General features: G+C 43.3%; 1 long non-coding RNA gene across 1 annotated transcript; it reads left to right on the top strand.

Annotated features, from left to right (window-relative positions):
* Positions 1-23,253: 23,253 nt before the first annotated feature.
* Positions 23,254-34,504, top strand: LOC140399784 (uncharacterized). The gene is made up of 3 exons (XR_011937873.1): positions 23,254-23,287; positions 32,283-32,570; positions 34,217-34,504. It is a non-coding gene; the product is annotated as an uncharacterized lncRNA (long non-coding RNA).
* Positions 34,505-72,089: the final 37,585 nt, after the last annotated feature.

Genomic DNA, 72,089 nt, shown 5'->3' with positions numbered 1-72,089 from the left:
CTATTTCTGAACAGTTGGAGCATGGGACCTCATTAACTAATATTTAATATTTGGGTTCATCTGTCAAAGTCCCAGCGTGGAGCTGCAGTTGATTGGAATACAGGAACATAGGAGCAGGAACAGAATATTCAACGCCTTGTTACTGCTCCTTCACTCAACAGGATCATAGCTGGTCCTCCACAATAACAGCATGTTCGTTCACTATCAAGTTATCGGTTGATGTATTTTATACTCGAAAGTTTTCGACATATATCTTCAACATGCCAAGGATTTAGCCCAGAGTTATCTATCATAGAATTTACAGTGCAGAAGGAGGCCATTCGGCCTATCGAGTCTGCACCGCCTCTTGGACAGGGCACCCTACCCAAAGTCAACACCTCCACCCTATCCCTATAACCCAGTAACTCCATCCAACACTAAGGGCAATTTTTGGGCACTAAGGGTTATTTATCATGGCCAATCCACCTAACCTGCACATATTTGGACTGTGGGAGGAAACCGGAGCACCTGAAGGAAACCCACGCACACACGGGGAGGATGGGCAGACTCCGCACAGATAGTGACCCAAGCCGGAATCGAACCTGGGACCCTGGAGCTGTGAAGCAATTGTGCTATCCACAATGCTACCGTGCGGTCTATCGGAGCGAACGCTAAAGAGTCAGCAGATTTTGAGTGACGAATGTCCTCCTGATCTATGTCTAAAATGGTCTCCTTGTAATTTAGAGACAGTCTCCCCAGGCTGCCAGGAAACATGCATTCTCCATCCACCAGTCGCGTCTTAGAGAATAATGCTTGGTTCAGTCGCATCATCTGTCATTCGCAACTGTACACTAGAGAACACAAACACATTTTTATCAATGTCTCCTGAGGGGACAGCTACGCAATCCCTGGGATGGATATAGTGAAGCGAGTCCACTATTTCTGTGGCACATATATTTGTTCTTATGCCAGAAGGCCACAATTATAGGGAAAGCTGCGGATATTGTTTCACCATGGCTCTCTCTAAATGCAAGAAAACATTTATATTCCTGTCCGAAAACACTCTTGCAATTAATGACACGGTACATTTTGACATCCTAGTTGTTTGATGAATTTCCATGCCAGCTTTTCGTGAGATATGGACAATGACATCCAAGTTCCTGAGAATGAAATAACTGAGCATTTGGAAAGTGGGGAACGGATCGGTCCAAATCGGCATGGATTTACTGAAGGGAAATCATGCTTGACCAATCTTCTGGAATTATTCGGTATGTAACCAATTATTATTCAGAGTGGGCAATGGTGAGCCAGTTGTTGCTGTGGATCTGGACTTTCAAATGGCTTTTGACAAGATCCCACAAAAGACATTACTGGACAATATTGTAGCTCATGGTATTGTGGGTAAAAGATTGAAGTGGATAAAGAACTGGTTGGCAGACAGGAAGCAGAGAGTGGGAATAAAGTGGCCATTTCAGAGTGGCAGGCAGCGGCAATTGATGTACCGCAGGGTTCAGTGCTGGGTCCCAGCTATTCACAATATTCATCAGTGATTTGGACGAAGCAATTGCAAGCAGTATCTCAAAATTTATAAACGACACAAAGCTGGGTGGCAGTGTGTGCTGTGAGGAGGATGCAAAGAGGCGGCAGGGTGATTTGTACAGGCTGGTGGAATGGGCACATACCTGCCAATTGCAACACGATGTGGATAAATGTGAGGTATCCACTTTGGTGGCAAAGCAGGAAGGATGATTAATATGTTAACAGTGGCAGTTTAGGAAAAGGGGAAGTGCAACGAGATCTGGGTGTCATGGTTGAACACAGCAGGCGGTGACGAAAACGAATGGCATGCTGGGCTTCATAGCGAGAACATTTGAGCATAAGAGTAGGGATGTCTTGCTGCAGTTATACAGGGCCTTGAAGAGGCCACATCTTGAGTACTGCGTGGAGATTTGGTCTCCTAGTTTGAGGAAGGACATTCTTCCTTTTGAGGGTGTCAAGAGAAGATTCAGCAGATTAATTCCAAGGATGGCAGGGCTGGTGTATGAAGAAAGACTGGATAAACTAGGCTTGTATTCAGTTGGAGTTTCGAAGAAAGCGAGGGGATCTCATAGAAACATATAAAATCCTGATGGAATTGGGCAGGCTGGATGCGGAAGAATGTTCCCGATGTTGGGTCGTCCAGAACAAGGGGCCACAGCCTAAGAATAAAGGGGGAAGCCATTCAGGACTGAGCTGAAAAAGAACGTCTTCTCAGAGAGCTGTGAACTTGTGGATTTCCAAACCACAGAAAGCTGTTGGTGCCAGTACGTTGGATATATTCAAGAGGGAGCTGGACTTGGCCCTTGCGGCTAAAGGGATCAAGGGGTACTGAGACCAATAGGGAGTGGGATACTGAATTTGCATGATCAGCCATGATCATATTGAATGGTGGTGCAGGCTTGATGGGCCGAATGCCCTACGACAGCACCTATATTCTACGTTTCCATGTTAATATCAAATCTCTCACTATTTCGTAAAAACTCTGACTTTCTGCTTTTCCAACCAAAGCGGAAAACATCACATTTTTACCACATTACGGTCCATCCGCCAGTTTGATGTCCACTCACCTGTCCTCTCAGAATCGCATGATGCATCCTTCCATCGCCACTCAACTGACTTCTCCACCTGGCTGCGTGCTGACAGCATATTTGCAGCTGTTGCCTTTATACCTGTCACCAAATTCCTTGATAGAAATTGTGAACAGCTGGAGCCCAATCACAGATCCTTGTGGTTCCCCTGTTTAAACCATGCCCGAGAGCATGAAATTACTTCCTTTATTGCTGTATTCCTTCCGTATGTAAAAGACTTTTCAGTTCATTCCAGGATATCGTTGCTGTTCACATGTACCCTACTTTTGCCCATTCATTTTGCGTATCGGACAGTTCTGACTTCCTTCTGGAAACTCAATGCATCACGCCAATTGCTCTCACAGGAATGTCCTTCCTTGGATTAGAATTCTAGTGATATCCATCATCCACCTCTTCAACCTAATCTCTCTCTCTCAGAGCTTGAAGCAGTTGAAGTTGTAACTTGTTACTCTGTTCAGGTACAGACAAATGTTGCACAGTGTCTGATAACACCCTCCAACCTAACCAATTTAGTCCATGTGATGCCCACAAATGCATCCATCCATGTTTAGATGAGAAAGTGCTGGTGCAATATTAACTGTATTTATTTATTTATGTGACTGGAATTCAGGTTACATCAATAAATAAAGACCTGTGAACTTGTCTGCTGCTGCTCTAACAGGTGTGATACACTTTGGGAGGATAATATTGTTTAAAACTGAAGTCTTGCCAACAATATATCCACGATAGGTTCTAATTCTCTTGACCTTAAACAAACTTCCCACTCGGATGAGAGAGAGTCTTGTAGTATGTGTTAAATTACAACTGATCATATGTGAAGGGTTCTTAAACTGCAGACATGGATTGTCACTTTGCGCATTCTCTATTAATTCACGACTCAGTACAATTGAAATTATTTGTATTTATAGTAGATAAAGAGGTCATTCGGACGAAGAGCTCAGGTGTTGTCATTGACACCACACCATCCTCCTCTTATACTGGTTCATACAACCTTATCAGTACTTCTTCTAACTCTTTTGTATCAGTCAAATATTTACAACCAAGTTTCCCCTGAATGACATGAATGTTACCAGCATCAGCTAATCTGGAAAGTATCAACTTCTATATCCCGTGCACTCCCTGGGGGGGGAAACATCTCCTCAATTGCACATTTCATACGATATAAAGGCCGACCTCCCGGTTTTATAGCTGGATGCTGACCCGATCACAAGAGAATAAAGACAATGTTAGATAAGTTCAGCACGTCCAGCAGCAGCTGTGGTGAGAAGCAGTTAACATTTCAGATCTAAATGACGATTCTACTGAACTGGCTCTGCTGACTCTGTGATGATTTTGAGCGGAAGGAACCCATGAAATGGAAATTAGACTGCTGTTCAGTCCGTGGCCTGGACAGAGCAGAGAATCTGGTTGCCCTGGATGTCCTCTGTGACGGCCAATCAGCTCAGTGTGCCAAAGCTGTAGAAAGGAAGCAGTGACCAAGTGTGGTGATAACGCTGCTTAACCGGTGTTCAATGCAGCGAAGTGAACATGCGCGGAATGGGCGGGGAATTAGCAAAGATCGAAACAGAGCTAGAAAGGCCTTTAGTTCAGTATTACAACTGTGGTCCTCAGCACAGGCAATCAAGTTCAAACTGGCTCTCATGATGTATATGGTTATGCGGTGGGACATTGACCAATGGCATGATTCAGTCATGAAGGAGGAGGTTCCGGTGATATGGGAAGTTAAGTTAAAGGGCAGCACTTGAAGCCAATAATGGAACGTTCTGGAATGTCTAATTAGATTATTCTGTTAGATCTGAGTCATGGTCCTTCCTGGAAACAGCTAAGTTCCTCTTTTCTCAACTGAAGTCTCTTCGAGGTCAAAACTTTTCTTTCCACTCTGACACTTAAGTGCTATTTCTGCTATCTTTAATACCGACCACGTTCAAAACGTTGGCTTAATTTTTCAGTCTTTGTTGTAGGAGTACGTTCCTGGAAGACTCTGTACATGTGAAGAGCTGATTAATTTGTCAGTTATGCAATCAAACGCTCTTCTTGAGAAAACCAGGCTGCGTTTTACCTCTGACAACCTGTATTAACTTCACTTCCTCATTCAGTCTGCTGGAGTTTAGCACACCATTGATAGAGAGGTCTGTAGACTGAGAGGAGACTAATGAGAGGCAATGCTCTTTGTGCTCAGAATTTACTTGTCATGTCTCACATACATTGATACATAGAAGTTAGCGGTAGGATGAGGCCTTTTGGCCCTTCGAGCCTGCTCCTCATTTCATCACGATTATGGCTGATCATCCAACTCTATAGCCTAATACCGCTTTCTCCCCATAGCCTTTGATCCCATTCTCCACATGTGCGATATCCAGCCGCCTCTTGAATATATTCAATGTTTTAGCATCAACTACTTCCTGCGGTAATGAATTCCACAGGCTCGCCACTCTTTGTGTGAAGAAATGTCTCCTTATCTCTGTCTGAAATGTCTTACCCTGAATCCTCAGGCCTTCACCACTGGTTCTGGACACACACATCATTGGTAACCTCTTCCATGCATCTACCCTGTCTAGTCCTGTTAGAATGTTTTACGTCTAAGGACGGCATGTAGCGCAGTGGATCGCACTGGGACTCTGGCGCTGAGGACCCGGGTTCGAATCCCCGCCTTGGGTCACTGTCCGTGTGGAGTTTGCATATTCTCCCCATGTCTACGTAGGTTTCGCTCCCACAACTCAAATATGTGCAGGTTAGGTGGGTTGGCCACGCTAAATTGCCCCTTAATTAGAAAAATAATAATTGGATAGTATAAATTGATATTAAAAAAACAAAAATAATGTCATAAGTCTCGATGAGATCATCCCTCATTCTTCTGAACTCCAGAGAGAACAATCCCAACCTTGTCAATCTCTCCTCATATGTCCCGCAATGCCTGAACTCTGTCTGGTAAGCCTTCGCTGCACTCCCTCGAGAGCAAAGAACATCCTTCCTCAGAGAAAGAGACGAAAAGTGCACACAATACTCCAGGTGTGGCCTCACCAAGGCTCTGTATAATTGCAACAACACTACCTGCTTCTATACTCGAAACCTCTCGCAGGATGGGAATAAGAACATAAGAACTAGGAGTAGGCCATCTGGCCCCTCGAGCCTGCTCCACCATTCAATGAGATCAAGGCTGATTTTTTGTGGACTCAGCTCCACTTTCCGGCCCGAACACCATAACCCTTAATCCCTTTATTCTTCAAAAAACTATCTATCTTTATCTTAAAACATTTAATGAAGGAGCCTCTACTGCTTCACTGGGCAAGGAATTCCATAGATTCACAACCCTTTGGGTGAAGAAGTTCCTCCTAAACTCAGTCCTAAATCTAGTTCCCCTTATTTTGAGGCTATGCCCCCTAGTTCTGCTTTCACCCGCCAGTGGAAACAACCTGCCTGCATCTATCCTATCTATTCCCTTCATAATCTTATATGTTTCTATAAGATCCCCCCTCATCCTTCTAAATTCCAACGAGTACAGTCCCAGTCTACACAACCTCTCCTCGTAATCCAACCCCTTCAGCTCTGGGATTAACCTAGTGAATCTCCTCTGCACACCCTCCAGTGCCAGTACGTCCTTTCTCAAGTAAGGAGACCAAAACTGAACACAATACTCCAGGTGTGGCCTCACTAACACCTTATACAATTGCAGCAGAACCTCCCTAGTCTTAAACTCCATCCCTCTAGCAATGAAGGACAAAATTCAATTTGCCTTCTTAATCACCTGTTGCACCTGAAAACCAACTTTCTGCGACTCGTGCACTAGCACACCCAGGTCTCTCTGCACAGCAGCATGTTTTAATATTTTATCATTTAAATAATAATCCCTTTTGCTGTTATTCCTACCAAAATGGGTAACCTCACATTTGTCAACATTGTATTCCATCTGCCAGACCCTAGCCCATTCACTTAGCCTATCCAAATCCCTCTGCAGACTTCCAGTATCCTCTGCACTTTTTGCTTTACCACTTATCTTAGTGTCGTCTGCAAACTTGGACACATTGCCCTTGGTCCCCAACTCCAAATCATCTATGTAAATTGTGAACAATTGTGGGCCCAACAATGATCCCTGAGGGACACCACTAGCTACTTATTGCCAACCAGAGAAACACCCATTAATCCCCACTCTTTGCTTTCTATTAATTAACCAATCCTCTATCCATGCTACTACTTTCCCCTTAATGCCATGCATCTTTATCTTATGCAACAACCGTTTGCGTGGCACCTTGTCAAAGGCTTTCTGGAAATCCATCTATACCACATCCATTGGCTCCCCGTTATCTACCGCACTGTTAATGTTCTCAAAAAATTCCACTAAATTAGTTAGGCACGACCTGCCCTTTATGAACCCATGCTGCGTCTGTCCAATGGCACAATTTCCATCCAGACGCCTCGCTATTTCTTCCTTAATGATAGATTCCAGCAACAGAATAGAGGGATATGGACCCAGGAAGTGTAGAAGATTGTAGTTTAGTCGGGCAGCATGGTCGGCACGCGCATGGAGGGCCGAAGCACCTGTTCCTGTGCTGTACATTTCTTTGCTCTTTGTTCTTTGTTCAATTCAGACCAACATACAATTGGCCTTCTTTACCGTCTGCTGCACCTGCATGCTCACCTTCAGCGACTGGTGCACAAGGACACCCAAGTCCCGCTGCACACTCCCCTCTCCCAATATACAACTATTCACCTAGGAATTTGTCTTCCTGTTTTTGCTTCCACAATGAATAACCTCACACTTATCCAAATTATACTGCATCTGCCATTGATTTGCCCACTCACCCAACCTGTCCAGATCTCGCTGTAGGATCCCTGCATCCTCGTCACAGTTCACCCTCCAACCTAACTTGGTATCATCTGCAAACTTTGAGATGTTACATTTTGTTCCCTCATCCAAATTATGAATATATACCGTTAATAGCTGGGGACCAGCCCCGATCCCTGTGGTACCCCATTGGTTACTGCCTGACAATTTGAAAAGGACCCATTAATCCCTACTCTTTGTTTACTCTCTGCCAACCCGTTTTCTATCCACCTCAATACACTTCTCCCAATCCCATGTGCTTTAATCTTGTACAAAATCGCTTTAGCGGGACTTTGTCAAACGCCTGCTGAAAGTCCAAATATACCACATCGACTGCCTCCCCCTCGTCAACTGCACTGGTTGCCTGTTTAAAGAATTCGAACAGATTTGTCCAGCATGCTTTTCCCTTCAGAAATCCATGCTGACTCTGACTGATCCTGCCAGTGGTTTCTAAGTGTTCCACTATAAAGTCCTTGATAATGGTTCAAGCATTTTCCCCACTACCGATGTTGGCTTACAGGTCTATAAATCCCTGCTTTCTCTCACCCTCCCTTTTTGAATATCGGAGTGACGTGAGCTACCCTCCAATCTGAAGGGACAGTTCCAGAGTCTATAGAATCCCGGAAGATGGCCACCAATGCATCCAGTATTTCCAGAGCCACATCCGAAAGCACTCTGAGATGCAGATTCCCAGGCCCTGGGTATTTATCCACCATCAATCACATCGATTTCCTAGCACCATTACTCTACTAATGTTGATCTCCCTCAGTTCTTCCCTCTCACTAAACCTTTCATTCTCCAACATTCCTGGTGTCTGATTTGCGACCTCTTTTGTGAAGACAGAACCAAAGTGTGTACTCCGTTGCTCAGCCATTTCGTTGTCCCTTTTTGTGCATCCCATGTTTCTGTCTCTAGGCATAGACTGTGGCAATTGAGACTGTATATCACACTCTCAATGCCTCCATCTTTTCCATATTGCAACCAGGGCATTGAGATTCACATGATTTGTCTTTTCCTGGACACGAATGGATCGATAAAGATCTGTGACGTTTACATTCACACACTCCACGCAGCTGCACCACTTCGTCTTTATAAAGATTGCACTCAGTCAGCAAATGGAGCTTGTGTGCTATTTAAAACTACTTTAATTCGAGGACTTTCCTGAAGATAATGTGAGGTTATTGATCCTTGCCATGGAATATTAGTCGTTTACATAAATGGAGCACCCAGTATCACAAATATAATTATATTCACGGGAGTCCGTTACCAAGCATGGTCTTGCCCTGCTGTGCTCTGAGGAGAATAACTGTAATTATCATTCGTCTCCATATAAAGTAAGTGTCACCCTCCCTGATACAATTGGATCAATCTCATTTCATCCCTATCAATTGTTGGATACCCTCCCGAAAGTACCTGTTCAAAATTGGAAATGATGACATGTTCAGGCATGACCGGTGACTTTTTTCAGAAGCATTTATTTCATAAAACCATGGAGGAAAGAAGTACTGCATGGGGCCCATCTAGTCGATTTCGCAACTCAATGAAATTATATCCGATCTGGTCTGCTAATCAATAACTCCCGCTTTTCTGGCTCATCCCCATAATCATTGATTCCCTCACTGATTAAAAGTCTGTCTATTTCAGCCTCGTATTTGTCAACGGCCAAGATCTCCAGACATCTGAAATAAGGAATTCCACAGGATCACTGCCACATTAGAGAATAAATCCCTCCTCACATTTCTCTGAAAAGATCGGTCCTGAACCTGGGATTATGCCCTCTTGTCCGAGACTCTCTCACAAGGGGAAACAACCATTCCCATTTACCCTGTCAAGCCTTTCTTGACAATTCTATATTTCTCAATAATGTTCTCATCTGATCTTTCCATGTTTAGAGATCCTTTAATCTTTACTATTTCACAGAGTCTTCCGCATTACCAATAGTTTGAGTATTTTGTATATGTGGACACTCTTCTCAATGTCAGATGTTAGACAATCAATCAGAAGTACAATGCTTACTGTACAACGACAGTAGTACAACTACTGTCTCCCTCCTTCCTGGAATATCGGTGTAATATTAGTAAGGTTTCAAGCGGCTCCATTCATTCAGGCTGACGGGGATTTGAGCATATTACGCCGAATGCACTTGTTATCGCTGTGGTTCACTTCCATTGAGACCCGCGGTTCAAGGCCTTAGATTTGACGGGACTTGTAATTCTTCACTTCCATAAATGTGTCCCGTATGTGTTGTACCCTGTCTGTCTTGGTTTTAGCTCCCTCCCACTTTTTCGCCGACCAATCCCTGGATGGTTGTTCCCTAATTTACTTTGAACACAATATTTCTCTCCGTACATTCTCTCGCGTCTGTCTGTCCATCTGTCTGACTCTCTCCATCTGTACACGTGAGGGTCCCTGTATCCATCATCCTATGTGTGTTTCTCCCTGACGGTCACTCGGTCTCTCTCTCTCTCTCTCTCTGGCCGTATGGCTGTATCTGTCTGTCTGCCTCTCTGTTTGTTTGTGCAGCTCTCTCTGCCCGTCTGTCTATCTCTCTCTCCCTCATTCATAGTCTCTCTCTCTCTCTCTTTCTCTCACTGTCTCTCTCACCCTCTCTCTCTCTCTCCATCTCTCTCTGTGTGGCTGTATCTGTCCGTCTGCCTATATGTCTGTTCGTGTATCTTTCTCTGCCCGTCTGTCTATCTTTCTGTCCCTCAATCAGTTTCTCTCTCTCTCTCACTGTCTCTTTCATCCTCTCTTTCTCTCTCTCTTTCCGTGTGATTGCAAGAGGATTCAGTCTGTAAGTCCGCCACTATTGGTGATGCCCGGTACAGTAATTAATTATTTAATTTGTTCAAATTATTTAAACAAGATTCTCAGAATGTATCGTCACTCGCCTTATAAAAAACATCTTCCCCTGACCCATTGTTTTTCAGTGATGTGTTAATATGATGTTTATTTTGTCTGAGTTGATCTATTTCTGATCTGAGACCACAGGTTTCCGTTATAATATTTACCAACTCTGTTAAATTTAACCAGATACATTTTCATATGTTTAAGCTTTTGTTAATCTTAATCGAGGACTCTTTACGTTAATGCACCAAGTTTGAAATTGTGACAGTTACAAAACTACACTTGTAAACTGAATTGAAGCACAAAACGGATCGAATAATTTAAACTGCACTTCCTCCATTATTCTGCTTAATCTGCTAACACCATTGAGATAGAGATCTGTACAGAGGGAGGAGACTAATGTCCTTTTGTATACACTGTGCAGTAGCTGCTGCTTGTGGTCAACATTTATCCGGCAACCTTCACATGTTCAATAAAAAAACTCTATGGTGAATGCAGCCAGCCGTTTAATGATGGTGGATACAGATATAGGCAGGCATAAACTGACACAGAGACAGAGACACAGACTGGGACAGACAAACAGAGAGCGACAGACAGAGGCCCAGGTTAATACAGGTATACAGGCACAGACTGCTAAACAGAATGTGACAAATGCATAGAGCCAGCTGGACACAGAGTTAAACAAAGACACAGATTAATACAGATATACAGACAGAGGCAGCTAAACAGAATGTGACAAATGCAGAGAGACAACAGGAAAATCGGAGTGAGACAGAGGCACAGATTAATACAGGTATAAAGACATGGGGAGCACCGTAGCATAGTGGTTAGCTTAATTGCTTCACAGGTCCAGGGTCCAAGGTTCGATTCCCGGCTTGGGTCACTGTCTGTGCGGAGTCTGCACGTTCTCCCCGTGTGTGAGTGAGTTTCCTCCGCGTGCTCCGGTTTCCTCCCACCGTCCAATCATGTGCAGGTTAGGTGGATTGGCCATGCTAAATTGTCCTTAGTGTCCAAAATTGCCCTTAGTGTGAGGTGGGGTTACTGGGCAATGGGGATAAGGTGCAGGTGTGGGCTTGGCTAGGGTGCTCTTTCCAAGATGTGGTGCAGACTCGATAGGCCGAATGGCCTTCTTATGCACTGTGAACTCTATCTATAAACAGCTAGCTAAACAGAATGTGCCAAATGCATAGAGACAGCCGGATAAGCAGAGTGAGAGGCAGACACAGGTTAATACAGGTATACAGACTAGACAGCGAAACAGAATGTGACAAATGCATAGAGACAGCCAGACAGAGACACAGATTAATACAGATATACAGACACAGACAGCGAAACAGAATGTGACAAATGCACAGAGATAGTCGGACAGAGTGACACACAGACACAGATTAATACTGATAGACAGACACAAACAGCTGGTAGATTGTGACAAATGCATAGAAACTGCCGGACAGTATGAGACAGAGACACAGATTTATACAGATAGACAGACATAGCCAGCGAAACAGAATGTGACAAATGAATAGAGACAGCCGGAGAGAGTGAGACAGAGACACAGATTAATACAGATCTACAGGTACAGACGGCTAAACAGAATGTGACAAATGCATAGCGATAGCAGGACAAACAGAGTGAGACACAGACACAGATTAATACAGATATAGAGGCACAGACAGCTACACAGATTGTGTGAAATGCATAGCGACAGTCACAGAGTGAGACAGAGACACAGATTAATATGTTGCTCAGAAGGGAAGGGGGAGAGGAGTAGAGCATTAGTCATTGGAGACTCCATAGTAAGGGGGATAGATAGGAGATTCTGTGGGAACGAAAGAGTCTCGCGGTTGGTGTGTTGGCTCCCAGGTGCCAGGATGCGTGATGTCTCGGATCGTGTTTTCGGGATCCTTAAGGGGGAGGGGGAGCAGCCCCAAGTCGTGGTCAACGTAGGTACCAACGACATAGGTAGGAAAAGGGATAGGGATATAAGGCAGGAATTCAGGGATCTAGGGTGAAAACTTAGATCTAGGACAAACAGAGTTATGAAAATGAAATGAATGAAATGAAAATCACTTATTGTCACAAGTAGGCTTCAAATGAGGTTACTGTGAAAAGCCCCTAGTCGCCGCATTCCAGCGCCTGATCGGGGAGGCTGGTACGGGAATTAAACCGTGCTTCTGGCCTGCCTTGGTCTGCTTTAAATCCAGCAATTTAGCCCTGTGCTAAACCAGCCCCTATTATCTCTCGGTTGTTACCCGTGCCACGTGACAGCGAGACGAGGAATAGGGAGAGAGAGAGGAGTTGAACACGTGGCTACAGGGATGGTGCAGGAGGGAGGGTTTCAGATTTCTGGATAATTGGCGCTCATTCTGGGTTTGGTTGGACCTCTACAAACGGGATGGTCTACACCTCGACCAGAGGGGTTCCAATATCCGGTTGGGGGGGGGGGGATTTTGTAATGCTCTTGGGGAGAGTTTAAACTAGTTCAGAGGGGGCTTGGGAACCTGAATTGTAGCTCCAGTATACAGGAGATTGAGAGTAGTGAGGTCATGACTAAGGTTTCAAAGTTGCAGGAGTGTACCGGGAGGCAGGTAGGTGGATTAAAGTGTGTCTTCTTCAATGCCAGATTAATCCGGAATAAGGTGGGTGAACTTGCGGCATGGGTTGGTACCTGGGACTTCGATGTTGTGGCCATTTCGGAGAGCAGGGACAGGAATGGTTGTTGCAGGTGCCGGGATTTCGATATTTCAGTAAGCACAGGGAAGGTGGTAAAAGAGGGGGAAGGGTGGCATTGTTAGTCAAGGACAGTATTACGGTGGCAGAAAGGACGTCTGACGAGGACTCGTCCACTGAGGTAGTATGGGCTGAGGTTAGAAAAAGGAAAGGAGAGTCGCCCTGTTCGGGGTTTTCTATACGCCTCCGAAAGGTTCCAGAGATGTTGAGGAAAGGATTGCAAAGATGATTCTGGATAGGAGTGAAAGCAGCAGGGTAATTGTTATGGGGGACTTTAACTTTCCAAATATTGACTGGAAACGCTATAGTTCGGGGACTTTAGATGGGTCTGTTCTTGTGCAATGTGTGCAGGAGGGTTTCCTGACACAGTATGTAGACAGGCCAACGAGAGGCGAGGCCATATTGGATTTGGTACTGGGTAATGAGCCAGGAAAGGTGTTAGATTTGGAGGTAGGTGAGCACTTTGGTGATAGTGACCACAATTCGATTAAGTTTACTTTAGTGATGGAAAGGGATAGGTATATAACGTAGGGCAAGAGTTATGTCTGGGGGAAAGGCAATTATGATGCGATGAGGCATGACTTCGGATGAATCGGATGGAGAGGAAAACTGGAGGGGATGGGCACAATGGAAATGTGGAGCTTGTTCAAGGAAAAGCTACTGCGTGTCCTTGATAAGTATGTACCTGTCAGGCAGGGAGGAAGTGGTCCAGAAAGGGAACCGTAGTTTTCTAAAGCAGTCGAAACACTTGTCAAGAGGAAGGAGGCTTATGTAAAGATGAGACATGAAGGTTCAGTTAGGGCGCTAGAGATTTACAAGTTAGCTAGGAAGGACCTAAAGAGAGAGCTAAGAAGAGCCAGGAGGGAACATGAGAAGTCTTTGGCAGGTAGGATCAAGGATAACCCAAAAACGTTCTATAGATATGTCAGGAATAAAAGAATGACTGGGGTAAGAGTAGGGCCACTCAAGGACGTAGTGGGAAGTTGTGCGTGCAGTCCGATGAGATAGGAGAGGTGATAACTGAATATTCTTTTACTAAAGTTTTGTACAGCTGCATCAACACCTCACGGCTCTTAAATTCAATCGCTCCGTTAATGAACGCTAGCACACCATAGGCCTTCTTCACAGCTCTATCTACTGGAGTGGCAACCTTCAAAGATGTATGAACATAGACCCCATGATCGCTCTGCTCCTCCACATTGTCAAGGACTCTACCGTTAACCCTGTTTTCCGCATTCATATTTGTCCTTCCAAAATGGACAACCTCACACTTTTCAGAGTTAAACTCCATCTTCCACTTCTCAGCCCAGCTCTGCATCCTATCTATGTCTCTTTGCAGCCGACAACAGCCCTCCTCACTATCCACAACTCCACCAATCTTCGTATAGTCTGCACATTTACTGGCCCGCCCTTCAACTCCCTCATCCAAGTCATTAATGAAAATCACAAACAGCAGAGGACCGAGAACTGATCACTGCGGTACGCCACTGGTAACTGGGATGCAGGCTGAATATTTCCCATCCACCACTACTCTCTGACTTCTATCGGTTAGCCAGTTCGTTATCCAACTGGCCAAATTTCCAACTATCCTATGCCTCCTAACATTCTGCAGAAGCCTACCATGGGGAACCTTATCAAATGCCTTACTAAAATCCGTGTACACTACATCCACTGCTTTACCTTCATCCACATGCTTGGTCAGCACCTCAAAGAATTTAATAAGACTTGTAAGGCAAGACCTACCCCTCAAAAATCCGTGCTGACTATCCCTAATCAAGCAGTGTCTTTCCAGATGCTCAGAAATCCTATCCTTCAGTACCATTTCCATTACTTTGCCTACCACCGAAGTAAGACTAACTGGCCTGTAATTCCTCGGGTTATCCCTATTCCCTTTTTTGAACAGTGGCACGACATTCGCCACTCTCCAATCCCCTGGTACCACCCCTGTTGACAGTGAGGACGAAAAGATCATTGCCAACGGCTCTGCCATTTCATCTCTTGCTTCCCATAGAATCCTTGGATATATCCCGTCAGGCCCGGGGGACTTGTCTATCCTCAAGTTTTTCAAAATGCCCAACACATCTTCCTTCCTAACAAGTATGTCCTCGAGCTTACCAGTCTCTTTCACACTGTCCTCTCCAACAATATGGCCCCTCTCATTTGTAAATACAGAAGAAAAGTACTCGTTCAAGAGCTCTCCTATATCTTCAGACTCAATACACAATCTGCCGCTACTGCCCTTGATCGGACCTACCCTCGCTCAAGTCATTCTCATATTTCTCACATATGTGTAAAAGTCCTTGGGGTTTTCCTTGATCCTACACGCCAAAGATTGTTCATGCCCTCTCTTAGCTCTCCTAATCCCTTTCTTCAGTTCCCTCCTGGCTATCGTGTATCCCTCCAACGCCCTGTCTGAACCTTGTTTCCTCAGCCTTACATTCAACCTCTCTTGTCAACCATGGTTCCGTCACTTGACCGTCTCTTCTCTGCCTGACAGGGACATACATATAAGGACACGTAGTACCTGTTTCTTAAACTAGTTCCACATTTCACTTGTGTCTTTCCATGACAGCATATGTTCCCAACTTACGCACTTCAATTCTTGTCTGACAACGTCGTATTTACCCTTCCCCCAATTGAAAAGCTTGCCCTGTTGCACGCACCTATCCATCTCCATTACTAAAGTGAAAGTCACAGAATTGTGGTCACTCTCTCCAAAATGCTCCCCCACTAAGAAATCTATCACTTGCCCTGGTTCATTACCAAGTACTAAATCCAATATTGCCCCTCCTCTGGTCGGACAATCTACATACTGTGTTAGAAAAGCTTCCTGGACACACTGCACAAACACCACCACATAGACAAACACCGACTCACAGACTGAGACAGACACACAGAAAGGGTCAGTAGCATATATTGAAATGTTCATGCTAAGATCGCTTCCCCACAAAACGATGCATGGTATAACTTGTCATTGCACGGTAATTCACTGTCTTTAACCTTTGGCGCTATTTCTCGTGGTCCATCCATGTGTCAGAGGTGGTCCCTCACACCCCTCCGCGTGAACGCCCACTCCCAATAGACCGGGCTGATATAGGATATTCAGAGGGACATGACGTCATATCCCACACCAGCTCATTCAGAACTTTGGAAACATATCTGAATACAATGCTGTTCTCAAATCGCTCCACCTCCCGCTTGTTTTCTCAATAGACTTCAATCAGAATTGTCTGATTATCAAAGACATGCCAGTGCAAACAACCACTGCTCCTTCAGCCAATCAACAGCTTTAGTTATTTACCAAACATCTATAACCGCCAATTAATCTTGCTGTGCACCAAGGAGAAAGCCCTCAAATTGTCATATCTCCCCACCCAATAAAGTCCCTGTCCTCGGGCAGATGTATCGAGCAGTCTGCCTGTAACCCTTTATAATACTGTCCGACTCATCCGAAAGTGGTTCCTTCATAAGTCGACGCAAAAAAACGCGACTGCTCGGACGGTCAATTTTTTCCCCAGAATTTATTCTTTCATAACGCGCAGTACGGTAGCACAGTGGGTAGCACTGTGGCTTCACAGCTCCAGGGTCCCAGGTTCGATTCCCCGCTGGGTCACTGTCTGTGCAGGGTCTGCACGTTCTCCCCGTGACTGCGTGGGTTTCCTCCGGGTGCTCCGGTTTCCTCCCACTGTCCAAAGATGTGCAGGTGAGGCGGATCGGCCAAGATAAATTGTCCTTAGTGTCCAAAAAGGTGAGCTGGGGTTGCTGGGTTACGGACATAGGGTGGAGGCGTGGGTTTAACTGGGGTACCCTTTCCTATGGGCCGGTGGAGACTCGATGGGTCGATGGCCTCCTCCTGCACTTTATATTCTATGATTTCTATGGTAAGACCACAGGGTCGGGTGTAGGCCATTCGGCTAATCGAGCCATTCAATTAGATCATGACCGAGCTGACGTGATAATCCTCAACACCACGCTTCCCGCTCTTTCCGCATAGCTCTCGATTCCATTACTGATTAAAAATCTGTCTATCTCAACACTGAATGTTTTTCACGACCCAACCGTTGGACACATCGGCGGTAAATAATTCCACAGATTCACTGCCCTCTGAAAGAATAAATACCTCCCCATGTCTGTATAAAATGAGAGATGTCTTCGTCAGATATTAGTGCCTTTTGAGTTCGACTCCCCCACAAGGGGGACAACGTCAATCATCGACACCGACAATCCACCGTGAGATTCCTATAATTCCCAATAATCTGCTTTTCTTTTTAAAAATTGGATTTATTATATTGTTTTAAATTACTTTTTGACATATTCATTCGCTTTTACATGCCACTTTAAAGCTTCATGTATGGGAACACTGATCTCAAGGTCAGATGATAGGTACCTAATCTATAGTGTGAGATCTGTGGGAGGCTGCCAACAATTTGGAATTTGCAATTTGTGGGACTATGAGCGCAGACAAGTCATCCAAGATTACTAATACTGCTCAATAGGTGTATTTTATGGTACACAATCTTTAATCTAAACACATAATTAACCAAACTCATATTAAGGAAACCTCTTTGCAATTGACAGCTAATACAGTTTGTAAATGACTGAAAAACACAACTTGATCGCACGATCTAAAGCTTCCAAAATATATTCAAGGTTAGTAACCTAATACACTTCAATTTCCACATCTAAATAAAGTCAACATCAGAGCTACTTGCTTCTGAAGAGGAACAACTAAACCGGAGGGCGTAGACTTATTCCGGTTACGGCACAAATTTAGCGTGGGGATTTTCGCGTCTAAACAAATCACTTACAAGGGCCCACCCGAGATGAGAAGTTGTGACCTGACCGCGACAGACTGGAGGGTGGAGTTTATTGCATTTATCAATCAATATCTATGGTAGAAATCAAGCACCAGGGACCATATCGGTAATTGTAACTTAATTTAATAACAATGTAATAAGTAAGTTGGGCAGCACGGTGGTACAGTGGTTAGGAGTGCTGCCTCATAGCGCCGAGGTCCAAGGTTCGATCCCGGCTCTGGGTCACTGTCCGTACGGAGTTTCATTCTCCCCGTGTTTACGTTTGTTGCACCCCCACAACCCGAAAATGTGCAGGGAAGGTGGATTGGCCATACTAAATTGCCCCTTAATTGCAACAAAATGATTGGGTACTCTAAATTTATTAAAAACAAGAATATAATGAGTACTTATATTTTTGTTGATTACTTACTGCTAGAAATGTCAGTAAGCGGGCTAAAATGCTTCGCCTGTGAAATGTGGGGAATCCTTGACAGTTCAAGCGTTCAAATCAAGTGTATCTGCAGTATGTATACCCAATTGCAGATCCTCACAGATCGCTTCAATCGGTTGAAGCAGAAGTTGGATCAATTGAGGAGCATTCAGGTGACAAAAGCATCACAAAGAGGCGTTCTAGACACCTGGTCATACCCCCGGTACAGATGGGTGACAGCTGTCATAATAACAAACTTTATTGTCACAAGTAGGTGCATCTGACATGTGGGAGTCTTCCAAAGTTTGACTCTGTCTTTCTCTCTCTCAGTTATTCTGTATCCATCTGTCTGTCTGTCTGTCTCTCTCTCTCTCTCTCTGTCTGCTACCCCAAGTGACGAATGCTTACTTTAGCTTTTCATTTCCTCTTAAACCCCTTGTCGAATAATATTGCCATGTTTTTTATTCAGTTTCATGGCGCTAAAATCCCCAGCACGTCGGAACAGTGCAATATATCTGCCTGGTAACATAGTCTGCGATATGTGTGGAACATTTAAGAGTTAATTAATATTAAAATATGTTAAACATAATTGGATTCGTGCAGGTATGGATCAGTCTGGATAAATAAGTGCAGGGGGGTTCAGTCTATCAATCCGACATTTATGACGCCCATTTATTCAAGAATTATCTGTTTAATTTTTTCGAAATATTTGACAGAGATTTTCACCAAGCATTGTTCAACAGGGTCAGTAAACAAGACTTCCGATGGCCCATTGCTTCCACTCTCAATGGTTAAGTTTATTTTGTATGAGGAGCTCTGTCTCTAATCTGAAACCACTTGTTTCCGCTACAAACGCTGACTGTCACTAAAATACACCCAGGCGGAAGTTAAAATGTTCTATCCACTAATATTTCTGTTTCTTCATTTATCGATTTCATGTTGCGTTTCGGACAGTGCACAAACTAATTCCAGATTCCGAAAATTGAAACAATATTCGGTTCTTATTATTTAAACGGCACGTTCTGCTTCATCTCCTGGATTTAACTAATTGAATAATCTGTACAGACGGCGGAGATTAATGTTTTTTAGTGAACACATTACGTGTGGATCCATATGTGCAAACTATTTTCTGGTCTTGCTTTTATCCTTCACTTTAGCAGCCGAAACTCACTTTCCGTAACCATTCCATCATGGTTCTTCCAGACAAATGCAGACACATTGACACCAATATCTCAAGGCACGCAGCCAGAGAAGGTCACAGAGACAGCCAAGCACAGAGAGACAGTCACACAGTGAGTGGTAAATAAACGAGAACAGACATCAAACAGCACACAGGGACAAACACACAGATAGTGACAGACACACAGGAAGGCATAGACAAACAGAGGTAAGCACACGGGGACTGACACACAGATAGTGACAGACACACAGGAAGGCATAGACAAACAGAGGTAAGCACACGGGGACTGACACATAGATACTGACAGACACACAGAAAGGCAGAGACAAAGAGGTAAGCAGCACACACGGACAGACACACAGATCGTGACAGACACACAGAAATGCAGAGACAAATAGAGGTAAGTATACAGGGACAGGCACAGATCGTAGCAGACACAGAGACAGACAAATGACGCAGAGAAAGACAAGGCTAACACAGAGAAACATTCACCCAGATAGCCAAAGGAACAAAGATACACACAAACGGACAAGTGGAGGTGGGCAAACATAAAGACAGAAACTAACACACAGACTCACACAGACACATCCATGAGCACACAAAAAAGACAGAGGCACATAGACTGTCACAAAGACTGAAATATAAAGACACATCAGCGCAAACAGAGACAGATAAACAGAAAGACTCATAAAAAAGAATAAAGGACAAAGCAAAGTACAGCACAAGAACAGGCCATTCGGCCCTCCAAGCCCATGCCGACCATGCTGCCTGACTAAACTACGGTCTTCTACACTTCGTGGGTCCGTATCCCTCTATTCCCATCCTATTCATGTATTTGGCAAGTTGCCCCTTAAATGTCACTATCGTCCCTGCTTCCACCACCTCCTCCGGCAGCGAGTTCCAGGCACCCACTACCCTCTGTGTAAAAAAGTTGCCTCGTACATCTCCTCTAAACCTTGATCCTCGCACCGTACACCTACGCTCCCTAGTAATTGACCCCTCCACCCTGGGAAAAAGTCTCTGACCATCCACTCTGTCTATGCCCCTGTAGACCTCAATCAGGTCGCCGCTCAATCTCCTTCGTTCCAGTGAGAACAACCCGAGTTTATTCAACCGCTCCTCAAAGCTAATGTCCCCTATACCAGGCAAAATACTGGTAAATCTCGTTTGCATCCTCTCCAAAGCCTCAACATCCTTCTGGTAGTGTGGCGACCAGAATTGAACACTACGCTCCAAGTGTGTCCTAACCAAGGTTCCACGCAGCTGCAACATGACTTGCCAATCTTTATACTCAATGCCCCTGCTAATGAAGGCAAGCATGCCGTATTACTTCTTGACTACCTTTTCCACCTGTGTTTCCCCTTTCCGTGACCTGTGGACCTGTACACCTGGATCTCTCTGACTACCAATACTCTCGAGGGTTCTACCATTCACTGTAAACTCCCTACCCGTATTAGACCTTCCAAAATGCATTACCTCATATCTGTCCGGACTAAACTCCATCTGCCTTCTCTCCGCCCAAGTATCCAAATGATCTAAATCCTGCTGTATCCTCTGACAGTCCTCATCGCTATCCGCAATTTCAGAAATCTTTGTGTCATCCGCAAACTTACTAATCAGAGCAGTTACATTTTCCTCCAAATTATTGATATATGCTATGAACAGCAAAGGTCCCAGCACTGATCTCTGCGAAACACCACTAGTCACAGTCCTCCAATCAGAAAAGCACCCTTCCATTGCTACTCTCTGCCTTTTATGACCTAGCCAGTTCGGTATCCAACTTGCCAGCTCACTTCTGATCCCGAGTGAGTCACCTTTTGTACCAGTCTGCCATGAGCGACCTTGTCAAAGGCCTTACTGAAGTCCATGTAGACAACATCCATTGCCCTACCTGCATCCGTTATCTTTGTGATCGCCTGGAAAAACTCTATCAAGTATTGAGACACGACATCCCCTTCATAAAACAGTGCTGCCTCTCGCTATTACGACCCCTTGCTTCCAAATGGGAGTAGATCCTGTATCGAAGAATTCTATCCAGTAATTTCCCTACCACTGACGTAATGTTAACCGGCCTGTAGTTGCCTGGATTATCAGTGCTACCCTTCTCAAACAAAGGAACACCATTGGCTATTATTCAGTCCTCCGGGAGATCACCTGAAGACAGTGAGGATCTAAAGATTTCTGTTAAGGGCTCAGCAATTTCCTCTCTTGCCTCCTTCAGAATTCTTGGGTAGATCCCATCAGAGCCTGAGGGCGTATCCACCTTAATATTTTTCAAGACGCCCAACACCTTGTCGTTTTGTATCTCAATGTGACCCAGGCTATCTACTCATCCTTCTCCAGACTCAACATCCGCCAATTGAAATGAAATGAAATTGCTTCTCTTACGATGCAAAGTATTCATTTCATACCTCGCCCAATTCCTCTGGCTCCACATATAGTTTCCCTCCCCTGTACTTCAATGGGTCAACCCATTCCCTGGCTACCCTCTTGCTTTTTATGTACTCATAGAGCTATATGTACAGAACGAGAGCGAGACAACAGCAATCACACAGGCTGGCAGAGACAGATACGCAGATAGAGATACACGCACAAAAACGCACAGACAGGTCTGAAGCTGGGAAACGTTTCTCCGAGAATATGGTGCTCGAGGGTTGGAACATGTTGCTGAAAATTAGAAGTGTTCCACGATTAATTAGTAATTCCAAATCTCACACTGGGAGACGTACAGGCACAAACACACAAAGACAGACTCATACAGAGAGACTGCGACAAAGGCAGAGACAGAAACACATTACAGAGAATGATCCAGCCCAACATTATTGACGACATAGAGAGCGTATACAGGAAGGAACTTTCCCCACGAGTAGAGGGGCACATATCCAGGGGGTATGACGTAAGGAACATGTCATTTCGAGGCAATTTGAGGGAATACCACATTAACACAGAGGAAGGTGGGAATCTGAAACTGACTGCCTGGAAGGATGGAAGAGGTGGGAATCCTCACAACATTGAAGAAGTATTTAGGTGAGCACTTGGGACTTCATAACATACAAGTCTCGGGACCAATTGCTGAAAATGGAATTAGAATAGATATGTGCCAGACGACTGCGACAGGACCTCTGGACCGAATGGTCTCTCTGTATCCTGTAAAACTCTATGGCAACTCTGTCCCCTCAGCTTGTCTTCTTATATCTAAAGACATGGTAATACATTTAATTTAGAAAAAAAACTCCTTAACTGAGATGTAAAATTAGTATTTGACGGTGGATCGATTGCAATTTGTCGGGGAATGTTCCAATCTTTGCTTACTGTTTCCCCGGGAAAAATTATCCCGATCTTTCCGACTGCAGGCCCTGGCACTCGAGTGTCTTTTATTCCCCAATATCCGCACTACAGTGTTGGAGCCGCTGGGCTTGTCTTCCCCCGAGCAGCGAACATCCAGATGAGCTTTAACTCAAGTTTTCAAAATCATAATCGACATGTATTGATTGCATAAGGATAAATCATCTTTCTGTGCAGAATAGTGGGTAGCCAGAGGACACGCAATAGAACCTGATTGGCACAAGAAACAAACGGGCATAAGGGGGACTTTTTTCTCCACAGCGAGCTGCTTGACTGAAATGTACGTCCTGACATGTCAACAGCAAAGCTGAAAATAAAATCAGATGCTTACCTGCCGTCAAAAAGGAATACCTGGACATCAGGGAATTCGGGATGTGTGTTTAGTAACAAAGCCTCTGAAACGGGCACTTTGGCGCTGCATTGGAACAGGCATTGTTTCATGAATTCTAGGAATGGTTTTGATGCTCCTTTTATTCATTCTTATTTTCTCAATTTCAGTGATTTTCCTGATTGAAAGGAGCGTTTCACAAAGTAAGTGGCGACATATCACTCTAATTTCATTAACTGCCTTGAACGACTAATTCTTGTCCTGTTTATTCAGTCCTTTTTTTTTCATGGTAATTGATCTGAATATTGTAACCCATCGTGCTACAACACTGACAATGATAATGCAGGACCTGATTGTCAATGCGACCGGAAATTCCGTATTTTCTGTTGACACGTCACCCATTCACACACACCGGGGGAGGATGATGAGAGAGGCATGTCGTGTTCAAGTTGGCAACAGCTGAAGTTCTGTAAAATATGAGTATTCATTTTATGTTTGCAGTTGCAATTCCAAGTATATGTACAGCATATCCAAAGATGTCATTGCATGTCTTCGAACTGCTCCACTGTCCAATTGAGGCCTATCCTCGGAGTACCGAATAAACTGCAAAACCGATAACCCTCATGTCTGAAATTAACAACTGACTCAGATGCTCCAGCAGATCTAAAACACTCACCTAGTGAGTAATTGCTTGTTAGAATCGCCCATGAAATGGGCTTCTTCTACTCCTGAGATTTTTCTCACGCCATCTGAGCAGAAATGAAGGGAAATAGTCTCACTGTCTAGTGCATGACAAAGGTCATAATTGTCCACCAATATTATTCCCATCCAAAGGCCTCACCAAACATTATTTTATTTATACAGTGGCAGTACTGCAGTAACTCGTCCTAAACGCTACAAGGGAGAAAATATCCATTGAACACCGAGCATGGAGATGGCATTGGAGATTAGCAAAAACTGTGACGAGAAGGAGGTCTTCAAGGGGGAGTGACCCAAGCGGAGAGTTTTAGGGGGTGAATCCCAGAGCTCAGGGTCCAATGCAGCTGCAGGAACTCATTATAGGGCAATGGAAAGTCTAAGTGAGCTCTAGGGCCCACAATTATATTAGTGTAGAGAGATCAGCGGGTTTCAGGAGCTCCGGAACAGAACACAGATAGGGATGACACATGGAGAGTTCCGGAATATAATTATTTTCCTCTTTAATCCAGGCAGTTTTCAATTCATTGGCTTTCGTTTAGGGGAGCACAATTTTGTTTTAGAAAATGGAGCTCCGACATTAATGGGCCTTACGTTGCTTTGGGGCTGAGGATAACGGATATTCTGTTACATTCATTCTGATGCAGTGTGACAGATGTGTTCTCCACCGGGTGAGAGTTGAAATACACATGTGCGGAGGCAGGAAAAACAGGTGGGCTGAGACAGGGGCGGAGTCAGCGGATGTCATGGAGATTGACTTATTTGGTCTGAGCAATGATGCATTAATGGGGGTAGAAATCAACTTAGGGTCAAATATGATATCAAGATGGTGAAGTGTCTCTGTCAGCTCAGGCGGATATCAATGAGAAGGATCCAGTTCGTGTCTGGGGAACGAGTTTACAGGGTGCCAAGGGAGGACTGGAGTTTGGCACGAGGTTATTAACATAGAACATAGAACAATACAGCGCAGTACAGGCCCTTCGGCCCACGATGTTGCACCGAAACAAAAGCCATCCAACCTACACTATGCCATTATCATCCATATGTTTATCCAATAAACCTTTAAATGCCCTCAATGTTGGCGAGTTCACCACTGTAGCAGGTAGGGCATTCCACGGCCTCACTACTCTTTGCGTAAAGAACCTACCTCGGACCTCTGTCCTATATCTATTACCCCTCAGTTTAAAGTTATGTCCCCTCGTGCCAGCCATATCCATCCGTGGGAGAAGGCTCTCACTGTCCACCCTATCCAACCCCCTGATCATTTTGTATGCCTCTATTAAGTCTCCTCTTAACCTTCTTCTCTCCAACGAAAACAACCTCAAGTCCATCAGCCTTTCCTCATAAGATTATCCCTCCATACCAGGCAACATCCTGGTAAATCTCCTCTGCACCCGCTTCAAAGCCTCCACGTCCTTCCTATAATGCGGTGACCAGAACTGTACGCAATACTCCAAATGAGGCCGTACCAGAGTTCTGTACAGCTGCAACATGACCTCCCGACTCCGGAACTCAATCCCTCTAACAATAAAGGCCAACACTCCATAGGCCTTCTTCACAACCCTATCAACCTGGGTGGCAACTTTCAGGGATCTATGTACATGGACACCTAGATCCCTCTGCTCATCCACACTTTCAAGAACTTTACCATTAGCCAAATATTCCGCATTCCTGTTATTCCTTCCAAAGTGAATCACCTCACACTTCTCTACATTAACCTCCATTTGCCACCTCTCGGCCCAGCTCTGCAGCTTATCTATATCCCTCTGTAATCTGCTACATCCTTCCACACTATCGACAACACCACCGACTTTAGTATCGTCTGCAAATTTACTCACCCACCCTTCTGCGCCTTCCTCTAGGTCATTGATAAAAATGACAAACAGCAATGGCCCCAGAACAGATCCTTGTGGTACTCCACTTGTGACTGTACTCCATTCTGAACATTTCCCATCAACCACCACCCTCTGTCTTCTTTCAGCTAGCCAATTTCTGATCCACATCTCTAAATCACCCTCAATCCCCAGCCTCCGTATTTTTTGCAATAGCCTACCGTGGGGAACATTATCAAACGCTTTGCTGAAATCCATATACACCACATCAACTGCTCTACCCTCGTCTACCTGTTCAGTCACCTTATCAAAGAACTCAATAAGGTTTGTGAGGCATGACCTACCCTTCACAAAGCCATGCTGACTATCCCTGATCATATTATTCCTATCTAGATGATTATAAATCTTGTCTCTTATAATCCCCTCCAAGACTTTACCCACTACAGACGTGAGGCTCACCGGCCTATAGTTGCCGGGGTTGTCTCTGCTCCACTTTTTGAACAAAGGGACCACATTTGCTGTCCTCCAGTCCTCTGGCACTATTCCTGTAGCCAATGATGACATAAAAATCAAAGCCAAAGGTCCAGCAATCTCTTCCCTGGCCTCCCATAGAATCCTAGGATAAATCCCATCAGGTCCCGGGGACTTATCTATTTTCAGCCTGTCCAGAATTGCCAACACCTCTTCCCTACGTACCTCAATGCCATCTATTCTATTAGCCTGGGGCTCAGCATTCTCCTCCACAACATTATCTTTTTCCTGAGTGAATACTGACGAAAAATATTCATTTAGTATCTCGCCTATCTCTTCAGACTCCACACACAATTTCCCATCCCTGTCCTTGACTGGTCCTACTCTTTCCCTAGTCATTCGCTTATTCCTGACATACCTATAGAAAGCTTTTGGGTTTTCCTTGATCCTTCCTGCCAAATACTTCTCATGTCCCCTCCTTGCTCGTCTTAGCTCTCTCTTTAGATCCTTCCTCGCTACCTTGTAACTATCCATCGCCCCAACCGAAACTTCACACTTCATCTTCACATAGGCCTCCTTCTTCCTCTTAACAAGAGATTCCACTTCCTTGGTAAACCACGGTTCCCTCGCTCGACGCCTTCCTCCCTGTCTGACCGGTACATACTTATCAAGAACACGCAGTAGCTGATCCTTGAACAAGCCCCACTTATCCAGTGTGCCCAACACTTGCAGCCTACTTCTCCACCTTATCCCCCCCCAAGTCACGTCTAATGGCATCATAATTGCCCTTCCCCCAGCTATAACTCTTGCCCTGCGGTGTATGCTTATCCCTTTCCATCATTAACGTAAACGTCACCGAATTGTGGTCACTGTCCCCAAAGTGCTCTCCTACCTCCAAATCCAACACCTGACCTGGTTCATTACCCAAAACCAAATCCAACGTGCCCTCGCCTGTTGTTGGCCTGTCAACATATTGTTTCAGGAAACCCTCCTGCTTACACTGTACAAAAAACGACCCATCTATTGTGCTCGAACTACATCTTTTCCAGTCAATATTTGGAAAGTTAAAATCTCCCATAATAACTACCCTGTTACTTTCGCTCATATCCAGAATCATCTTCGCCATCCTTTCCTCTACATCCCTAGAACTATTAGGAGGCCTATAAAAAACTCCCAACAGGGTGACCTCTCCTTTCCTGTTTCTAACTTCAGCCCATACTACCTCGGCAGAAGAGTCCCCATCTAGCATCCTCTCCGCCACCGTAATACTGCTCTTGACTAGCAGCGCCACACCTCCCCCTCTTTTGCCTCCTTCTCTGAGCTTACTAAAACAGCTAAACCCCGGAACCTGCAACATCCATTCCCGTCCCTGCTCTATCCATGTCTCCGAAATGGCCACAACATCGAAGTCCCAGGTACCAACCCACGCTGCCAGTTCCCCTACCTTGTTTCGTATACTCCTGGCATTGAAGTAGACACACTTCAAACCACCTACCTGAACACTGGCCCCCTCCTGCGATGTCAAATCTGTGCTCCTGACCTCTATACTCTCATTCTCCCTTACCCTAAAACTACAATCCAGGTTCCCATGCCCCTGCTTCATTAGTTTAACACCCCCCCCCCCCCAAAGAGCACTAACAAATCTCCCCCCCAGGATATTTGTGCCCCTCAGGGTCAGATGTAGACCATCCTGTCTGTAGAGGTCCCACCTTCCCCAGAAAGAGCCCCAGTTATCCACAAATCTGAATCCCTCCCGCCTGCACCATCCCTGTAGCCACGTGTTTAAATGCTCTCTCTCCTTATTCCTCATCTCACTATCACGTGGCACGGGCAACAACCCAGAGATAACAACTCTGTTTGTTCTAGTTCTGAGCTTCCATCCTAGCTCCCTGAAAGCCTGCCTGACATCCTTGTCCCCTTTCCTACCTATGTCGTTGGTGCCAATGTGGCCAACGACTTGGGGCTGCTCCCCCTCCCCCCAAGGACCCGGAAAACACGATCCGAGACATCACGTACCCTTGCACCTGGGAGGCAACATACCAAACGTGAGTCTCTCACGCTCCCACAAAATCTCCTATCTGTGCCCCTGACTATAGAGTCCCCAATTACTAATGCTCTGCTCCTCTCCCCCCTTCCCTTCTGAGCAACAGGGACAGACTCCATGACAGAGGCCCGTACCCCATGGCTTATCCCTGGTAAGTCCCCCCCCCCACAAGTATCCAAAGCGGTATACTTGTTTCTCAGGGGTACGACCGCAGGGGATCCCTGCACTGACTGTTTTTTCCCGGTCCCTCTTACAGTTACCCACCTATCTCCAATCTTTGGTGTAACTAATTCCCTGAAGCTGCTATCTATGACCCCTTCTGCCTCCCGAATGATCTGAAGTTCTTCCAACTCCAGCTCCAGTTCCCTAACTCGGTCTTGGAGGAGCTGGAGATGGCAGCACTTCCTGCAGGTAAAATCAGCAGGGACACTAACTGCATCCCTCACCTCAAACATCCTGCAGGAGGAACATTGCACTCCCTTCCCTGCCATTCCTCTAACTTTCTACCAAGATCTGGCTAAAAAATAATAATAATATAATAAAATAATAAAATATGGTACTTTCCTCAGACCAATGGGTTTTATTATTAGGTTAGAGGAGGAGGGCGGGTGGGAGACACTACACGTGTAGTGTCTCGGGTTTCCTCTCCACCAGAATTTATTGGGGAGGGTCTTCCCAGACGTCCGCGGGTCGACTTCCTGTTCCTGCCTAAAAAACTAATTTAAAATAATAATAAAAAAAGAAAAAATTCTCAGCTCCTGCTGAAATTGACTAACCAGCCAGCTGTTCTCACGCCGCCGAAATCGACTGGCCTGCCCCTGCAAAGACAAGTGCTTTTAAAGGTTGACTTACCTCCCAGCAACCTCCTTCCGCAATGCTCCCGCTGAAACTGACTCACCACTCACCAGCTGTTCTCACGCCGCCCAAATCGACTGGCCTGCCCCTGCAAAGACAAGTGCTTTTAAAGGTTGACTTACCTCCCAGCAACCTGCTTCCGCAATGCTCCCGCTGAAACTGACTCACTACTCACCAGCTGTTCTCCCGCCGAAATCGACTGGCCTGCCCCTGCAAAGACAAGTGCTTTTAAAGGTTGACTTACCTCCCAGCAACCTCCTTCCGCAATGCTCCCGCTGAAACTGACTCACCACTCACCAGCTGTTCTCCCGCCGAAATCGACTCAAAGCATGGACACTGAAAGCAGTGGAAGGCCATCAAAGTACGGTTTTCCTCCATTTCGCACAGAAATCCAAACTCGGAATATGTCAGTGGTCCTTAACTAATAGCTGGCTCCAACTGCTGCCTTCCTTTTGTTTTAAGATTAACATCACACCATGGAATGCATCGCTTCGCAGTGTATCCCCAGCAGATTCTGAAAGGCCCATTCGTGAGGGCAGTAATTAGAACAAACAATTAACAAATAACATCACAACACAGGAACAGTTCCTTCGGCCCACCAAGCCTGCGCCAATCCACATTCCTGATTTTGACTAAGCACTTATTGTCCAAGCGATCTGTGTCCCTCCATTCTCAGTCCGTTCATGTATCGAGCAAGATATGTCTTGAACGTTGCTATCGGCCTGGCACCACTACCTCCACTGGCAACGCGTTCCCGGCGCCCAACCCCGTCTCCGTGAAAAACAATTCCCCTGAACGTTCCCCCTCTCACGTTGAAACTCTCGGCCTTGTAATTGAGCCTTCCACCCTGGGAAAAATATTCTGACTATTCACCATGTCTATACCTCTCTTACATTCGTAGACTTCAATCAGGTCACCCTTCAGCCTCCGTCTTTCAAACGGAAACAATCCGAGTTGATGCAACCTCTCCTCAGGGATAACTCCCTCCAGACCAGGCAATACCGCAGGACACCTTCTTTGCACTTTCTCCAAACCAACCACGCCCATCTGGTATAGTCGCGAGCAGAACTGCACATAATATTCCAAATGTGACCTAAATAAGGTTTTATATAACTGTAACATGATCTGCCATCAATTGTCCTCAATACCCCGGTGGATGAAGGCAAGCAGACTGTCTGTCTTCTTGACCGCATTGCCCACCTGCATTGCATTTTTCATAGAAATATGGACCTGAACGCCCAGATCTCAGTGTATGTCAATGCTCTTAAGGCCTCTGCCATTTACTCAATAATTCACACCTGAATTTGATTTTCGAAAATGCATCGCCTCGCATTTGTCCGGATTGAACTCCACCTGTCATTTCTCTGCCAAACTCTCCGATCTATCATTATTCTGCATTCTCTGACAGGCCCCGTCACTATCTGCAACCCCGTATATCGTAGTGTTCCCTGAAAACTTGCTAAACAGAGCACCGAAGTTTTATTCCACATCATTTGCATATATTAAAAACAAATATAGTCCAAGCACTGATCCACGTGGAACACCACGAGTTACATAACTCTATTCTCAAACACTCCCTTGCACTACTACTCTCTTTCTCCTGTTGCCAAGCCAGTTCTTTTACAATCTAGCTAGCACACCCGACTCCCACGCAACTTTATATTGTTTCGCAGTCTGCCATGAGGGACATTGTGAATCGCCATACTAACGTCCATGTAGACGACATCTCCACCCTATCCCTCATGAATTAATTTTGGCACCTCCTCAAAAAAACTCAATGAAGTTGATAAGACAATACTGCTCCCGAACAAAACTATGTTGCCTGTCACTAACAAGTCCATTCGGTTCCAAATGCGAATAAATCCTGTCCCTCGGGAGTTCTCCAATAGCTTCCTCGCCATTGACGTCAGGCTCAACAGGCGATAGTTACCTCGTTTATTATTGCTTACCGTCTTAAACAAAGGGAATTTAGCTATTGTCCAGTCCTCTCGAACCTCGCCTGTGGTCCAAAATAATGCAAAGCTTTCAGTGGAATCCCCCGGTTTTACCTCTTTTGACTCCCATGACCCTGGAATATATCCCATCCGGCAGAGGGCACATGTCTAACAGTGCATTGATAGATATCCAGCACTTGCTCCTTCGTTATGCTGACGCGTCCTCTATTATTCACACACCCTTAGAATCATATAATTTACAGTGCACAAGGAGGCCATTCGGCCCATCGAGTCGGCACCGGCCTTTGGAAAGAGCACCATACTCAAGGCCACACCTCGATCTTATCCCGATAACCCAGGAACACGTCCTAACTATTAAGGCAATAAGGGGCAATGTATCATGACTAATCCCTCTAAACTGCACATCTTTTGCTTGTGGGGAGAATGCAGAGCACACGGAGGAAACCCATGCAGACACATGGAGAATGGGCAGACTCCACACGAACAGTGACCCAAGCGGGAATCTAACCTGGGACCCTGGAGCTGTGAAGCAATAGTGCCGGCCACTGTGCAAACTTGCCACCCAAACACTGTACTGCTGTGCCACCCATCCGCAACCCCAACATCCGTCATGCTTCTGTCATTGGTGAATACCGATGCAAAGTACTCTTTGAGGATATCAACCACTTCCTCTGACTCCACGGATGTCCTCCCTCCTTTGTCCTGGAGTGGGACTACTCTTTCCGTAGAAACCCTCTTACTTTTCGCATATGTATAAAATGCATTGGGATTTTAATAAACCCAATGGCAATGACATTTCAAGCCCACTTTTAGCTCACCTAATTCCCCGCTTGAGTTTGTCAGTCTTGACAGAGTCACTCGCCGCTGTAATAATTGTATGTACTTATTTCAGCGAAGAGAATCTATTGTTTGAAATTGCACAGATTAAAATAGATTTTCACACTTTTAAATTACATTTTTAAATCAGTTGTACTTAACATAAATATTGACGTCAAAATAAATCTTCACTTCCAGGAAAATATTTCTGATCAAACATCTCACTTTGGTAAAGGGTATTCCACTGATTTATTATATTTATTGTTATTTTATTTACTACTTTCAGATCTAGTTACATTTAAATATCTGTGTCACGTGCTGAGCTGAGCTACTGAAATGTATTCTGCAATTTCAAATATCTCACTGTTTCTTTGCAACCAAACTCCTTAAAGTAAGATTGGTCAACATGAGATGCCGGAGCAAACATTTCCCTCCAGCACAGTTCAGCAGTTACTGAGTTATCACATTCTCACTGTACATGAAGTCCTGATGATCTATTTAACAGTCATTTCTGTTCCGGTCAACACAGTTCACCGGACAAAGGCAAATATATCACTTGATCAACCGACTGGAGTGTATTTAGAAACAGAGAATGTCACCATTACCTGCACCGGCCAGACATGTGATTCTGATAAAACCTTCTACGTTTACAAAGATGGTCAACATTTTAACGGTGCTGGAATTACCACACAGGACATCTCTGCAACTTTCTCATTTGCTGCAATCGGCAATAGAGGACATTTTGCGTGTTATTCTTATTGTGTGCATGATCAGAGAACATCCGCAGTGAGCGAATCTGTGATTGTGACAATAGCAGGTGAGGGACTGAAAACAGTGTTTTTTTTAAGATAACTGCTTCAGTTCATTGTTATTTTACAAAGCCTGTTTCATCTAATGTAAGAACATTTTCGGTCAGATACTGAGAGGGAGCATTTTAATTGAATAAACTCCTGACAGAATCCATAAACGTTTGGGGCCTGGATACTTGATCTATAACTATGAGCCAGAGAAGACCACACGAGCCAATCAGGAGGAGGTGTGAAGTATCCAGTCCACAGATGATGTGGTCTGGAACTGAACTGCAGACTGTGATCATTGCCACATGATGGCGCAGTCACTCCCACGCTGCGTGAGTATTTAGAGAGTGCTGCACTGTCAGGGGCTAGATATAAAGAATTTAGGGTTTGAGGTCGATAATCCGGAGCAGAACTCCTTCTACAGCCCGTCCGTTTCCGCTACTGCGGAGGTGCTGCACTCTTGGAGGTAGATGTAAATAATTCAGGAACTGAGATCCATAACACAGGCTGACACGAACCTCGATGCCTGTACTGAAGAAGGCTGCACTGGGCGGGGTAGATGTATATGCTTTCAGGCTTGAGCTTCATAATCCACGCCGACACTAGCCCCCACCCCAAACCCGTGGAAAGACTGAGGGAGGGCTGCACTGTCGGAGGTAATACGTGAATGAATCGATTTAAGCAGATTTGATCGCACTCTCATGAGGCAGAGGAAAGCACATTTAACTCCCACTCCATGCAACCCCTTTTTAAATTCTTATTTCCCAGATGTTGGTTTCGCTGGCTGGGCCACAATCTATTCCAAATCCCTAATATCGCTGCAGAATGTGTTGGTGAGTTGCCTTCTTGAAGCGCAGTCCCTTGTGCTGCACACACCGTTAGAGAGGAAATACCCCGGTCTTCACACTGGGACAGTGAAGAAACAGCGATATATTTCCAACTCTAAGTTATTTACCACAGGATTCCTAGTCGCCACAGTGTTTGTAAGGCTCGTCCAGTTCCGTTTCTGGGCTTAGTACGCTACCCTGAGGAACTGCTGCAGTGATGTCCAGACAATTATGTGAGTGACCTTCTACAACCACAACCATCATACACTGCGCTTTGTATGACTCGAAACAGAGGACAGTTTCAGAACTCATTCCCATTGACTCCAGTTTTGCTAAGGCTCCTTGAAGCCATATTCGACCTTCGATATCAATGAAAGTGTTAGCTATCGTTTGGGTTCCAGCTCTTCTTTCCTTGTTTGACCCTAGGCTGTAATGATGCCAGCAGACGAGTAACCGTGGTAAACCGGATCTAAGCGGCAGTGAGCAAGTTATGGCTTCGTAAATTCCGCTTGATAGCACTGTTGATTTAGTCAGGGAGCAGCTCAGTGGACTGTGAGACCGGTTTGTTTTCCGGAGAGACGCCATCAGTGGGTTGTACTCCTCGGGCAACCTACGGTATCCATGTGACCTCTCCCTGTCAGTTGTTCCCCCTGCCTGCGGTGTGGTGATCGGCAGGTTAAATCCCAACAATCACCTCTCTCTTTGATCTGTGGCTGTGATCCTCAGAGACTCAGGGTGCTTTGAGACAGATCAATGGAGATTTTTGTCCTAACAATGGCCCTAATATGTATTCTTCTGATACATTTAGAACTAATCTATCCACTTTCTCTTTACCATAGATCCGCTGGCAAAGCCAAGGGCAGTCCTTGATCAATGGACCGGAGTGTGTGTAAGAGGAGAGACTCTCACTGTTACCTGCACAGTGACTGGAGATAATCGAGAAAAATACTTCAAATTTTACAAAGATAAACAACGTTTGGCCACCCGTCGAATTGACAGAAACGTCAAAATTGGACCAATCCGGGCCACTGGTAGAAGAAGTGAAGGGCGATATGCCTGTCAATATGGAATTTCCGTCGGTGGTAGGCAGCTAATATCCTCAATGAGCGAGACTGTGGAGGTGACCATTTCAGGTAAATAACATAGAAATGAAACTTCTGTTTATTCTGTGGGCTTTGATTATTGATTATTTCCGCTCCGGTTCACGGCAATAACAATTTAACTTTCATTTGGGGTGGCTGCCCGTCACCGAGGTGGCACGGTTGAAGCGACAGTATTTCTAAATGAGTGTCCATTTCATTCCTCAACGATTGATTCTCTAAATGACAGAATGTGGCATGAATTCACCGATGGTGCATCGGCTGTGGCTCTGGGGACTTAGGCGCCGGTATGGGGAGGAGGTGGTGGTGAAATGAGGGGCGGAGTGTGAGAGGTGTGCGAGTGGGGAAAGGTTCATTCACCTGGGGGAGATATTCAGCTAGCTACGGTGAAATTACAGTCCTGTGATTTCGGAGTTTATGACATAATATTGCTTGAAAGGAGCGGACTCTGCCATTGATTTTCTGCACCAACGAATGACCAATTCCGATCCTACAGCCCCCATTGAGAGCTCCATGTTGCTTCGTTAAACACCCGTCTCCAACTTCCAGCCACCCACCTCGTCATTCACTCTCTTTGTTGGTGTGACCAAAAGTTCAACTTCTTTTGGATTGTCTCAATGCAAATCCTCAGTACATAGAATTCTGGCTTTGTCTCAGAGATATACATCTATATATTCACCATGTTAATCCAGACTGACACGTAAATAAAGATAAACCACCCGGGGACCACTGTAAATAAAGATAAACCACCCAGGGACAACTGTAAATAAAGAAAAACCACCCGGGGACCACTGTAAGTAAAGATAAACCACCCAGAGACCACTGTAAATGAAGAAAAACCACCCTGGAACCACTGTAAATAAAGATAAACCACCCGGGGACCACTGTAAATGAAGATAAACCACCGAGGGACCACTGTAAATAAAGATAAACCACCCAGAGACCACTGTAAATAAAGATAAACCACCCAGGGACCACTGTAAATAAAGATAAACCACCCAGTGACCACTATAAATAATGATGTACAACACAGGGGTCACTGTAAATAAAGATAAACCACCCGGGGACCACTGTCATTAAAGATAAACCACCCGGGGACCACTGTAAATAAAGATAAACCACTCAGGGACCACTGTAAATAAAGATTAACCACCCAGGGACCACTGTAAATAAAGATAAACCACCCGGGGACCACTGGAAATAAAGATAAACCACCCAGGGACCACTGTGAATAAAGATAAACCACCCGGGGATCACAGTAAATAAAGATAAACCACCCAGGGACCACTGTAAATAAAGATAAACCACCCAGGAAACACTGTAAATAAAGATAAACCACCCAGGGACCACTGTAAATAAAGATAAACCACCCAGGGACCACTGTAAATAAAGATAAACCACCCAGGGACCACTGTAAATAAAGATAAACCACCCAGGGACCACTGTAAATAAAGATAAACCACCCAGGGACCACCGTAAATAAAGATAAACCACCCAGGGACCACTGTAAAGAAAGATAAACCACCCAGGGACCACTGTAAATAAAGATAAAACATCCAGGGACCACTGTAAATAAAGATTAACCACCCAGGGACCACTGTAAATAAAGATAAACCACCCGGGGACCACTGTAAATAAAGCTAAACCACCCAGAGACCACTGTAAATAAAGATAAACCACCCAGGGACCACTGTATATAAAGATAAACCACCCAGGGACCACTGTATATAAAGATAAACCACCCGGGGACCACTGTAAATAAAGATAAACCACCCAGGGACCACTGTAAATAAAGATAAACCACCCAGGGACCACTGTAAATAAAGATAAACCACCCAGGGACCACCGTAAATAAAGATAAACCACCCAGGGACCACTGTAAAGAAAGATAAACCACCCAGGGACCACAGTAAATAAAGATAAACCACCCGGGGACCACTGTAAATAAAGATAAACCACCCAGGGACAACTGTAAATAAAGATAAACCACCCGGGGACCACTGTAAATGAAGAAAAACCACCCAGGGACCACTGTAAATAAAGATAAACCACCCAGTGACCACTGTAAATAAAGATAAACCACCCAGGGACCACTGTAAATAAAGATAACCCACCCAGGGACCACTGTAAATAAAGATAAACCACCCAGGGACCACTGTAAATAAAGATAAACCACCCAGGGACCACTGTAACTAAAGATAAACCACCCAGGGACCACTGTAAATAAAGATAAACCACCCGGGGACCACTGTAAATAAAGATAAACCACTCAGGGACCACTGTAAATAAAGATTAACCACCCAGGGACCACTGTAAATAAAGATAAACCACCCGGGGACCACTGGAAATAAAGATAAACCACCCAGGGACCACTGTGAATAAAGATAAACCACCCGGGGATCACAGTAAATAAAGATAAACCACCCAGGGACCACTGTAAATAAAGATAAACCACCCAGGAAACACTGTAAATAAAGATAAACCACCCAGGGACCACTGTAAATAAAGATAAACCACCCAGGGACCACTGTAAATAAAGATAAACCACCCAGGGACCACTGTAAATAAAGATAAACCACCCAGGGACCACTGTAAATAAAGATAAACCACCCAGGGACCACCGTAAATAAAGATAAACCACCCAGGGACCACTGTAAAGAAAGATAAACCACCCAGGGACCACTGTAAATAAAGATAAAACATCCAGGGACCACTGTAAATAAAGATTAACCACCCAGGGACCACTGTAAATAAAGATAAACCACCCGGGGACCACTGTAAATAAAGATAAACCACCCAGAGACCACTGTAAATAAAGATAAACCACCCAGGGACCACTGTATATAAAGATAAACCACCCAGGGACCACTGTATATAAAGATAAACCACCCGGGGACCACTGTAAATAAAGATAAACCACCCAGGGACCACTGTAAATAAAGATAAACCACCCAGGGACCACTGTAAATAAAGATAAACCACCCAGGGACCACCGTAAATAAAGATAAACCACCCAGGGACCACTGTAAAGAAAGATAAACCACCCAGGGACCACAGTAAATAAAGATAAACCACCCGGGGACCACTGTAAATAAAGATAAACCACCCAGGGACAACTGTAAATAAAGATAAACCACCCGGGGACCACTGTAAATGAAGAAAAACCACCCAGGGACCACTGTAAATAAAGATAAACCACCCAGTGACCACTGTAAATAAAGATAAACCACCCAGGGACCACTGTAAATAAAGATAACCCACCCAGGGACCACTGTAAATAAAGATAAACCACCCAGGGACCACTGTAAATAAAGATAAACCACCCAGGGACCACTGTAACTAAAGATAAACCACCCAGGGACCACTGTAAATAAAGATAAACCACCCAGGGACCACTGTAAATAAAGATAAACCACCCAGGGACCACTGTAAATAAAGATAAACAACCCATGGACCACTGTAAATAAAGATAAACCACCCAGGGACCACTGTAAATAAAGACAAACCACCCAGGGACCACTGTAAATAAAGATAAACCACCCAGGGACCACTGTAAATAAAGATAAACCACCCAGGGACCACTGTAAATAATGATAAACCACCCAGGGACCACTGTAAATAAAGATAAACCACCCAGGGACCACTGTAAATAAAGATAAACAACCCATGGACCACTGTAAATAAAGATAAACCACCCAGGGATCACTGTAAATAAAGATAAACCACCCAGGGACCACTGTAAATAAAGATAAACCACCCGGGGACCACTGTAAATAAAGATAAACCACCCAGGGACAACTGTAAATAAAGATAAACCACCCGGGAACCACTGTAAATAAAGATAAACCACCCGGGGACCACTGTAAATAAAGATAAACCACCCGGGGACCACTGTAAATAAAGTAAAACCACCCGGGAACCACTGTAAATAAAGATAAACCACCCAGGGACCACTGTATATCAAGAAAAACCACACGGGGACCACTGTAAATAAAGATAACCCACCCAGGGACCACTGTAAATAAAGATAAACCACCCAGGGACCACTGAAAATAAAGATAAACCACCCAGAGACCTCTGTAAATAAAGATAAGACACCCAGAGACCACTGTAAATAAAGATAAACCACCCAGGGACCACTGTAAATTAAGATAAACTACCCAGGAACCACTGTAAATAAAGATAAATCACCCAGGGACCTCTGTAAATAAAGATAAACCACCCAGGGACCACTGTAAATAAAGATAAACCACCCAGGGACCACTGTAAATAAAGACAAACCACCCATGGACCGCTGTATATAAAGATAAACCACCCGGGGGCCACTGTAAATAAAGATAAACCACCCGGGGTCCACTGTAAATAGAGATAAACCACCCAGGGACCACTGTAAATAAAGATAAACCACCCAGGAACCACTGTAAATAAAGATAAACCACCCAGGGACCAGAGTAAATTAAGATAAACCACCCAGGGACCACTGTAAATAAAGATAAATCACCCAGGGACCACTGTAAATAAAGATAAACCACCCGGGACCACTGTAAATAAAGATAAACCACTCGGGAACCACTGTAAATAAAGATACACCACCCAGGGACCACTGTAAATAAAGATGAACCACCCAGGGACCACTATAAATAAAGATAAACCACCCAGGGACCACTGTAAATAAAGATAAACCACCCGGGAACCACTGTAAATAAAGATAAACCACCCAGGAACCACTGTAAATAAAGATAAACCACCCAGGGACCACTGTATATAAAGATAAACCACCCAGGGACCATTGTAAATAAAGATAAACCACCCGCGGTCCTCTGTAAATAAAGATAAACCACCCAGGGACCACTGTAAATAAAGATAAACCACCCAGGGACCACTGTAAATAAAGATAAACCACGCAGGGACCACTGTAAATAAAGATAAACCACCCAGGGACCACTGTAAATAAAGATAAACCACCCAGGGACCACTGTAAATAAAGATAAACCACCCAGCGACCACTGTAAATAAAGATAAACCACCCAGGGACCACTGTAAATAAAGATAAGCCACCCAGGGACCACTGTAAATAAAGATAAACAACCCATGGACCACTGTAAATAAAGATAAACCACCCAGGGACCACTGTAAATAAAGACAAACTACCCAGGGACCACTGTAAATAAAGATAAACCACCCAGGGACCACTGTAAATAAAGATAAACCACCCAGGGACCACTGTAAATAAAGATAAACCACCCAGGGACCACTGTAAATAAAGATAAACCACCCAGGGACCACTGTAAATAAAGATAAACAACCCATGGACCACTGTAAATAAAGATAAACCACCCAGGGATCACTGTAAATAAAGATAAACCACCCAGGGACCACTGTAAATAAAGATAAACCACCCGGGGAACACTGTAAATAAAGATAAACCACCCAGGGACAACTGTAAATAAAGATAAATCACCCGGGGACCACTGTAAGTAAAGATAAACCACCCAGAGACCACTGTAAATGAAGAAAAACCACCCGGGAACCACTGTAAATAAAGATAAACCACCCGGGGACCACTGTAAATAAAGATAAACCACCCGGGGACCACTGTAAATCAAGTAAAACCACCCGGGAACCACTGTAAATAAAGATAAACCACCCAGGGACCACTGTATATAAAGAAAAACCACGCGGGGACCACTGTAAATAAAGATAAACCACCCAGGGACCACTGTAAATAAAGATAAACCACCCAGGGACCACTGTAAATAAAGATAAACCACCCAGGGACCACTGTAAATAAAGATAAACCACCCAGGGACCACTGAAAATAAAGATAAACCACCCAGAGACCTCTGTAAATAAAGATAAGACACCCAGAGACCACTGTAAATAAAGATAAACCACCCAGGGACCACTGTAAATTAAGGTAAACTACCCAGGAACCACTGTAAATAAAGATAAATCACCCAGGGACCTCTGTAAATAAAGATAAACCACCCAGGGACCACTGTAAATAAAGATAAACCACCCAGGGACCACTGTAAATAAAGACAAACCACCCAGGGACCGCTGTATATAAAGATAAACCACCCGGGGGCCACTGTAAATAAAGATAAACCACCCGGGGTCCACTGTAAATAGAGATAAACCACCCAGGGACCACTGTAAATAAAGATAAACCACCCAGGAACCACTGTAAATAAAGATAAACCACCCAGGGACCAGAGTAAATTAAGATAAACCACCCAGGGACCACTGTAAATAAAGATAAATCACCCAGGGACCACTGTAAATAAAGATAAACCACCCGGGACCACTGTAAATAAAGATAAACCACTCAGGAACCACTGTAAATAAAGATACACCACCCAGGGACCACTGTAAATAAAGATGAACCACCCAGGGACCACTGTAAATAAAGATAAACCACCCAGGGACCACTGTAAATAAAGATAAACCACCCGGGAACCACTGTAAATAAAGATAAACCACCCAGGAACCACTGTAAATAAAGATAAACCACCCAGGGACCACTGTATATAAAGATAAACCACCCAGGGACCATTGTATATAAAGATAAACCACCCGGGGACCACTGTAAATAAAGATAAACCACCCAGGGACCACTGTATATAATGATAAACCACCCGTTGGCCACTGTAAGTAAAGATAAACCACCCGCGGTCCATTGTAAATAAAGATAAACCACCCAGGGACCACTGTAAATAAAGATAAACCACCCAGGGACCACTGTAAATAAAGATAAACCACCCAGGGACCACTGAAAATAAAGATAAACCACCCAGAGACCTCTGTAAATAAAGATAAGACACCCAGAGACCACTGTAAATAAAGATAAACCACCCAGGGACCACTGTAAATTAAGATAAACTACCCAGGAACCACTGTAACTGAAGATAAACCACCCAGGGACCACTGTAAATAAATATAAACGACCCAGGGGCCACTGTAAATAAAGATAAACCACCCAGAGACCACTGTAAATAAAGATAAACCACCCAGGGACCACTGTAAATAAAGATAAACCACCCAGGGACCACTGTAAATAAAGATAAACCACCCGGGGACCAATGTAAATAAAGAAAAACCACCCAGAGACCACTGGAAATAAAGATAAACAACCCGGGCACCACTGTAAATAAAGATAAACCACCCGGATACCACTGTAAATAAAGATAAACCACCCGGGTACCACTGTAAATAAAGATAAACCACCCAGGGACCACTGTAAATAAAGATAAACCACACAGGAACCACTGTAAATAAAGATAAACCACCCAGGGACCACTGTAAATAAAGATAAACCACCCGGGGACCACTGTAAATAAAGATAAACCACCCAGGGACCACTGTAAATAAAGATGAACCACCCAGAGACCACTGTAAATAAAGATAAACCACCCAGGGACCACTGTAAATAACGATAAACGACCCAGAGACCACTGTAAATAAAGATAAACTACCCAGGGACCACTGTAAATAAAGATAAACCACTCAGGGACCACTGTAAATAACGATACACCACCCAGAGACCACTGTAAATAAAGATAAACTACCCAGGGACCACTGTAAATAAAGATAAACCACTCAGGGACCTCTGTAAATAACGATAGACCACCCAGAGACCACTGTAAATAAAGATAAACCACCCAGGAACCACTGTAAATAAAGTTAAACCACCCAGGGACCACTGTAAATAAAGATAAATCGCACAGAGACCACTGTAAATAAAGATAAACTACCCAGGGACCACTGTAAATAAAGATAAACCACCCAGGGACCACTGTAAATAACGATAAACCACCCAGAGACCACTGTAAATAAAGAAAAACCACCCGGGGAACACTGTAAATAAAGATAAACCACCTAGGGACCACTGTAAATAAAGACAAACCACCCAGGGACCGCTGTATATAAAGATAAACCACCCGGGGACCACTGCAAATAAAGATAAACCACCCGGGGTCCACTGTAAATAGAGATAAACCACCCAGGGACCACTGTAAATAAAGATAAACCACCCAGGAACCACTGTAAATAAAGATAAACCACCCAGGGACCAGAGTAAATTAAGATAAACCACCCAGGCACCACTGTAAATAAAGATAAATCACCCAGGGACCACTGTAAATAAAGATAAACCACCCGAGACCACTGTAAATAAAGATAAACCACTCGGGAACCACTGTAAATAAAGATACACCACCCAGGGACCACTGTAAATAAAGATGAACCACCCAGGGACCACTGTAAATAAAGATAAACCACCCAGGGACCACTGTAAATAAAGATAAACCACCCGGGAACCACTGTAAATAAAGATAAACCACCCAGGAACCACTGTAAATAAAGATAAACCACCCAGGGACCACTGTATATAAAGATAAACCACCCAGGGACCACTGTATATAAAAATAAACCACCCGGGGACCACTGTAAATAAAGATAAACCACCCAGGGACCACTGTATATAAAGATAAACCACCCGGGGACCACTGTAAATAAAGATAAACCACCCGCGGTCCACTGTAAATAAAGATAAACCACCCAGGGACCACTGTAAATAAAGATAAACCACCCAGGGACCACTGTAAATAAAGATAAACCACCCAGGGACCACTGAAAATAAAGATAAACAACCCAGAGACCTCTGTAAATAAAGATAAGACACCCAGAGACCACTGTAAATAAAGATAAACCACCCAGGGACCACTGTAAATAAAGATAAACTACCCAGGGACCACTGTAAATGAAGATAAACCACCCAGGGACCACTGTAAATAAATATAAACGACCCAGGGGCCACTGTAAATAAAGATAAACCACCCAGAGACCACTGTAAATAAAGATAAACCACCCAGGGACCACTGTAAATAAAGATAAACCACCCAGGGACCACTGTAAATAAAGATAAACCACCCGGGGACCAATGTAAATAAAGAAAAACCACCCAGAGACCACTGGAAATAAAGGTAAACCACCCGGGCACCACTGTAAATAAAGATAAACCACCCGGGGACCACTGTAAATAAAGATAAACCACCCGGGAACCACTGTAAATAAAGATAAACCACCCAGGGACCACTGTAAATAAAGATAAACCACCCAGGAACCACTGTAAATAAAGATAAACCACCCAGGGACCACTGTAAATAAAGATAAACCACCCGGGGACCACTGTAAATGAAGATAAACCACCCAGGGACCACTGTAAATAAAGATAAACCACACGGGCACCACTGTAAATAAAGATAAACCACCCGGATACCACTGTAAATAAAGATAAACCACCCGGGTACCACTGTAAATAAAGATAAACCACCCAGGGACCACTGTAAATAAAGATAAACCACACAGGAACCACTGTAAATAAAGATAAACCACCCAGGGACCACTGTAAATAAAGATAAACCACCCGGGGACCACTGTAAATAAAGATAAACCACCCAGGGACCACTGTAAATAAAGATGAACCACCCAGAGACCACTGTAAATAAAGATAAACCACCCAGGGACCACTGTAAATAACGATAAACCACCCAGAGACCACTGTAAATAAAGATAAACTACCCAGGGACCACTGTAAATAAAGATAAACCACTCAGGGACCACTGTAAATAACGATACACCACCCAGAGACCACTGTAAATAAAGATAAACTACCCAGGGACCACTGTAAATAAAGATAAACCACTCAGGGACCTCTGTAAATAACGATACACCACCCAGAGACTACTGTAAATAAAGATAAACCACCCAGGATCCACTGTAAATAAAGTTAAACCACCCAGGGACCACTGTAAATAAAGATAAATCACACAGAGACCACTGTAAATAAAGATAAACTACCCAGGGACCACTGTAAATAAAGATAAACCACCCAGGGACCACTGTAAATAACGATAAACCACCCAGAGACCACTGTAAATAAAGAAAAACCACCCGGGGAACACTGTAAATAAAGATAAACCACCCAGGGACCACTGTAAATAAAGACAAACCACCCAGGGACCGCTGTAAATAAAGATAAACCACCCGGGAACCACTGTAAATAAAGATAAACCACCCAGGAACCACTGTAAATAAAGATAAACCACCCAGGGACCACTGTATATAAAGATAAACCACCCAGGGACCACTGTATATAAAAATAAACCACCCGGGGACCACTGTAAATAAAGATAAACCACCCAGGGACCACTGTATATAAAGATAAACCACCCGGGGACCACTGTAAATAAAGATAAACCACCCGCGGTCCACTGTAAATAAAGATAAACCACCCAGGGACCACTGTAAATAAAGATAAACCACCCAGGGACCACTGTAAATAAAGATAAACCACCCAGGGACCACTGAAAATAAAGATAAACAACCCAGAGACCTCTGTAAATAAAGATAAGGCACCCAGAGACCACTGTAAATAAAGATAAACCACCCAGGGACCACTGTAAATAAAGATAAACTACCCAGGGACCACTGTAAATGAAGATAAACCACCCAGGGACCACTGTAAATAAATATAAACGACCCAGGGGCCACTGTAAATAAAGATGAACCACCCAGAGACCACTGTAAATAAAGATAAACCACCCAGGGACCACTGTAAATAAAGATAAACCACCCAGGGACCACTGTAAATAAAGATAAACCACCCGGGGACCAATGTAAATAAAGAAAAACCACCCAGAGACCACTGGAAATAAAGGTAAACCACCCGGGCACCACTGTAAATAAAGATAAACCACCCGGGGACCACTGTAAATAAAGATAAACCACCCGGGAACCACTGTAAATAAAGATAAACCACCCAGGGACCACTGTAAATAAAGATAAACCACCCAGGAACCACTGTAAATAAAGATGAACCACCCAGGGACCACTGTAAATAAAGATAAACCACCCGGGGACCACTGTAAATGAAGATAAACCACCCAGGGACCACTGTAAATAAAGATGAACCACCCAGAGACCACTGTAAATAAAGATAAACCACCCAGGGACCACTGTAAATAACGATAAACCACCCAGAGACCACTGTAAATAAAGATAAACTACCCAGGGACCACTGTAAATAAAGATAAACCACTCAGGGACCACTGTAAATAACGATACACCACCCAGAGACCACTGTAAATAAAGATAAACTACCCAGGGACCACTGTAAATAAAGATAAACCACTCAGGGACCACTGTAAATAACGATACACCACCCAGAGACCACTGTAAATAAAGATAAACCACCCAGGAACCACTGTAAATAAAGATAAACCACCCAGGGACCGCTGTAAATAAAGATAAACCACACAGAGACCACTGTAAATAAAGATAAACTACCCAGGGACCACTGTAAATAAAGATAAACCACCCAGGGACCACTGTAAATAACGATAAACCACCCAGAGAACACTGTAAATAAAGATAAACCAACCGGGGAACACTGTAAATAAAGATAAACCACCCAGGAACCACTGTAAATAAAGATAAACCACCCGGGGACCACTGTAAATAAAGATAAACCACCCAGGGACCACTGTAAATAAAGATAAACCACCCAGGGACCACTGTAAATAAAGATAAACCACCGGGGGACCACTGTAAATAAAGATAAACCACCCAGGGACCACTGTAAATAAAGATAAACCACAGAGGAACCTCTGTAAATAAAGATAAACCACCCAGGGACCACTGTAAATAAAGATAAACCACCCGGGGACCACTGTAAATAAAGATAAACCACCCAGGGACCACTGTAAATAAAGATAAACCACACAGGGACCACTGTAAATAAAGATAAACCACCCGGGGACCACTGTAAATAAAGATAAACCACCCGGGGACCACTGTAAATAAAGATAAACCACCCGGGGACCACTGTAAATAAAGATAAATCACCCAGGGACCACTGTAAATAAAGATAAACCACCCGGGAACCACTGTAAATAAAGATAAACCACCCAGAGACCACTGTAAATAAAGATAAACCACCCAGAGACCACTGTAAATGAAGATAAACCAACCAGGGACCACTGTAAATAAAGATAAATCACCCAGGGACCACTGTAAATAAAGATAAACCACCCAGGGACCACTGTAAATAAAGATAAACCACCCAGGGACCACTGTAAATAAAGATAAACCACCCAGGGACAACTGTAAATAAAGATAAACCACCCGGGGACCACTGTAAATAAAGATAAACCACCCAGAGACCACTGTAAATAAAGATAAACCACCCAGAGACCACTGTAAATAAAGATAAACCAAACAGGGACCACTGTAAATAAAGATAAATCACCCAGGGACCACTGTAAATAAAGATAAACCACACAGGGACCACTGTAAATAAAGTTAAACCACCCGGGGACCACTGTAAATAAAGATAAACCACCCAGGGACCACTGTAAATAAAGATAAACCACCCGGGGACCACTGTAAATGAAGATAAACCACCCGGGGACCACTGTAAATAAAGATAAACCATCCGGGGACCACTATAAATAAAGATAAACCACCCAGAGACCACTGTAAATAAAGATAAACCAACCAGGGAATACTGTAAATAAAGATAAATCACCCAGGGACCACTGTAAATAAAGATAAACCACCCAGGGACCACTGTAAATAAAGATAAACCACCCAGGGACCACTGCAAATAAACATAAACCACCCAGAGACCACTGTAAATAAAGATAAACCACACAGGGACCACTGTAAATAAAGATAAACCACACAGGGACCACTGTAAATAAATATAAACCACCCGGGGACCACTGTAAATAAAGATAAACCACCCAGGGACCACTGTAAATAAAGATAAACCACCCAGGGACCACTATAAATAAAGCTAAACCACCCAGGGACCACTGTAAATAAAGATATACCACCCAGGAACCACTGTAAATAAAGATAAACCACACGGGGACCACTGTAAATATTTTAAACCACCCGGGGACCACTGTAAATAAAGAGAAACCATCCAGGGACCAGTGTAAATAAAGATAAACCACCCAGGGACCACTGTAAATAAAGATAAACCACCCAGGAACCACTGTAAATAAAGATAAACCACCCGGGGACCACTGTAAATGAAGATAAACCACCCAGGGACCACTGTAAATAAAGATAAACCACCCAGGAACCACTGTAAATAAAGATAAACCACCCGGGGACCACTGTAAATAAAGATAAACCACCCAGGGACCACTGTAAATAAAGATAAACCACCCAGAGACCACTGTAAATAAAGATAAACCACCCAGGGACCACTGTAAATCAAGATAAACCACCCGGGGACCACTGTAAATAAAGATAAACCACCCAGGGACCACTGTAAATAAAGATAAACCACCCAGAGACCACTGTAAATTAAGATAAACCACCCAGAGACCACTGTAAATAAAGATAAACCACCCGGGAACCACTGTAAATAAAGATAAACCACCCAGAGACCACTGTAAATAAAGATAAACCACCCGGGAAACACTGTAAATAAAGATAAACCACCCAGGGACCACTGTAAATAAAGATAAACCACCCGGGAACCACTGTAAATAAAGATATACCACACAGAGACCACTGTAAATAAAGATAAACCACCCGGGGACCACTGTAAATAAAGATAAACCACCCGGGGACCACTGTAAATAAATATAAACCACCCAGAGACCACTGTAAATAAAGATAAACCACCCGGGGACCAGTGTAAATAAAGATAAACCACCCAGGGACCACTGTAAATAAAGATAAACCACACAGGGACCACTGTAAATAAAGATAAACCACAAAGGGACCACTGTAAATAAAGATAAACCACCCAGGGACCACTGTAAATAAAGATAAACCACTCGGGGACCACTGTAAATAAATATAAACCACCCAGGGACCACTGTAAATAAAGATAAACCACCCGGGGACCACTGTAAATCAAGATAAAATACCCGGGGACCACTGTAAATAAAGATAAACCACACAGGGACCACTGTAAATAAAGATAAACCACTCGGGGACCACTGTAAATAAAGAGAAACCATCCAGGGACCACTGTAAATAAAGATAAACCACCCAGAGACCACTGGAAATAAAGATAAACAACCCGGGCACCACTGTAAATAAAGATAAACCACCCGGATACCACTGTAAATAAAGATAAACCACCCGGGTACCACTGTAAATAAAGATAAACCACCCAGGGACCACTGTAAATAAAGATAAACCACACAGGAACCACTGTAAATAAAGATAAACCACCCAGGGACCACTGTAAATAAAGATAAACCACCCGGGGACCACTGTAAATAAAGATAAACCACCCAGGGACCACTGTAAATAAAGATGAACCACCCAGAGACCACTGTAAATAAAGATAAACCACCCAGGGACCACTGTAAATAACGATAAACCACCCAGAGACCACTGTAAATAAAGATAAACTACCCAGGGACCACTGTAAATAAAGATAAACCACTCAGGGACCACTGTAAATAACGATACACCACCCAGAGACCACTGTAAATAAAGATAAACTACCCAGGGACCACTGTAAATAAAGATAAACCACTCAGGGACCTCTGTAAATAACGATACACCACCCAGAGACCACTGTAAATAAAGATAAACCACCCAGGAACCACTGTAAATAAAGTTAAACCACCCAGGGACCACTGTAAATAAAGATAAATCACACAGAGACCACTGTAAATAAAGATAAACTACCCAGGGACCACTGTAAATAAAGATAAACCACCCAGGGACCACTGTAAATAACGATAAACCACCCAGAGACCACTGTAAATAAAGAAAAACCACCCGGGGAACACTGTAAATAAAGATAAATCACCTAGGGACCACTGTAAATAAAGACAAACCACCCAGGGACCGCTGTATATAAAGATAAACCACCCGGGGACCACTGCAAATAAAGATAAACCACCCGGGGTCCACTGTAAATAGAGATAAACCACCCAGGGACCACTGTAAATAAAGATAAACCACCCAGGAACCACTGTAAATAAAGATAAACCACCCAGGGACCAGAGTAAATTAAGATAAACCACCCAGGCACCACTGTAAATAAAGATAAACCACTCGGGAACCACTGTAAATAAAGATACACCACCCAGGGACCACTGTAAATAAAGATGAACCACCCAGGGACCACTGTAAATAAAGATAAACCACCCAGGGACCACTGTAAATAAAGATAAACCACCCGGGAACCACTGTAAATAAAGATAAACCACCCAGGAACCACTGTAAATAAAGATAAACCACCCAGGGACCACTGTATATAAAGATAAACCACCCAGGGACCACTGTATATAAAAATAAACCACCCGGGGACCACTGTAAATAAAGATAAACCACCCAGGGACCACTGTATATAAAGATAAACCACCCGGGGACCACTGTAAATAAAGATAAACCACCCGCGGTCCACTGTAAATAAAGATAAACCACCCAGGGACCACTGTAAATAAAGATAAACCACCCAGGGACCACTGTAAATAAAGATAAACCACCCAGGGACCACTGAAAATAAAGATAAACAACCCAGAGACCTCTGTAAATAAAGATAAGACACCCAGAGACCACTGTAAATAAAGATAAACCACCCAGGGACCACTGTAAATAAAGATAAACTACCCAGGGACCACTGTAAATGAAGATAAACCACCCAGGGACCACTGTAAATAAATATAAACGACCCAGGGGCCACTGTAAATAAAGATAAACCACCCAGGGACCGCTGTATATAAAGATAAACCACCCGGGGACCACTGCAAATAAAGATAAACCACCCGGGGTCCACTGTAAATAGAGATAAACCACCCAGGGACCACTGTAAATAAAGATAAACCACCCAGGAACCACTGTAAATAAAGATAAACCACCCAGGGACCAGAGTAAATTAAGATAAACCACCCAGGCACCACTGTAAATAAAGATAAACCACTCGGGAACCACTGTAAATAAAGATACACCACCCAGGGACCACTGTAAATAAAGATGAACCACCCAGGGACCACTGTAAATAAAGATAAACCACCCAGGGACCACTGTAAATAAAGATAAACCACCCGGGAACCACTGTAAATAAAGATAAACCACCCAGGAACCACTGTAAATAAAGATAAACCACCCAGGGACCACTGTATATAAAGATAAACCACCCAGGGACCACTGTATATAAAAATAAACCACCCGGGGACCACTGTAAATAAAGATAAACCACCCAGGGACCACTGTATATAAAGATAAACCACCCGGGGACCACTGTAAATAAAGATAAACCACCCGCGGTCCACTGTAAATAAAGATAAACCACCCAGGGACCACTGTAAATAAAGATAAACCACCCAGGGACCACTGTAAATAAAGATAAACCACCCAGGGACCACTGAAAATAAAGATAAACAACCCAGAGACCTCTGTAAATAAAGATAAGACACCCAGAGACCACTGTAAATAAAGATAAACCACCCAGGGACCACTGTAAATAAAGATAAACTACCCAGGGACCACTGTAAATGAAGATAAACCACCCAGGGACCACTGTAAATAAATATAAACGACCCAGGGGCCACTGTAAATAAAGATAAACCACCCAGAGACCACTGTAAATAAAGATAAACCACCCAGGGACCACTGTAAATAAAGATAAACCACCCAGGGACCACTGTAAATAAAGATAAACCACCCGGGGACCAATGTAAATAAAGAAAAACCACCCAGAGACCACTGGAAATAAAGGTAAACCACCCGGGCACCACTGTAAATAAAGATAAACCACCCGGGGACCACTGTAAATAAAGATAAACCACCCGGGAACCACTGTAAATAAAGATAAACCACCCAGGGACCACTGTAAATAAAGATAAACCACCCAGGAACCACTGTAAATAAAGATAAACCACCCAGGGACCACTGTAAATAAAGATAAACCACCCGGGGACCACTGTAAATGAAGATAAACCACCCAGGGACCACTGTAAATAAAGATAAACCACACGGGCACCACTGTAAATAAAGATAAACCACCCGGATACCACTGTAAATAAAGATAAACCACCCGGGTACCACTGTAAATAAAGATAAACCACCCAGGGACCACTGTAAATAAAGATAAACCACACAGGAACCACTGTAAATAAAGATAAACCACCCAGGGACCACTGTAAATAAAGATAAACCACCCGGGGACCACTGTAAATAAAGATAAACCACCCAGGGACCACTGTAAATAAAGATGAACCACCCAGAGACCACTGTAAATAAAGATAAACCACCCAGGGACCACTGTAAATAACGATAAACCACCCAGAGACCACTGTAAATAAAGATAAACTACCCAGGGACCACTGTAAATAAAGATAAACCACTCAGGGACCACTGTAAATAACGATACACCACCCAGAGACCACTGTAAATAAAGATAAACTACCCAGGGACCACTGTAAATAAAGATAAACCACTCAGGGACCTCTGTAAATAACGATACACCACCCAGAGACCACTGTAAATAAAGATAAACCACCCAGGAACCACTGTAAATAAAGTTAAACCACCCAGGGACCACTGTAAATAAAGATAAATCACACAGAGACCACTGTAAATAAAGATAAACTACCCAGGGACCACTGTAAATAAAGATAAACCACCCAGGGACCACTGTAAATAACGATAAACCACCCAGAGACCACTGTAAATAAAGAAAAACCACCCGGGGAACACTGTAAATAAAGATAAACCACCCAGGGACCACTGTAAATAAAGACAAACCACCCAGGGACCGCTGTATATAAAGATAAACCACCCGGGGACCACTGCAAATAAAGATAAACCACCCGGGGTCCACTGTAAATAGAGATAAACCACCCAGGGACCACTGTAAATAAAGATAAACCACCCAGGAACCACTGTAAATAAAGATAAACCACCCAGGCACCACTGTAAATAAAGATAAATCACCCAGGGACCACTGTAAATAAAGATAAACCACCCGAGACCACTGTAAATAAAGATAAACCACTCGGGGACCACTGTAAATAAAGATAAACCACCCAGGAACCACTGTAAATAAAGATAAACCACCCAGGCACCACTGTAAATAAAGATAAATCACCCAGGGACCACTGTAAATAAAGATAAACCACCCGAGACCACTGTAAATAAAGATAAACCACTCGGGAACCACTGTAAATAAAGATACACCACCCAGGGACCACTGTAAATAAAGATGAACCACCCAGGGACCACTGTAAATAAAGATAAACCACCCAGGGACCACTGTAAATAAAGATAAACCACCCGGGAACCACTGTAAATAAAGATAAACCACCCAGGAACCAATGTAAATAAAGATAAACCACCCAGGGACCACTGTATATAAAGATAAACCACCCAGGGACCACTGTATATAAAAATAAACCACCCGGGGACCACTGTAAATAAAGATAAACCACCCAGGGACCACTGTATATAAAGATAAACCACCCGGGGACCACTGTAAATAAAGATAAACCACCCGCGGTCCACTGTAAATAAAGATAAACCACCCAGGGACCACTGTAAATAAAGATAAACCACCCAGGGACCACTGTAAATAAAGATAAACCACCCAGGGACCACTGAAAATAAAGATAAACAACCCAGAGACCTCTGTAAATAAAGATAAGACACCCAGAGACCACTGTAAATAAAGATAAACCACCCAGGGACCACTGTAAATAAAGATAAACTACCCAGGGACCACTGTAAATGAAGATAAACCACCCAGGGACCACTGTAAATAAATATAAACGACCCAGGGGCCACTGTAAATAAAGATAAACCACCCAGAGACCACTGTAAATAAAGATAAACCACCCAGGGACCACTGTAAATAAAGATAAACCACCCAGGGACCACTGTAAATAAAGATAAACCACCCGGGGACCAATGTAAATAAAGAAAAACCACCCAGAGACCACTGGAAATAAAGGTAAACCACCCGGGCACCACTGTAAATAAAGATAAACCACCCGGGGACCACTGTAAATAAAGATAAACCACCCGGGAACCACTGTAAATAAAGATAAACCACCCAGGGACCACTGTAAATAAAGATAAACCACCCAGGAACCACTGTAAATAAAGATAAACCACCCAGGGACCACTGTAAATAAAGATAAACCACCCGGGGACCACTGTAAATGAAGATAAACCACCCAGGGACCACTGTAAATAAAGATGAACCACCCAGAGACCACTGTAAATAAAGATAAACCACCCAGGGACCACTGTAAATAACGATAAACCACCCAGAGACCACTGTAAATAAAGATAAACTACCCAGGGACCACTGTAAATAAAGATAAACCACTCAGGGACCACTGTAAATAACGATACACCACCCAGAGACCACTGTAAATAAAGATAAACTACCCAGGGACCACTGTAAATAAAGATAAACCACTCAGGGACCACTGTAAATAACGATACACCACCCAGAGACCACTGTAAATAAATATAAACCACCCAGGAACCACTGTAAATAAAGATAAACCACCCAGGGACCGCTGTAAATAAAGATAAACCACACAGAGACCACTGTAAATAAAGATAAACTACCCAGGGACCACTGTAAATAAAGATAAACCACTCAGGGACCACTGTAAATAACGATAAACCACCCAGAGAACACTGTAAATAAAGATAAACCAACCGGGGAACACTGTAAATAAAGATAAACCACCCAGGAACCACTGTAAATAAAGATAAACCACCCGGGGACCACTGTAAATAAAGATAAACCACCCAGGGACCACTGTAAATAAAGATAAACCACCCAGGGACCACTGTAAATAAAGATAAACCACCCGGGGACCACTGTAAATAAAGATAAACCACCCAGGGACCACTGTAAATAAAGATAAACCACAGAGGAACCTCTGTAAATAAAGATAAACCACCCAGGGACCACTGTAAATAAAGATAAACCACCCGGGGACCACTGTAAATAAAGATAAACCACCCAGGGACCACTGTAAATAAAGATAAACCACACAGGGACCACTGTAAATAAAGATAAACCACCCGGGGACCACTGTAAATAAAGATAAACCACCCGGGGACCACTGTAAATAAAGATAAACCACCCGGGGACCACTGTAAATAAAGATAAATCACCCAGGGACCACTGTAAATAAAGATAAACCACCCGCGAACCACTGTAAATAAAGATAAACCACCCAGAGACCACTGTAAATAAAGATAAACCACCCAGAGACCACTGTAAATGAAGATAAACCAACCAGGGACCACTGTAAATAAAGATAAATCACCCAGGGACCACTGTAAATAAAGATAAACCACCCAGGGACCACTATAAATAAAGATAAACCACCCGGGGACCACTGTAAATAAAGATAAACCACCCAGGGACAACTGTAAATAAAGATAAACCACCCAGAGACCACTGTAAATAAAGATAAACCAAACAGGGACCACTGTAAATAAAGATAAATCACCCAGGGACCACTGTAAATAAAGATAAACCACACAGGGACCACTGTAAATAAAGTTAAACCACCCGGGGACCACTGTAAATAAAGATAAACCACCCAGGGACCACTGTAAATAAAGATAAACCACCCGGGGACCACTGTAAATGAAGATAAACCACCCGGGGACCACTGTAAATAAAGATAAACCATCCGGGGACCACTGTAAATAAAGATAAACCACCCAGAGACCACTGTAAATAAAGATAAACCAACCAGGGAATACTGTAAATAAAGATAAATCACCCAGGGACCACTGTAAATAAAGATAAACCACCCAGGGACCACTGTAAATAAAGATAAACCACCCAGGGACCACTGCAAATAAACATAAACCACCCAGAGACCACTGTAAATAAAGAGAAACCACACAGGGACCACTGTAAATAAAGATAAACCACACAGGGACCACTGTAAATAAATATAAACCACCCGGGGACCACTGTAAATAAAGATAAACCACCCAGGGACCACTGTAAATAAAGATAAACCACCCAGGGACCACTATAAATAAAGATAAACCACCCAGGGACCACTGTAAATAAAGATATACCACCCAGGAACCACTGTAAATAAAGATAAACCACACGGGGACCACTGTAAATATTTTAAACCACCCGGGGACCACTGTAAATAAAGATAAACCATCCAGGGACCAGTGTAAATAAAGATAAACCACCCAGGGACCACTGTAAATAAAGATAAACCACCCAGGAACCACTGTAAATAAAGATAAACCACCCGGGGACCACTGTAAATGAAGATAAACCACCCAGGGACCACAGTAAATAAAGATAAACCACCCAGGAACCACTGTAAATAAAGATAAACCACCCGGGGACCACTGTAAATAAAGATAAACCACCCAGGGACCACTGTAAATAAAGATAAACCACCCAGAGACCACTGTAAATAAAGATAAACCACCCAGGGACCACTGTAAATAAAGATAAACCAGCCGGGGACCACTGTAAATAAAGATAAACCACCCAGGGACCACTGTAAATAAAGATAAACCACCCAGAGACCACTGTAAATTAAGATAAACCACCCAGAGACCACTGTAAATAAAGATAAACCACCCGGGAACCACTGTAAATAAAGATAAACCACCCAGAGACCACTGTAAATAAAGATAAACCACCCGGGAACCACTGTAAATAAAGATAAACCACCCAGGGACCACTGTAAATAAAGATAAACCACCCGGGAACCACTGTAAATAAAGATATACCACACAGAGACCACTGTAAATAAAGATAAACCACCCGGGGACCACTGTAAATAAAGATAAACCACCCGGGGACCACTGTAAATAAAGATAAACCACCCAGAGACCACTGTAAATAAAGATAAACCACACGGGGACCAGTGTAAATAAAGATAAACCACCCAGGGACCACTGTAAATAAAGATAAACCACACAGGGACCACTGTAAATAAAGATAAACCACAAAGGGACCACTGTAAATAAAGATAAACCACCCAGGGACCACTGTAAATAAAGATAAACCACTCGGGGACCACTGTAAATAAATATAAACCACCCAGGGACCACTGTAAATAAAGATAAACCACCCGGGGACCACTGTAAATCAAGATAAAATACCCGGGGACCACTGTAAATAAAGATAAACCACACAGGGACCACTGTAAATAAAGATAAACCACTCGGGGACCACTGTAAATAAAGAGAAACCATCCAGGGACCACTGTAAATAAAGATAAACCACCCAGGGACCACTGTAATTAAAGATAAACCACCCAGAGACCACTGTAAATAAAGATAAACCACCCAGGGACCACTGTAAATAAAGATAAACCACCCGGGGACAACTGTAAATGAAGAGAAACCACCCAGAGACCACTGTAAATAAAGATAAACCACCCAGGGACCACTGTAAATAAAGATAAACCACCCAGAGACCACTGTAAATAAAGATAAACCACCCAGGGACCACTGTAAATAAAGATAAACCACCCAGGGACCACTGTAAATAAAGATAAACCACCCAGGGACCACTGTAAATAAAGATACACCACCCAGAGACCACTGTAAATAAAGATAAACCACCCTGGGACCACTGTAAATAAAGATAAACCACCAGGGACCACTGTAAATAAAGATAAACCACCCAGGGACCACTGTAAATAAAGATAAAACACCCAGGGACCACTGTAAATAAAGATAAACCACCCAGGGACCACTGTAAATAAAGATATACCACCCAGGGATCACTGTAAATAAAGATAAACCACCCAGGGACCACTGTAAATAAAGATAAACCACCCAGGGACCACTGTAAATAAAGATAAACCACCCAGGGACCACTGTAAATAAAGATAAACAAACCAGGGACCACTGTAAATAAAGATACACCACCCAGAGACCACTGTAAATAAAGATAAACCACCCAGTAACCACTGTAAATAAAGATAAACCACCCAGGGACCACTGTCAATAAAGATACACCACCCTGGGACCACTGTAAATAAAGATAAACCACCAGGGACCACTGTAAATAAAGAAAAACCACCCAGGGACCACTGTAAATAAAGATAAACCACCCAGGGACCACTGTAAATAAAGATAAACCACCCAGGGACCACTGTAAATAAAGATAAACCACCGAGGGACCACTGTAAATAAAGATAAACCACCCAGTGACCAGTGTAAATAAAGATAAACCACCCAGGGACCACTGTAAATAAAGATAAACCACCCGGGACCACTGTAAATAAAGATAAACCACCCAGGGACCACTGTAAATAAAGATAAACCACCCAGAGACCACTGTAAATAAAGATGAACCACCCAGGGACCACTGTAAATAAAGATAAACCACCCAGGGACCACTGTAAATAAAGATAAACCACCCGGGAACCACTGTAAATAAAGATAAACCACCCAGGAACCACTGTAAATAAAGATAAACCACCCAGGGACCAGTGTATATAAAGATAAACCACCCAGGGACCACTGTATATAAAAATAAACCACCCGGGGACCACTGTAAATAAAGATAAACCACCCAGGGACCACTGTATATAAAGATAAACCACCCGGGGACCACTGTAAATAAAGATAAACCACCCGCGGTCCACTGTAAATAAAGATAAACCACCCAGGGACCACTGTAAATAAAGATAAACCACCCAGGGACCACTGTAAATAAAGATAAACCACCCAGGGACCACTGAAAATAAAGATAAACAACCCAGAGACCTCTGTAAATAAAGATAAGACACCCAGAGACCACTGTAAATAAAGATAAACCACCCAGGGACCACTGTAAATTAAGATAAACTACCCAGGGACCACTGTAAATGAAGATAAACCACCCAGGGACCACTGTAAATAAATATAAACGACCCAGGGGCCACTGTAAATAAAGATAAACCACCCAGAGACCACTGTAAATAAAGATAAACCACCCAGGGACCACTGTAAATAAAGATAAACCACCCAGGGACCACTGTAAATAAAGATAAACCACCCGGGGACCAATGTAAATAAAAAAAACCACCCAGAGACCACTGGAAATAAAGGTAAACCACCCGGGCACGACTGTAAATAAAGATAAACCACCCGGGGACAACTGTAAATAAAGATAAAGCGCCCGGGAACCACTGTAAATAAAGATAAACCACCCAGGGACCACTGTAAATAAAGATAAACCACCCAGGAACCACTGTAAATAAAGATAAACCACCCAGGGACCACTGTAAATAAAGATAAACCACCCGGGGACCACTGTAAATGAAGATAAACCACCCAGGGACCACTGTAAATAAAGATGAACCACCCAGAGACCACTGTAAATAAAGATAAACCACCCAGGGACCACTGTAAATAACGATAAACCACCCAGAGACCACTGTAAATAAAGATAAACTACCCAGGGACCACTGTAAATAAAGATAAACCACTCAGGGACCACTGTAAATAACGATACACCACCCAGAGACCACTGTAAATAAAGATAAACTACCCAGGGACCACTGTAAATAAAGATAAACCACTCAGGGACCACTGTAAATAACGATACACCACCCAGAGACCACTGTAAATAAAGATAAACCACCCAGGAACCACTGTAAATAAAGATAAACCACCCAGGGACCGCTGTAAATAAAGATAAACCACACAGAGACCACTGTAAATAAAGATAAACTACCCAGGGACCACTGTAAATAAAGATAAACCACCCAGGGACCACTGTAAATAACGATAAACCACCCAGAGACCACTGTAAATAAAGATAAACCAACCGGGGAACACTGTAAATAAAGATAAACCACCCAGGAACCACTGTAAATAAAGATAAACCACCCGGGGACCACTGTAAATAAAGATAAACCACCCAGGGACCACTGTAAATAAAGATAAACCACCCAGGGACCACTGTAAATAAAGATAAACCACCCGGGGACCACTGTAAATAAAGATAAACCACCCAGGGACCACTGTAAATAAAGATAAACCACACAGGGACCACTGTAAATAAAGGTAAACCACCCGGGGACCACTGTAAATAAAGATAAACCACCCGGGGACCACTGTAAATAAAGATAAACCACCCGGGGACCACTGTAAATAAAGATAAACCACCCAGGGACCACTGTAAATAAAGATAAACCACCCGGGAACCACTGTAAATAAAGATAAACCACCCAGAGACCACTGTAAATAAAGATAAACCACCCAGAGACCACTGTAAATGAAGATAAACCAACCAGGGACCACTGTAAATAAAGATAAATCACCCAGGGACCACTGTAAATAAAGATAAACCACCCAGGGACCACCGTAAATAAAGATAAACCACCCGGGGACCACTGTAAATAAAGATAAACCACCCAGGGACAACTGTAAATAAAGATAAACCACCCGGGGACCACTGTAAATAACGATACACCACCCAGAGACCACTGTAAATAAAGATAAACCACCCAGGAACCACTGTAAATAAAGATAAACCACCCAGGGACCGCTGTAAATAAAGATAAACCACACAGAGACCACTGTAAATAAAGATAAACTACCCAGGGACCACTGTAAATAAAGATAAACCACCCAGGGACCACTGTAAATAACGATAAACCACCCAGAGACCACTGTAAATAAAGATAAACCAACCGGGGAACACTGTAAATAAAGATAAACCACCCAGGAACCACTGTAAATAAAGATAAACCACCCGGGGACCACTGTAAATAAAGATAAACCACCCAGGGACCACTGTAAATAAAGATAAACCACCCAGGGACCACTGTAAATAAAGATAAACCACCCGGGGACCACTGTAAATAAAGATAAATCACCCAGGGACCACTGTAAATAAAGATAAACCACACAGGAACCACTGTAAATAAAGATAAACCACCCAGGGACCACTGTAAATAAAGATAAACCACCCGGGGACCACTGTAAATAAAGATAAACCACCCAGGGACCACTGTAAATAAAGATAAACCACACAGGGACCACTGTAAATAAAGATAAACCACCCGGGGACAACTGTAAATAAAGATAAACCACCCGGGGACCACTGTAAATAAAGATAAACCACCCGGGGACCACTGTAAATAAAGATAAACCACCCAGGGACCACTGTAAATAAAGATAAACCACCCGGGAACCACTGTAAATAAAGATAAACCACCCAGAGACCACTGTAAATAAAGATAAACCACCCAGAGACCACTGTAAATGAAGATAAACCAACCAGGGACCACTGTAAATAAAGATAAATCACCCAGGGACCACGGTAAATAAAGATAAACCACCCAGGGACCACCGTAAATAAAGATAAACCACCCGGGGACCACTGTAAATAAAGATAAACCACCCAGGGACAACTGTAAATAAAGATAAACCACCCGGGGACCACTGTAAATAAAGATAAACCACCCAGAGACCACTGTAAATAAAGATAAACCACCCAGAGACCACTGTAAATAAAGATAAACCAACCAGGGACCACTGTAAATAAAGATAAATCACCCAGGGACCACTGTAAATAAAGATAAACCACCCAGGGACCACTGTAAATAAAGTTAAACCACCCGGGGACCACTGTAAATAAAGATAAACCACCCAGGGACCACTGTAAATAAAGATAAACCACCCGGGGACCACTGTAAATGAAGATAAACCACCCGGGGACCACTGTAAATAAAGATAAACCATCCGGGGACCACTGTAAATAAAGATAAACCACCCAGAGACCACTGTAAATAAAGATAAACCAACCAGGGAATACTGTAAATAAAGATAAATCACCCAGGGACCACTGTAAATAAAGATAAACCACCCAGGGACCACTGTAAATAAAGATAACCCACCCAGGGACCACTGCAAATAAAGATAAACCACCCAGAGACCACTGTAAATAAAGATAAACCACACAGGGACCACTGTAAATAAAGATAAACCACACAGGGACCACTGTAAATAAATATAAACCACCCGGGGACCACTGTAAATAAAGATAAACCACCCAGGGACCACTGTAAATAAAGATAAACCACCCAGGGACCACTGTAAATAAAGATAAACCACCCAGGGACCACTGTAAATAAAGATATACCACCCAGGAACCACTGTAAATAAAGATAAACCACACGGGGACCACTGTAAATATTTTAAACCACCCGGGGACCACTGTAAATAAAGAGAAACCATCCAGGGACCAGTGTAAATTAAGATAAACCACCCAGGGACCACTGTAAATAAAGATAAACCACCCAGGAACCACTGTAAATAAAGATAAACCACCCGGGGACCACTGTAAATGAAGATAAACCACCCAGGGACCACTGTAAATAAAGATAAACCACACAGGGACCACTGTAAATAAAGATATACCACCCAGGGATCACTGTAAATAAAGATAAACCACCCAGGGACCACTGTAAATAAAGATAAACCACCCAGGGACCACTGTAAATAAAGATAAACCACCCAGGGACCACTGTAATTAAAGATAAACAACCCAGGGACCACTGTAAATAAAGATACACCACCCAGAGACCACTGTAAATAAAGATAAACCACCCAGGAACCACTGTAAATAAAGATAAACCACCCAGGGACCACTGTCAATAAAGATACACCACCCTGGGACCACTGTAAATAAAGATAAACCACCAGGGACCACTGTAAATAAAGAAAAACCACCCAGGGACCACTGTAAATAAAGATAAACCACCCAGGGACCACTGTAAATAAAGATAAACCACCCAGGGACCACTGTAAATAAAGATAAATCACCGAGGGACCACTGTAAATAAAGATAAACCACCCAGTGACCAGTGTAAATAAAGATAAACCACCCAGGGACCACTGTAAATAAAGATAAACCACCCGGGACCACTGTAAATAAAGATAAACCACCCAGGGACCACTGTAAATAAAGATAAACCACCCAGAGACCACTGTAAATAAAGATGAACCACCCAGGGACCACTGTAAATAAAGATAAACCACCCAGGGACCACTGTAAATAAAGATAAACCACCCGGGAACCACTGTAAATAAAGATAAACCACCCAGGAACCACTGTAAATAAAGATAAACCACCCAGGGACCACTGTATATAAAGATAAACCACCCAGGGACCACTGTATATAAAAATAAACCACCCGGGGACCACTGTAAATAAAGATAAACCACCCAGGGACCACTGTATATAAAGATAAACCACCCGGGGACCACTGTAAATAAAGATAAACCACCCGCGGTCCACTGTAAATAAAGATAAACCACCCAGGGACCACTGTAAATAAAGATAAACCACCCAGGGACCACAGTAAATAAAGATAAACTACCCAGGGACCACTGAAAATAAAGATAAACAAACCCGAGACCTCTGTAAATAAAGATAAGACACCCAGAGACCACTGTAAATAAAGATAAACCACCCAGGGACCACTGTAAATTAAGATAAACTACCCAGGGACCACTGTAAATGAAGATAAACCACCCAGGGACCACTGTAAATAAATATAAACGACCCAGGGGCCACTGTAAATAAAGATAAACCACCCAGAGACCACTGTAAATAAAGATAAACCACCCAGGGACCACTGTAAATAAAGATAAACCACCCAGGGACCACTGTAAATAAAGATAAACCACCCGGGGACCAATGTAAATAAAGAAAAACCACCCAGAGACCACTGGAAATAAAGGTAAACCACCCGGGCACCACTGTAAATAAAGATAAACCACCCGGGGACCACTGTAAATAAAGATAAACCACCCGGGAACCACTGTAAATAAAGATAAACCACCCAGGGACCACTGTAAATAAAGATAAACCACCCAGGAACCACTGTAAATAAAGATAAACCACCCAGGGACCACTGTAAATAAAGATAAACCACCCGGGGACCACTGTAAATGAAGATAAACCACCCAGGGACCACTGTAAATAAAGATGAACCACCCAGAGACCACTGTAAATAAAGATAAACCACCCAGGGACCACTGTAAATAACGATAAACCACCCAGAGACCACTGTAAATAAAGATAAACTACCCAGGGACCACTGTAAATAAAGATAAACCACTCAGGGACCACTGTAAATAACGATACACCACCCAGAGACCACTGTAAATAAAGATAAACTACCCAGGGACCACTGTAAATAAAGATAAACCACTCAGGGACCACTGTAAATAACGATACACCACCCAGAGACCACTGTAAATAAAGATAAACCACCCAGGAACCACTGTAAATAAAGATAAACCACCCAGGGACCGCTGTAAATAAAGATAAACCACACAGAGACCACTGTAAATAAAGATAAACTACCCAGGGACCACTGTAAATAAAGATAAACCACCCAGGGACCACTGTAAATAACGATAAACCACCCAGAGACCACTGTAAATAAAGATAAACCAACCGGGGAACACTGTAAATAAAGATAAACCACCCAGGAACCACTGTAAATAAAGATAAACCACCCGGGGACCACTGTAAATAAAGATAAACCACCCAGGGACCACTGTAAATAAAGATAAACCACCCAGGGACCACTGTAAATAAAGATAAACCACCCGGAGACCACTGTAAATAAAGATAAACCACCCAGGGACCACTGTAAATAAAGATAAACCACACAGGAACCTCTGTAAATAAAGATAAACCACCCAGGGACCACTGTAAATAAAGATAAACCACCCGGGGACCACTGTAAATAAAGATAAACCACCCAGGGACCACTGTAAATAAAGATAAACCACACAGGGACCACTGTAAATAAAGATAAACCACCCGGGGACCACTGTAAATAAAGATAAACCACCCGGGGACCACTGTAAATAAAGATAAACCACCCGGGGACCACTGTAAATAAAGATAAACCACCCAGGGACCACTGTAAATAAAGATAAACCACCCGGGAACCACTGTAAATAAAGATAAACCACCCAGAGACCACTGTAAATAAAGATAAACCACCCAGAGACCACTGTAAATGAAGATAAACCAACCAGGGACCACTGTAAATAAAGATAAATCACCCAGGGACCACTGTAAATAAAGATAAACCACCCAGGGACCACTGTAAATAAAGATAAACCACCCGGGGACCACTGTAAATAAAGATAAACCACCCAGGGACAACTGTAAATAAAGATAAACAACCCGGGGACCACTGTAAATAAAGATAAACCACCCAGAGACCACTGTAAATAAAGATAAACCACCCAGAGACCACTGTAAATAAAGATAAACCAACCAGGGACCACTGTAAATAAAGATAAATCACCCAGGGACCACTGTAAATAAAGATAAACCACCCAGGGACCACTGTAAATAAAGTTAAACCACACGGGGACCACTGTAAATAAAGATAAACCACCCAGGGACCACTGTAAATAAAGATAAACCACCCGGGGACCACTGTAAATGAAGATAAACCACCCGGGGACCACTGTAAATAAAGATAAACCATCCGGGGACCACTGTAAATAAAGTTAAACCACCCAGAGACCACTGTAAATAAAGATAAACCAACCAGGGAATACTGTAAATAAAGATAAATCACCCAGGGACCACTGTAAATAAAGATAAACCACCCAGGGACCACTGTAAATAAAGATAAGCCACCCAGGGACCACTGCAAATAAAGATAAACCACCCAGAGACCACTGTAAATAAAGATAAACCACACAGGGACCACTGTAAATAAAGATAAACCACACAGGTACCACTGTAAATAAATATAAACCACCCGGGGACCACTGTAAATAAAGATAAACCACCCAGGGACCACTGTAAATAAAGATAAACCACCCAGGGACCACTGTAAATAAAGATAAACCACCCAGGGACCACTGTAAATAAAGATATACCACCCAGGAACCACTGTAAATAAAGATAAACCACACGGGGACCACTGTAAATATTTTAAACCACCCGGGGACCGCTGTAAATAAAGATAAACCACACAGAGACCACTGTAAATAAAGATAAACTACCCAGGGACCACTGTAAATAAAGATAAACCACCCAGGGACCACTGTAAATAACGATAAACCACCCAGAGACCACTGTAAATAAAGATAAACCAACCGGGGAACACTGTAAATAAAGATAAACCACCCAGGAACCACTGTAAATAAAGATAAACCACCCGGGGACCACTGTAAATAAAGATAAACCACCCAGGGACCACTGTAAATAAAGATAAACCACCCAGGGACCACTGTAAATAAAGATAAACCACCCGGAGACCACTGTAAATAAAGATAAACCACCCAGGGACCACTGTAAATAAAGATAAACCACACAGGAACCTCTGTAAATAAAGATAAACCACCCAGGGACCACTGTAAATAAAGATAAACCACCCGGGGACCACTGTAAATAAAGATAAACCACCCAGGGACCACTGTAAATAAAGATAAACCACACAGGGACCACTGTAAATAAAGATAAACCACCCGGGGACCACTGTAAATAAAGATAAACCACCCGGGGACCACTGTAAATAAAGATAAACCACCCGGGGACCACTGTAAATAAAGATAAACCACCCAGGGACCACTGTAAATAAAGATAAACCACCCGGGAACCACTGTAAATAAAGATAAACCACCCAGAGACCACTGTAAATAAAGATAAACCACCCAGAGACCACTGTAAATGAAGATAAACCAACCAGGGACCACTGTAAATAAAGATAAATCACCCAGGGACCACTGTAAATAAAGATAAACCACCCAGGGACCACTGTAAATAAAGATAAACCACCCGGGGACCACTGTAAATAAAGATAAACCACCCAGGGACAACTGTAAATAAAGATAAACCACCCGGGGACCACTGTAAATAAAGATAAACCACCCAGAGACCACTGTAAATAAAGATAAACCACCCAGAGACCACTGTAAATAAAGATAAACCAACCAGGGACCACTGTAAATAAAGATAAATCACCCAGGGACCACTGTAAATAAAGATAAACCACCCAGGGACCACTGTAAATAAAGTTAAACCACCCGGGGACCACTGTAAATAAAGATAAACCACCCAGGGACCACTGTAAATAAAGATAAACCACCCGGGGACCACTGTAAATGAAGATAAACCACCCGGGGACCACTGTAAATAAAGATAAACCATCCGGGGACCACTGTAAATAAAGTTAAACCACCCAGAGACCACTGTAAATAAAGATAAACCAACCAGGGAATACTGTAAATAAAGATAAATCACCCAGGGACCACTGTAAATAAAGATAAACCACCCAGGGACCACTGTAAATAAAGATAAGCCACCCAGGGACCACTGCAAATAAAGATAAACCACCCAGAGACCACTGTAAATAAAGATAAACCACACAGGGACCACTGTAAATAAAGATAAACCACACAGGTACCACTGTAAATAAATATAAACCACCCGGGGACCACTGTAAATAAAGATAAACCACCCAGGGACCACTGTAAATAAAGATAAACCACCCAGGGACCACTGTAAATAAAGATAAACCACCCAGGGACCACTGTAAATAAAGATATACCACCCAGGAACCACTGTAAATAAAGATAAACCACACGGGGACCACTGTAAATATTTTAAACCACCCGGGGACCACTGTAAATAAAGAGAAACCATCCAGGGACCAGTGTAAATAAAGATAAACCACCCAGGGACCACTGTAAATAAAGATAAACCACCCAGGAACCACTGTAAATAAAGATAAACCACCCGGGGACCACTGTAAATGAAGATAAACCACCCAGGGACCACTGTAAATAAAGATAAACAACCCAGGAACCACTGTAAATAAAGATAAACCACCCGGGGACCACTGTAAATAAAGATAAACCACCCAGGGACCACTGTAAATAAAGATAAACCACCCAGAGACCACTGTAAATAAAGATAAACCACCCAGGGACCACTGTAAATAAAGATAAACCACCCGGGGACCACTGTAAATAAAGATAAACCACCCAGGGACCACTGTAAATAAAGATAAATCACCCAGAGACCACTGTAAATTAAGATAAACCACCCAGAGACCACTGTAAATAAAGATAAACCACCCGGGAACCACTGTAAATAAAGATAAACCACCCAGAGACCACTGTAAATAAAGATAAACCACCCGGGAACCACTGTAAATAAAGATAAACCACCCAGGGACCACTGTAAATAAAGATAAACCACCCGGGAACCACTGCAAATAAAGATATACCACACAGAGACCACTGTAAATAAAGATAAACCACCCGGGGACCACTGTAAATAAAGATAAACCACCCGGGGACCACTGTAAATAAAGATAAACCACCCAGAGACCACTGTAAATAAAGATAAACCACCCGGGGACCAGTGTAAATAAAGATAAACCACCCGGGGACCACTGTAAATAAAGATAAACCACACAGGGACCACTGTAAATAAAGATAAACCACAAAGGGACCACTGTAAATAAAGATAAACCACCCAGGGACCACTGTAAATAAAGATAAACCACTCGGGGACCACTGTAAATAAATATAAACCACTCAGGGACCACTGTAAATAAAGATAAACCACCCGGGGACCACTGTAAATCAAGATAAAATACCCGGGGACCACTGTAAATAAAGATAAACCACACAGCGACCACTGTAAATAAAGATAAACCACTCGGGGACCACTGTAAATAAAGAGAAACCATCCAGGGACCACTGTAAATAAAGATAAACCACCCAGGGACCACTGTAATTAAAGATAAAACACCCAGAGACCACTGTAAATAAAGATAAACCACCTAGGGACCACTGTAAATAAAGATAAACCACCCGGGGACAACTGTAAATAAAGAGAAACCACCCAGAGACCACTGTAAATAAAGATAAACCACCCAGGGACCACTGTAAATAAAGATAAACCACCCAGAGACCACTGTAAATAAAGATAAACCACCCAGGGACCACTGTAAATAAAGATAAACCACCCAGGGACCACTGTAAATAAAGATAAACCACCCAGGGACCACTGTAAATAAAGATACACCACCCAGAGACCACTGTAAATAAAGATAAACCACCCTGGGACCACTGTAAATAAAGATAAACCACCAGGGACCACTGTAAATAAAGATAAACCACCCAGGGACCACTGTAAATAAAGATAAACCACCCAGCGACAACTGTAAATTAAGATAAACCACCCAGGGACCACTGTAAATAAAGATATACCACCCAGGGATCACTGTAAATAAAGATAAACCACCCAGGGACCACTGTAAATAAAGATAAACCACCCAGGGACCACTGTAAATAAAGATAAACCACCCAGGTCCCACTGTAAATAAAGATAAACAACCCAGGGACCACTGTAAATAAAGATACACCACCCAGAGACCACTGTAAATAAAGATAAACCACCCAGGAACCACTGTAAATAAAGATAAACCACCCAGGGACCACTGTCAATAAAGATACACCACCCTGGGACCACTGTAAATAAAGATAAACCACCAGGGACCACTGTAAATAAAGAAAAACCACCCAGGGACCACTGTAAATAAAGATAAACCACCCAGGGACCACTGTAAATAAAGATAAACCACCCAGGGACCACTGTAAATAAAGATAAACCACCGAGGGACCACTGTAAATAAAGATAAACCACCCAGTGACCAGTGTAAATAAAGATAAACCACCCAGGGACCACTGTAAATAAAGATAAACCACCCGGGACCACTGTAAATAAAGAAAAACCACCCAGGGACCACTGTAAATAAAGATAAACCACCCAGAGACCACTGTAAATAAAGATAAACCACCCAGGTACCACTTTAAATAAAGATAAACCACCCAGGGACCACTGTAAATAAAGATAAACCACCCAGGGTCCACTGTAAATAAAGATAAACCACCCGGGGACTACTGTAAATAAAGATAAACAACCCAGGGACCACTGTAATAAAGATACACCACCCAGAGACCACTGTAAATAAAGATAAACCACCCAGGAACCACTGTAAATAAAGATAATCCACCCAGGGACCACTGTAAATAAAGATACACCACCCAGAGACCACTGTAAATAAAGATAAACCACCCTGGGACCACTGTAAATAAAGATAAACCACCCAGGGACCACTGTAAATAAAGATAAACCACCCAGGGACCACTGTAAATAAAGATAAACCACCCAGGGACCACTGTAAATAAAGATAAACCACCCAGGGACCACTGTAAATAAAGATATACCACCCAGGGATCACTGTAACTAAAGATAAACCACCCAGGGACCACTGTAAATAAAGATAAACCACCCAGGGACCACTGTAAATAAAGATAAACCACCCAGGGACCACTGTAAATAAAGATAAACAACCCAGGGACCACTGTAAATAAAGATACACCACCCAGAGAACACTGTAAATAAAGATAAACCACCCAGGAACCACTGTAAATAAAGATAAACCACCCAGGGACCACTGTCAATAAAGATACACCACCCTGGGACCACTGTAAATAAAGATAAACCACCAGGGACCACTGTAAATAAAGAAAAACCACCCAGGGACCACTGTAAATAAAGATAAACCACCCAGGGACCACTGTAAATAAAGATAAACCACCCAGGGACCACTGTAAATAAAGATAAACCACCGAGGGACCACTGTAAATAAAGATAAACCACCCAGTGACCAGTGTAAATAAAGATAAACCACCCAGGGACCACTGTAAATAAAGATAAACCACCCGGGACCACTGTAAATAAAGATAAACCACCCAGGGACCACTGTAAATAAAGATAAACCACCCGTGAACCACTGTAAATAAAGATAAACCGCCCAGGAACCACTGTAAATAAAGATAAAAAACCCAGGGAGCACTGTAAATAAAGATAAACCACCCGGAGACCACTGTAAATAAAGAGAAACCACCCAGGGACCACTGTAAATAAAGATAAACCACCCAGGGACAATGTAAATAAAGATAAACCACCCAGGGACCACTGTAAATAAATATAAACCACCCGGAGACCACTGTAAATAAAGATAAACCACCCAGAGACCACTGTAAATAAAGATAAACCACCCAGAGACCACTGTAAATAAAGATAAACCACCCAGGGACCAGTGTAAATAACGATAAACCACCCAGGGACCACTGTAAATAAAGATAAACCACCCAGGGACCAGTGTAAATAACGATAAACCACCCACGGACCACTGTAAATAAAGATAAACTACCCAGGGACCACTGTAAATAAAGATAAACCACCCAGGGACCACTGTAAATAACGATAAACCACCCAGAGACCATTGTAAATAAAGATAAACCACCCAGGAACCACTGTAAATAAAGATAAACCACCCAGGGACCATTGTAAATAAAGATAAACCACCCAGGAACCACTGTAAATAAAGATAAACCACCCGGGGACCACTGTAAATAAAGATAAACCACCCAGGGACCACTGTAAATAAAGATAAACCACACTGGGACCACTGTAATTAAAGATAAACCACCCAGGGACCACTGTAAATAAATATAAACCACCCGGAGACCACTGTAAATAAAGATAAACCACCCAGAGACCACTGTAAATAAAGATAAACTACCCAGAGACCACTGTAAATAAAGATAAACTACCGAGGGACCAGTGTAAATAACGATAAACCACCCAGGGACCACTGTAAATAACGATAAACCACCCAGAGACCACTGTAAATAAAGATAAACCACCCGGGGACCACTGTAAATAAAGATAAACCACCCAGGGACCACTGTAAATAAAGATAAACCACCCAGTGACCACTGTAAATAAAGATAAACCACCCAGGAACTTCTGTAAAAAAAGATAAACCACCCAGGGACCACTGTAAATAAAGATAAACCACCCAGGAACCACTGTAAATAAAGATAAACCACCCAGGGACCACTGTAAATAAAGATAAACCAACCAGGGACCACTGTAAATAAAGATAAACCACCCAGGGACCACTGTAAATAAAGATAAACCACCCGGGGACCACTGTAAATAAACATAAACCACACAGGGACCACTGTAAATAAAGATAAACCACCCAGGGACCACTGTAAATAAAGATAAACCACCCAGGGACCACTGTAAATAAAGATAAACCACCAGGGGACCACTGTAAATAAAGATAAAACACCCGGGGACCACTGTAAATAAAGATAAACCACCCAGAGACAACTGTAAATAAAGATAAACCACCCAGGGACCACTGTAAATAAAGATAAACCACCCAGAGACCACTGTAAATAAAGATTAACCACCCTGGGACCACTGTAAATAAAGATAAACCACCCAGGGACCACTGTAAATAAAGATAAACCACCCAGGGACCACTGTAAATAAAGATAAACCACCCGGGGACCACTGTAAATAAAGATAAACCACCCGGGGACCACTGTAAATAACGATAAACCACCCAGAGACCACTGTAAATAAAGATAAACCACCCAGGGACCACTGTAAATAAAGATAAACCACCCAGGAACCACTGTAAATAAAGATTAACAACCCGGGGACCACTGTAAATAAAGATAA

Source organism: Scyliorhinus torazame, chromosome 23 (genome assembly GCF_047496885.1).
Source record: "Scyliorhinus torazame isolate Kashiwa2021f chromosome 23, sScyTor2.1, whole genome shotgun sequence".
In the NCBI taxonomy this organism is placed as follows: domain Eukaryota; kingdom Metazoa; phylum Chordata; class Chondrichthyes; order Carcharhiniformes; family Scyliorhinidae; genus Scyliorhinus; species Scyliorhinus torazame.
Note: the sequence above shows the minus strand (reverse complement) of the source record. Positions and strands in the feature narration are given on the sequence as shown.